The sequence below is a fragment of the Lycium barbarum genome, chromosome 6, assembly GCF_019175385.1.
Source record: "Lycium barbarum isolate Lr01 chromosome 6, ASM1917538v2, whole genome shotgun sequence".
NCBI lineage: Eukaryota > Viridiplantae > Streptophyta > Magnoliopsida > Solanales > Solanaceae > Lycium > Lycium barbarum.
Window position 1 is genome coordinate 118,010,840 of NC_083342.1, and position 72,064 is coordinate 118,082,903.

Here is a 72,064-nt window from a genome sequence, read left to right on the forward strand (position 1 = left end):
AATTAGATATGAACTTGCTAATTGTCACTCAATTCTATTTAATAGTTAACTAATTGAGATAATTCATATTTCAATTAAAGTCAACGATAGTATTTACTACTTGTTACATCTACTTTTTTTTTATTGACTGAATTAAATCAAAAGTTGCTAATTGTTACCCAATCCTATACTTAGCTAAATTGAAGCAATTCAATGTTTCAATTAAAGTCAACCATAGTGTTGACTACTTGTTACATCCACTATTTTATTGATTGAACTAGATCTAAACTTACTAATTGCTAATCAATTCTATCGAATACTTAGTTAAATTGAGATAATTTTTATGTTTTAATTAAAGTTAATCATAGTGTTGACTACTTGTTACATTCATTATTTTTGTTTAGAGTGATTAAATTAGATCAAAACTTGTCAATTGTTACTCAATTTTATTTAATACTTGACTAATTGAGATAATTCAATTTTTCAATTAAAGTCAACCATATAGACTACTTGTTGCGTCTACGTTTTTATCAAAAAAAAATATTATTGAATTAAATCAAGAGTTGCTAATTGTTGCTCAATCCTATATAATGCTTAGCTAAATTGAAGGAATATTGACTACTTGTTGCGTCTACGTTTTTATTAAAAAAAATTGATTGAATTAAATCAAGAGTTGCTAATTGTTACTCAATCCTATATAATCCTTAGCTAAATTGAAGGAATTTAATGTTTCAATTAAAATCAACCCTACTGGTGACTACTTTTTACATCTACATTTTTTTGTTTAAATTGATTGAATTAGATCTAAACTTGCTAATTGCTATTCAATTCTATTTAATACTTAACTTATTGAGATAGTTCAATGTTTCAATTAAAGTCAACTATAGTGTTGACTATTTGTTACATATACTTTTATAAAAAAAATTGATTGAATTAAATCAAAAGTTGCTAATTGTTATTCAATCCTATACAATATTTAGCTAAATTGAAGGAATTCAATGTTTCAATGAAAGTCGACCATAGTGTTGATTACTTGTTACATCCTTTGTTTTTGTTTAAATTGATTGAATTAGATCTAAACTTGCTAATTGCTATTCAATTCTATTTAATACTTAACTAATTGAGATAGTTCCATGTTTCAATTAAAGTCAACCATAGTATTGACTACTTGCTACATCTACTTTAAAAAAAAATGATGGAATTAAATCAAAAGTTGCTTATTGTTATTCAATCCTATATAATAACTTAGCTAAAATTGAAGCAATTCAATATTTCAGTTAAAGTTAATCGTACCATTGACTACTTGTTACATCCACAGTTTTATTGATATAATTAGCTATAAACTTACTAATTGTTACTCAATTCTATCTAATACCCAGCTAAATTTAGATAATTCATTGTTTCAATTAAAGTCAACTGTAGTGTTGACTACTTGTTACATCCACTCTTTTTTAAAAATAAAAATAAAAATTGATTGAATTAGATCTAAAGTTTCTCATTGTTATTTTTTTTCATTTAATACTTAACTAATCAAGATAATTCAATGTTTCAATTAAAGTCAACCATAGTACTGACTACTAATTACATATACTTTTTTCTTTTAAAATTGATAGAATTAAATCAAAAGCTGCTAATTGTTACTCAATCTTATATAATACTTAGGTGAATTGAAGCAATTCAATGTTTCAATCAAAGTCAATCATAGTGTTGAGTACCTGTTACATCCACTGTTTTATTGATTAAATTAGATCTAAATTTAGTAATTGCTACTTAATTCTATCTAATACTTAGCTAAGTTGAGATAATTTAGTGTTTCAATTAAAGTCAACCAAAGGGTTGACAAACTCTTACATCCATTTTTTTTTTTAAATTGATGAAATTGAATCAATAGTTATCAACTTATTTTACGTAATCTTATATAATAGTACTTAGCTAAATGGAATCAATCCTATATTTCAATTAAAGCCAACCGTAGTGTTGAACACTTGTTACATTCACTATTTTTTTTTTTGTTAAAAAACGTTATTGAATTAAATCAAAACTTGCTAATTATTACTCAATTATATCTAATGTTAGATAAATTGCGATAATTTAATGGTTCAGTTAAAGTCAACTAGCTGTGGCAGCGATGGCTAAGCCCTCAAGCCTCCATGTAGAGAGAGAAGAGAACGTTTAGATTATGTTCTAGTTGATTCATTTTTTTTGTCTCAATCATAGTGTTGACTGCTTGTTACATACATTTTTTTTAAATAGACGAAATTAAATAGTATTTTTTTTACTCAATCCTAATCTAATCTTAGTTAATTTGCACTAATTCAATTTTGAATCGACCCACAAAATAAAACAGGCAAAAACATAAATTTCTAAAAAAATAATAATAACAATAACAAAGAATTTTAATCAGAGCACAAAAAAAAAAAATCTTGTTATATTAAAAACCGTCAGTCTTATTGGTACAAAGTTAGTGAGAACTATCTGATTACCACCATGATTATTATAAGAAGGACGAAAAAATTGCTTAGCCATTGGATTGAGCTTGAATTTTTTCAACATGTCAACAATATGCTGCATGTGATAATTATCTGATTTATCCAATGAAGATATTTTTGGAGTTGTATTTTTTTAAAAAAATAGGCATGCAAATATGTACTTTTTATCGGAATCTGCTTCATTAAGCTTAATGAAGTGTAGTCGTGCAGACGTATAGATTTAAATTGAGTCAAACCTACAGAAAGAAAAAGAGAAGTCTCACTGATATTGTTTATGGATTTGGAATAGGTGTAGTGCACCTTTTTTGTTTGTTGAATATTATTGGGAAGAAAAGAGTAATGCTCGTGATGCTCGTGAAGAAAGAAAGAGTAAAACTTGAATTATTTTGACTTTTTTCTCTAACTTTTCAGTAAGGGAATCAATGGAATAGAAAAAAGAGGAATTTACTGATACACCCTCAAAGCCCATGCGAAATTATATTAATACCCTTAAAAAGGTGAAGTTGTGTCAAGTTGTGTTGCGCCACTTCATTCTGGAATATCGTGATAGTTATCCGAAATTTGTATTTGTAATTGATTTAACAGATTGTCAGGTCAACGAAGAACGAGGATAACTTTTTTAATTATCATAACTTTATTTTAGGTAAGTTGGCCTCCGAAACCACGTATCCTGTTCTTTGCACCATACAAGTTGATGGAGTATTGATTATAACACAGTTCCCTATGATGGATCTAAGCATTTATTTGAACCGTAATACGACTAAAGGCTAAAATCAACAAGTTTTTTTGTTGAATGACAAGAAGTAAATTGTCCGGTTAATTTACCCTAACCTCTAGCTAGTAAAAGACCATTAGACACACCCCTTATTGCTAACTAGCACTTCTCTTTTAAAAAAGAAAAAACAAAAAACTAGCACTCCTAATTACATTCTTCTAATACCAGAGGTAACATAATTCACCTTAGAGAAGTGAACAAATTTGGTCCTTTGTCAAGTTTTCCGTGACTTTTGGACGGACGAAACACTACGTGATGGGCGAATTTCCGCCTAAGCATTTTTCATGTTTTGCTCCATTATTTATTGATTTTTGGAACTTGAATTAATCTTGAATCTTACAGTATTTGATAAGGAGTATTCGCAGTGATGATAATCTCGTGGTCGTTACAGATGTACAGCGAATAAAATCACATTTCTTAATAAGGGCCATGACAAAATTAGTCCGTGAAAATATAACCTCACGATCCACCTCATCTGATTAGTCTTTTTTAATTATTTTTTTCCAAAGAAAAATAGGAGAGGGGACTACAAGGTGGGAATCGAACCCTCACCAACAAGGAGATACGTATCCCAATCACGGCATTGAGGGGATCACGCCGTCGAACAGGATTCAAGGATGGTAATTATGGCTTTGAAGCACACTTATTTTCGAGACCGTCAAAAGTGTTTTGATTGTTTTCCCATCAGAATTGTGGAACTCTTTCACTTCCCCGGCATATTTCGTTGAGCGTTTGAAAAGTAGGGGACTGTCTTTATGGGGGCAAAATCCAGGTTGGATAGTTGTGCAATTTAAAGACTGACACGTGGAAAGAGAAGTCAAATCAGATGTGACTCATCAAAGCCCGCCCTCGGTAGTGTCGAGGAAATCATCTATACCCATAAAGGATCCGGGGTCATAGTATGGAGAGTCCGGAACCAAAATGCCCCTCAAAAAAATATTTTGAACCAAAATACCCCAACAAAAAAAAAGTTACCAAAGTACCCATAGCGCAGTAAAATACTGCGCTATAGCACTTAACGGCTATAGCACTAACGGAGACGGAGCCGTTAAGTGCTATAGCGCAGTATTTTACTGCGTTATAGAAAAAAATTATTTTTTTTGGTACTTCTATAACGCAGTAGTACCAATTTTTTTTTTTTTTGTATAACGCAGTAAAATACTGCGTTATATAAACAGTACAAAAAAAAATTGGCCAACTTTATTTTTTGCAACACTTAGTGTTATTTTCCATACTTTGACCAATAATTAGTCGTGTGTCAAGATTCCGAAACGTCAATATTTTATATAGAACCTGATATTTTTTTCTGCGTACAATAATGTAGGCCCAATACATCAAGGATACGTAGACGTTCGGATCGTCATTTTAGGGGTTAAAAAGGTGCCCGAAGTAAGTTTTGTTTGAAAAAACTTAGTGTTTTTTCCATACTTTGACCAATGATTAGTCGTGTGTCAAGACTCCGAAACGTCAATATTTTATATAGAACCTGATATTTTTTTTCTGCATACAATAATGTAGGCCCAATACATCAAGGATACGTAGACGTTCGGATTGTCATTTTAGGAGTTGAAAAGGTGCCCGAAGTAAGTTTTGTTTGAAAAAACTTAGTGTTTTTTCCATACTTTGACCAATGATTAGTCGTGTGTCAAGACTCCGAAACGTCAATATTTTATATAGAACCTGATATTTTTTTCTGCGTACAATAATGTAGGCCCAATACATCAAGGATACGTAGACGTTCGGATCGTCATTTTAGGGGTTGAAAAGGTGCCTGAAGTAAGTTTTGTTTGAAAAAACTTAGTGTTTTTTCATACTTTGACCAATGATTAGTCGTGTATACGTCAATATTTTATATAGAACCTGATATTTTTTCTGCGTACAATAATGTAGGCTCAATACATCAAGGATACGTAGACGTTCGGATAATCATTTTAGGGGTTGAAAAGGTACCCGAAGTAAGTTTTGTTTGGAAACTTTAGGGTGTTTTATTTTTTAAGATTTTGATTTAAGCGTGTTATTTTTTAATCAAGACATAATTTTATTTTGAATATAAATATAATTCTAAAAAATATAGGGACAAAAACTAGTTGTAAAGTTGTCAAACTTTAGATGGTCATAACTTTGAGCTCGGACGTCCGTTTTACGCGTTTTTTTTACTTATAAGATGGTGATACACAATAAATTTCAATGTAAAAATCTCGGGGTAATGTAGCTGTGAATGTCAATTTCACTTCTACGGTTTCAATTTTTGAAAATAAAGCTGACTAATTTTCTCGACACATAAAGTTGACTAAACTAACCTTACAGTCAAACACTAAGTTTTATCAAACAAAACTTACTTCGGGCACCTTTTCAACCCCTAAAATGACGATCCGAACGTCTACGTATCCTTGATGTATTGGGCCTACATTATTGTACGCAGAAAAAAATATCAGGTTCTATATAAAATATTGACGTTTCGGAGTCTTGACACACGACTAATCATTGGTCAAAGTATGGAAAAAACACTAAGTTTTTTCAAACAAAACTTACTTCGGGCACCTTTTCAACCCCTAAAATGACGATCCGAACGTTTACGTATCCTTGATGTATTGAACCTACATTATTGTACGCAGAAAAAAATATCAGGTTCTATATAAAATATTGACGTTTCGGAATCTTGACACACGACTAATTATTGGTCAAAGTATGGAAAAAATAACACTAAGTGTTGCAAAAAATAAAGTTGGCCAATTTTTTTTTTTTTTTGTACTGTTTATATAACGCAGTATTTTACTGCGTTATACAAAAAAAAAAAAAAATTGGTACTTCTATAACGCAGTATTTTACTGCGTTATAGAAGTACCAAAAAAAGATAATTTTTTCTATAACGCAGTAAAATACTGCGCTATAGCACTTAACGGCTCCGTCTCCGTTAGTGCTATAGCGCAGTATTTTATTGCGCTATGGGTACTTTGGTAACTTTTTTTTTGTTGGGGTATTTTGGTTCAAAATATTTTTTTTTGGGCATTTTAGTTCCGGACCCTAGTGTGGATTCACCAAGGCCCGGGAGCGTGCAGCTGCTCCTGAGGATATTGCCGATCAGGATAATTCTTGAGAACCGCCAACTTCAAAGAATCCAGGATTCCCTCCCGAAGAATCTCATCCATAAGGGAGACGTATGGAAACTAATCAACAGAGTGGAGTGACAAGCATAGAATAACGTTGTGTAGGGTTAGGCGCTACATACACCCCTTTTCCTCATTTATAAGCTGGCATCAAATTCTCAATCACAGAATACAATTATAATTTTCACTCCATTGTCATCTTATTGCTCTCAACTTCGCTTTTATCATCGTAACTTGAACGCGTTGCCAATCAACAATTTCGGAGCCATTTCAATAAGAGTTTCTTACTTTGCTTTGCTTGCTTACTTTATTTATTATTATCAATCCATTACTGTTTTTCATGTAGCAAGTTAGCATTATTTATTAGATTATTTGGTCGACCATAACTTACTTATCCTTAAGTCATTATACAAATTAGATGATTACTTTGAATTACGAATTTAGGGGTAAACACAGGAAAACTTCTCTTTTTTTGTATTGTGATTTTCACTAAATCATAATTGTGTTAAACATTTAGCATCCAAGCTTGAAATTTTTACTTGGGGCTCTGTTCGACGAAGCATGCACCTTTTCAAACATTACATGTTGTCTTGTCTTATTACGTCGATCTTTTATATATCCATCCGTTCAAGTTTCAGTGTGTTCTTGATTCTGAGACCATAAGCAAAGGCGGAGCTAGAATTTGAGATTTGTAGGTTCCGCATTCAAACATTTTAAGTTACTGAGTTTTAAATAACTAATTTATACATATTACATAAATTTCTTTAGGCAAATATAAGGTTTGAATAAAAGCTTGTGGGTTCGGCCCAAGCCGTCTTCGACACTGTGGCTCCGCCACTGACCATAAAGGGTCGTTTGGTACGCTGATATCCCATGATTAAGTTTAGATTAATTTTATACTTTGTTTAGTGTTTAGTAGAAGGTATAAGTTTATTCAGTTCAACTTTCATGTGTTCTTGATTCTGAAACCATAAAGGGATCGTTTGGTACGCGGGATAAAGTGGATATTCCATGATTAAGTTTGAGATTAATTTTATATTTTGTTTGATAGAAGGTATAAATTAATTTATCCTTAATTCTAAATATCATACCTTATTCCATCAAATTTGAGATTATTTTAATCCACCTTCCAGATGAAATAAATTAGTTTCAGGACTATAATCCTGCGATTATAATCCTGGAATAATATTAGTCCGCGTATCAAACGACCTAAATTGATAAGTTGTGGGTTTGAAGGACATATATTACACAGCCTTCAAATGGGTAACTTTGATTGAGTTACTGCATCATAAAACTTCCAGGGATGTAACAATTAGTAACCCAAAACAGAGCAGTTGGCAGATACACCCACTAAATTAAAACATAACAATTAAACTTTACTACAGAGAGGACCAGTAGTTAACCATACAATAGAACACAAACATTTTTTTAGAATTACTTCCATTCCCCTCTCAAAAAACTACATCACCTGAAACCAACAAAAACTCATTAGTCAATAAGGAAGGAAATTTGTGAAATGATAAGAGGCATATGAAAAGAATTAAGAAGAAAAAAAGGGGGGACTTTTAGTTACTTGAACAGTCTTGCATGGATTAGTGACATCACAGTAACTCTCAAGTGTGATGAGAACTTGATTGTCTAAATCCTTAGCGTAATTGTAGCACCCGCAGTTACGTCCAAGCATAATATTGAATGTTGGGCAACATTGGTCAATGGAGGTTGTATTAAACATGCAATTCTTTATCTTTTCTTTATCCTTTGCACAACACGTAGCCGCCTCTTTCACTTGCTGCTTGCTACCACTGTTGTTGTCTATGGCCTCGCTAATTTCAGCCAGGTTGATTTCCTGCGTCAATTACGACTAGATTTCACATTACATTTTGTGAGGGCAAAACTAATTTATAGAGTACTTCATATTTAACTAGTATACAATGTTCAAACGACAAATAAAAAATGCAGTAACTCATTTTTTTACTCCTTTCATTAGTAGTAAGATACTTTGCATCTTATTTTCTTATGGAAAAGATACATTCAACAAAGAATATATGGGATGTGTAAAAAGTGCTGAACAATCCAATCCAAAATTTAAATGCAATGAGTATTGGAGCAGCCCATGAACATTTAAACCTCTTTGGAAACCCTTACCCAAACCGATGAGGATCAAGTTCTCTAACAAGATGAACTGCGCCTTTGTTTTTGAATTTTAGAAAGAAAAAAAGAGAAGACCTTCTGAGCGCTCTTCTATTCCAATATACATTAATAGTGCAATTTAACTCGTGAATGTTGGTTAGGCGTCATTTTAGGTTACTTGTTAATACTTATCATATAGATTCACTCTTATAAGTGATACTAGATGGCCTATGCCCGTGCTGCGTACGGACCCAACACTTTGGATTATAGTGTATATATATATATATATATATATATATATATATATACTATGTTTAAAACACAATTAATATAACATTGTAGTTTGTGCTCCGTATCTAAAACTTTATTATATTCGTATTTGCTACCAAAATTTATTAATACTTTTTAAAAGAGAAGACCTGTTTAAAAGAAAACTATTTTCCTCTCTTTGAGATGAAACAATAACAATATTTAAACATCAGTTGATACTTTCAATTTTAATTCGATTAATTTAAAGGTGTAAAATACTTATTATTTTTTATCAAATTTTGATTTGGATAATTCTAATTCTAATTATTAAATTAATTTTACATGTTTAAAACGAAACAAAGTAGAAATTGATTTTCTATTTAAACGAAGAAATGCTATTTTTTTATTTTTGGCAAATATTCTCGGTTTAGCTCATTTTATTGTCATGTTGTCTTTTGCATGATTTTTTAAGGAAACGTGAATTAGAATTAGAATTTGACTAATTTACTTTATTCATTATTTGATCTCCATTTGATATTAATCTTTTTTCACATTTATTAGAGTAAGAATAAAAATGAAAGAGTAATTAAATTTTATCTTATTTTAAAATATAAATATTTTAAGTATATTTATTTTAGTAAATATAACAAATAAATGACATGACGGAATAGCAAATACAACAATTAAATAACTAGATTAGATCTCAGGCTAATATAAGAAAAGAAAGGAAATTGTATGTATTTGCCTACTTAACCTTTTGAAGAAAAGCAATAATACGGGGTCCATGTTTTTTGTTGTGCAATAATTTCATTTGCTCTCACTAATGGGTTAATACGCATGTGACAATGAATCCACTGTTATTGACTTGATGAGAATACTTTTGGAATTACATGAATATTGTTTGATTTTTTAATATATAGGGTGCACGTTTTTGTTTTTTTACGTCGCTTGTTTTTTTAATATGGGGTCCACTTTTTTTTTCATGAGTTTGGAGACGTGGGGTCAACTTTTTTTCCCTTTTTTTTTTAATATTGCTTGGAGTTTTTAGTATAGGGTCAACCATTATTTTTTTTAATAGTGACTGACGACGAAGCATGGATAAACCGATACTTCTATATAGTAGACAAATAGAAATATAATAAAGTATTTCTATCTACTTTTTAGAAGAGTTGATAATATAAAGTAAAAAATGTCATTTTTTTGCCCTTAAATAAAAAAGTGGGACCAAAGGACGTACAACGATCTTGCTTATAAACCGGCTCTTCTATATAGTAGTAAAGTAATACATGCATACATACATACATACATACATACATATATATATATATATATATATATATATATATATATATATATATATATATATATATATATATATATATATATATATATATATATATATATATATTATGTTCAAAACATGATTAATATAACATTGTAGTTTGTGCTCCGTATCCAAAACTTTATTATATTAGTGTTTGCTACGAATACAAAGTTCGCAAAAATTTATTAATACTTTTTAAAAGAGAAGACTTATTTAAAAGGAAACTGTTTTCCTCTCTTTGAGATAAAATAATATCAATATTTAAGCATCAGTTGATACTTTGAATTTCAATTCGATTAATTTAAAGGTGTAAAATATTCTATTGTTAATGTATGTAGATTGGGCCTAAACAATACCTATTATTTTTTATCAAATTTTGATTTGGATAATTCTAATTCAAATTATTATATTAATTTTACATGTTTAAATGAAACAAAGTAGAAATTTGATTTTCTATTTAAATGAAGAACTATTATTTTTTAATTTTTGGTAAATATTTTTTGTTTAACTCATTTTACTTGTCATGTAGTCTTTTGCATAGTTTTTTAAGGAAACATCAATTAGAATTATAATTTCACTAATTTACCTTATTAATTATGTGATCTCCATTTAATATTATTTTTTCTTTTATGACATTAATCTCTTTTCACATTTATTAGAGTAAGGAAAAAATGAAAAATTAATTAAATTACATCTTATTTTAATATATAAGTATTTTAAGTATGTTGTTGTACAATAATTTCATTTGCTCCCACTAATGGGTTGATACACATGTGCCAATGAATCCATCATTATTGATTTAATGAGATACTTTGGTAATTACATGAATATTGTTTGATTTTTTTAATATGGGATACACTTTTTTTTTTACATTGTTTGTTTTTTTAATATGAGATTCACTTTTTTTTTTATATTGCTTGATTTTTTTAATATGGGATTCATTTTTTTTCATGAGTTTGGAGATGGTGGGTTACACTTTTTTTTTTAATATTGGTTGGTGTTTAGTATAGGGCCCACACTTTTGTTTTTCAATGTAACGGATGAAGAAGGATGGGTCCAAATCCATACTTCTATATAGTTATAATATTATATGATTGTTGAAATATCTTATATACTATTAAAGTTTAAAATTTAAACTAATTTTATTATAATCATAATATATTTATGACTATTATATGAAGGGAGACAAGTAATTAATTACTCCATTTCAATTTGTTTGGCATGATTCGAAGTTTGAGGGTCAACCTAACTAATGTTCGGTATGAATTTAGACATAGAATTTTTAATATTTTTGACATAAAATTCACATATTTAGAAATTACATAAAAGTGCTACTACAAGTCACACTAGTTAATAATTTAAAATATTTAGAAAGTAATCCCTCCATCCACTTTTACTTATCCACTGTAATAAAAATAAATGTTCACTTTTACTCGTTCAGTTTGGAAAGCCAAGACAAAATTCATCACTTAAGAGGTTGTTTAGTTTGAAGACAAGTTATGCTGTAATTAGTTATCATGATATTATTTTTTATTGACTGTTTGGTTTGTTGCATTAAAAATAACATGCTAATCTCTAAGAAGAAATTGTTTGTTTATAAAAAATACCCTCAACCTCATTTAGTAGAAAAAGGGTTTAAGCCACCTCAGGGTATTTTGTCATTTCTATTATTTATCAGGGATAACTAATTCTAGTACTATTATTCCACCATCTCTCAAGAATAACTTCTCCCGTATTTCTAATCCTGGTATAATTTATCCCAAAATTAGTAAGCAAACAAGGGATAAGACAGTACTTAAAATTTATCCCAGGACTATTTATACTTGTCCAACATAACAGACGACCCTTTATTTCTAATTTATCCTTATTATTAACTATAAACATTTTCTCAAAATACTGAATTATTATATTCAAAGGGTGATATAATAAACTTATCTTTTTACTCCCTCCGTCCCCATTTCTATGAGGGTTGACTTTGGAAGGTCAAACAATTTTTTCTTTGACTATAATTTTTTCTAACTCTTTTCGTATATTGTGAATTATTAATTATGCAGAGATATAATAGGAATATTTTTTATGTAATTTTCAAATATATAAATTTTATTATAAAATACTCAAACAATCTATGTTTGAAATTGAATCAAAGAAAGAGTTGTTTGACTATTTTGAATGGAGTAGCAAGAAATATATGTATGGTGAAAGCAGGAGTGTTACTTGCTTATGTGGACAAGGAGGAGTTTTGAAGCCACAATAATTTTGAAGAGTGGTCAAAGCTTGTTTATCCATTCGCTCGGCACCACGCCAGTAGATGCACTTTTGTAGAGGCGAAGCCTTGAAGTTGAATGAGTCACAGCATTCGGTTATGCAGCTGCTACTTGGGTTCATCACGCAAAGCAAGAACCTCCTGCCAACATTCTCCCTCAGTATAGATACTCTCACTTCCTGCTTTATATATGTCCATAGCAAGTTTTTTTAGTGTCTCCAAACAAAAAAATACTTATTAAATACCACCTCCTAAAAGAAATTTTATAAACAATAACATAGTAACCAGTGCAATCACACAAGTAGGTTCTGGGAAGCTAGAGTATACGTAAGCTAGAGAAGAAATTGTTTTCGAAAGACCTAAGAAAAAGCATGACAAAAAAAAAGTCTAAAAGTAAAAAAAAACATGACAAAATACTATGAATAAGCAGTATGAAAGCATGAAAAGATTTGTAACAAATAGTAATAAAAGAAAAAGGAATATTAGAATAAAAAGAAACTTTATCGTACTAACAAAATAGGAGTAACTAAATATATCATGAATCTACCTCTTTTGCCGTAGCCGACCGGTGACTGCAAATTACGATTGCCGCCACTATAAAGCAGAGCATCACTAACCCTCTTCTCATTTTCGCCCTCTCCGTCTTTATTTTCTCTCTCAAAGCTTGTTAAAATGACTAACTACTAGTAGTACCGCACTACAAATATATACTTACTTTTTATGTGATAATTTAATTTATAATACTTTAACTGGAAATATTTTTATCCATATATAATCTCTATAAGCATGCGTAGAAATCGTGTTACGGAATAAAAAAAAATGATTAATTCAAAAATTCATTGACAGACAGTGGCGCATTTCCCTATTTCAGATCCGGAAATATCTTCTATGAAGTCCGTAAGCCAAAGTAAATGCACAGTATAGGAGAGCTTCCTCCAGTTGAGCGAGATTTTATTTTATGTCCACTTGCTTGTTTCAGAAAAATACAGAAAAGGGCCAATTTAAAATACTTAACTAACTAAAGGATTTAAAAAGCATGAAAATTTATTACCTACTTCAGAATTAAACGTGTCATAATTTGATTGGTCCATTTTATTATAGCACAAGGCTACTTTATTCAGTAGTGTTTGTTTAGGCTAAGAACCAACGTATTAAAGACACGAAAAAATGAATGCTCATTGAATCACTACAGCCTTTAAATACAAAATGAAACAACCACTTTCCTAAACTAACTAGCTCACGTAGAGGAGGAGAACACCTCACCGTACGTAAAACGCCTCACCTCGCGCCCCCGCCTCTTAAAACACTGATTTGTTAATTAATAAAAAAGGTGAACAATTAATAGTTGAGGTATATTTTGATAAATAATTAGTCATAGTTCAGACATAAAACTTGCACACATGATAGTTCAGATAAGAAACTTACTAAAAAGTACTCTAATAGTTCAAATGTGTTTTGATCATTAACTCCCATAAAAAAAATAGGGGATACTAACAAAAGAAATTCCATACTAACAAAATAGTGGCGCCATGAACAGTGCGCCGCCGTGAACAGTGGCGCATGAACAGTGCAGCCGTGACTATCTCTCTCTCTTTAAGTTTGAGAGCTTCTCTCACTAACTCTATTTTGATGGATGAATTTTGTGAATGAATGGTGTATTATGAGTCATCTTATGGCTATATATATGTAGCCCATAACATTGACACATGTCCCACTAATTTACTTGGTTAACTTTAATTAATCAATAAGTGCCACTTAATAATTTAATCATAGTTAAATAAATCTCTAATCTCCATTAATATTTTCATACTAGTTGAAACTTATAAACACTCGTGCACTAATTAAAATTGATAATTAAAAGTTCCTATTACATATCCCAAAATAATCTCGTCCTTAACTTATGAATAATTTGACGTATAAAATACGGGGTATAACACATCAATACAGATCACGGATTGATTTCCTACATGGTATCAGACTAGGTTTCTCCTAAAAACCCTAGCATCCTAAACCCTAGCCGTCCACCCCTCTCTCTCCTAACCCTAGCCGTAGCCGCCACCCCTTCCTCCTCCCTCTTCTCTCTTCAATGGCTGACAACAAAAATTTCCATTCTGCTTTAACCGTCACCAATGTGAAATCTTAATCCCAATCACTCTAGACATGAAACCGGCCATTATCACGAATGGGCGACACTATTCAAAGTTCTAGCCCGCGTCCACTCAGTACTTGAACACATCATACCACCAACTGACACCACTGAACTCACCGCGTACAACGCAACAAATGCGGCTAACCTTCCGCTCTAGAAACGGCTAGATGCGGTGGTCCTTCAATGGATATACGCCACTGTATCCCATGATATTCTTACCTCTATTCTCGTGGCGGATGATGTTGCAGAGAAGGCTTGGAATCGAGTTGCTCAACTTTTCCAAGATAACAAGCACTCAAGGGCAGCGTACCTTGAACCTGAATTCACCACCACAAAAATGGCTGACTTCGGCTCGGTTATGGCCTATTATAATAGGCTCAAGTCTCTCGCGGATCAGCTTGCCAACGTGGGGTCGCCGGTGTCCGACCAACGTCTGGTCTTGCGCCTCCTTGCAGGTTTACCGGAGACATATGCACACTTTGTTACCACCATCCAGCAGAAGGATGTGCTGCCCTCTTTCTCTGAAGTGTGCTCCAGACTCTAGATCGAAGACGCAGCAGCCAAGGAACGTGTTCGCGATTCCAGTCCCGCGGCTCTACTTGTTGATAATGATACTCCCTCCCCGCCACCTAGCGGCAACAATAATTCAACTAACCGTCGTGATAATAATCGTGGCAGGAATTCTAACAGGAACAAGGGAAAGGGGAACAACAACAACAACAACAACAACCACGGGAAATCCGGCTGCGACGGCGGCGGACAGACCAGCAACGGCCAGTGGCCGACGGGACAGCCACCGGCAGGGGGCTACTACTGGCCTGCCTGGCCGCCCCAGCAGTGGCCAATGCCCCCCTGCCCGTATCCGACGAGACAGTGGCAGCAGCGTCCCACCACACCGCGGCCCGGCAGCGGCATTCTCGGTGCGGGTCCGCGACCTCAGCAGGCCTATTCCGTGCATGGTCTGACCTATTCTGGGTACACTCCGACAGACGTGGAGGCAGTCATGCACACTCTGTCCATGCATCAACCGGATGATAATTGGTACATGGACACCGGAGCGACTTCCCACATGACTGCCAACTCATGTACTCTCACGTCTTATTTTAATTTGAGCAATAATTCTGGAATCATTGTTGGTAATGGTAGCACTATTCCAATTCGAGGCTATGGTCATACATCCCTACCCCCACCTAATCATCAATTACGTCTCCGAAATGTCTTGCATGCTCCAAAACTCATCAAAAACCTTATTTCCGTACGTAAATTCACTAAGGACAATAATGTTTCTGTTGAGTTTGATCCTCTTGGGTTTTCTGTGAAGGATTTACCGACGGGGAGCCGCCTAATGAGATGTGAGAGCACTGGGGAATTGTATCCTATCATTGCCACAAAATGGACCACTCCACCATCCACCTTCATTGCCGCATCACCTAGCTTGTGGCATTCCCGACTCGGCCATCGGGGAAATGCTATCCTTAGTTATCTTCGTAGTAATGCCTTAATTGAATGTAATAGGGCCCGAACTTTTTTTTGTACCTCTTGTCCTTTGGGGAAACATGTTAAATTGCCATTTTATGATTCATTGTCATTTACTACTATGCCATTTGATATCATTCATAGTGATTTATGGACATCTCCTGTTTTAAGTTCTAATGGGCACCGCTATTATGTTTTATTTCTTGATGATTATAGTAATTTTCTTTGGAATTTTCCAATCTCTAACAAGTCCCAAGTCTATTCCACTTTTATATCTTTTAAGACATTAATACAGACTCAATTCGAAAGAGACATTAAAAACATTCAATGTGATAATGGGCGGGAGTTCGCCAATGGGCATTTTCAATCTTTTTGTGCCTCAAATGGTTTAAATTTCCGATTTTCTTGCCCCCATACCTCTCCTCAAAACGGCAAAGCGGAAAGAAAAATTAAATCCTTTAACAACATAGTGCACACTCTTCTTGTCCACTCCTCCATGCCCCCCTCTTTTTGGCATCATGCTCTCCAAATGGCCACATACCTCCTTAATGTACTTCCCACCAAAGTCCTTGGGTATAAATCACCAACGCAAGTTCTCCATCAACGAACCCCCTACTATTCTCATCTCCGGGTTTTTGGGTGTCTATGCTATCCACTTTTCCCATCTACAACTATTCATAAGTTACAAGCAAGATCCACCCCGTGTGTATTTTTGGGCTATCCGTTGAATCATAGAGGATATAAATATTATGATTTATCCACCAACAAAATCATCATCTCAAGGCATGTCATCTTTGAGGAAACTCAATTTCCCTTCTCCAAATTGCACTCACCAACCCCAACTTCTTATGATTTCTTGGACCATGGGATTTCTCCATATACCCTGCATTTTCTGTCACAGCCTACTCCACCCGTCGTTCCCTCGGTCTAGCCCCTCCACCCCACTGCTCCACCCGTGACTGCCCAGCAGCCCTCCCCCCACTGCCCAGCGGTCCAACCCCACGGTCACTGCCCAGCAGCCCCTACCCCCCACTGCCCCACCCGTGACTGCCCAGCAGCCCACCCGCATGGTCACTAGAAGCCAACATGGGATTTTTAAGCCCAAACAACCGTTCAACTTAAATACTTCCAGCACTCCCTCCATCTCGCCTATCCCACGAAATCCTGTCAGTGCTCTAAATGACCACAATTGGAAAGCTGCCATGGTTGATGAATATAATGCTCTAATTAATAATAAGACGTGGGAGTTGGTTCCACATCCCACTGATGTGAATCTTATTCGTTCTATGTGGATTTTTCGTCATAAAAAGAAATCCGATGGTTCTTTTGAAAGGCACAAAGCCCGTCTTGTCTATGATGGCAGGTCTCAACAAGTTGGAGTTGACTGCGACGAGACTTTCAGTCCGGTTGTCAAACCGACTACTATTCGCGCTGTACACTCTTGGCCCATTCATCAGTTAGACGTCAAGAATGCTTTCCTACACGGTAATCTTAATGAGACTGTTTATATGCATCAGCCTATTGGGTTTAAGGATCCAAAGCATCCCCATCATGTCTGTCTCTTGAAGAAATCGTTGTACGGACTTAAGCAAGCTCCCGTGCATAGTTCCAACACTTTGCAGACTATGTCTCCACTATTGGTTTTTCATATAGCCGATCTGATCACTCTCTCTTTATTTATTGTCGAGGTTCTGACATTGCTTACATTCTGCTATATGTTGATGATATTATTCTCACAGCTTCCTCAGATGCTCTCAGAAAATCCATCATGTCTCTGCTTAGTGCCGAATTTGCTATGAAGGATTTGGGCCCTCTAAGCTATTTTTTGGGTATCGCTGTTACCCGGACTTCACACGGCATATTTCTCTCTCAGAAAAATTATGCAGCAGATATTATAGAGCGTGCAGGCATGACTGCCTGTAAGCCAAGTCAGACACCGGTCGACACCAAAGCCAAACTTGGTGCCACGGCCGGGCCTCCTTGCGATGATCCCACCCAAAATCGTAAGTTGGTCGACGCGTTGCAGTACCTTACATTCACAAGATCAGACATCTCCTATGCGGTTCAACAAGTATGCCTTCACATGCATGATCCAAAGGTTGCACATATGCATGCTTTTAAACGCATAGTCTGATACATTCAAGGTACTATTGAGTTTGGTCTCCATCTGTACAAATCCTCCATTGCCTCTCTTGTCTCTTATACAGATGCAGATTGGGGTGGTTGTCCAGACACTCGCCGATCCACATCCGGTTACTGTGTCTTCCTTGGCGATAATCTCCTCTCATGGTCATCCAAACGGCAACCTACTATGTCTAAGTCGAGTGCCGAGGCCGAATACTGTGGCGTCGCTAATGTCGTCTCTGAGTCCTGTTGGCTTCGCAACCTTCTTTTGGAGCTCCGTTGTCCCATCCGGACAGCTACATTGGTTTATTGTGATAATGTTAGTGCCATATACCTATCAGGCAATCCAGTTCAACACCAACGCACTAAACATATTGAGATGAACATACATTTCGTACGTGAGAAAGTTGCCCGTGGAGAAGTTCGTGTTCTTCACGTCCCGTCCCGTTACCAGATCGCAGATATCTTCACTAAAGGTCTTCCGCGCGTGCTCTTTGATGATTTCATGGACAATCTAAGCGTACGACAACCTCCCGCTTCGACTGCGGGGGTGTGATAGACTATGTAATAGTCTACGTAAATATTGTAAATATTCTCTTCCTTATGTATAGTAATTAGGTCCTATAATTTAGCCTGGTATCATTCTGATAGTGAGATACCTACTTTGTATATAAGGACTTTCATACATCAATACACATCACAGATTGATTTCCTACAGAAACTTTTCATTAACACCCTTAAAAAAAAAAGGACGCTGTATACTAACAAAATTAGGACTCACTAAATATGTCACTATAAGTTTAGCTTTATACACTGATAGTTTAAATAATTTTCACCATTATTATATAGATTACTTAAAGAAACCTTTAATCAAAGCGTAGAATTCCTGTTTATAATTTCTGTAAGCAATCGTAGAATTCCTGTTTAGAAAGAAATGATTAATCTAAAAACTCATTGACAGACATCCGCGTCATGGAGTCCATAAGGGAGCACATAAGAGATTCCCTTAACGGTCTATCAGTTTGGTTAAGTTTTCAAAAGACTGCTTATTTTAATACTGAAATACTTTTATCACAATAACTTTTAGATAAGAAGTATTATTGGAAAATAACAATTTGTGTTTGAACAGTTAATTTGAAAAGTATTATTTTCGTATTTTGATAAATCCAGTGTGTTTGATCAACTTTTTTAGAAACACATTTTATATTATAGCTATCTGTTACATTAATCCCAGCTTCTATTCCCTCCACGCATCCCCCCAACTCATCCTTCCCTGATGGAGTAGTTAAAGACTCTTTTAGTTCAAATAAATCTAGTTAATTATAATTCTAAATTTTGAGAGGGCATGGGTAAGAAAAAACATTGTTCCACACGAAGAGTTGGGGAAATAAAATAGGGTTTTTACCATATTTGGCCGCTGGCCAAAAATTAATTATAGTCGCTATATATAAAATATACACTAATATGTACTGTATTATACTTAAAGAGAAAAAGGAAAAAAAGGTGAGAATAAGCTTAAAGAAAAAAGAAAGAAGAAGGTAATAATAAGCTGATACCAAACAAAAATTAGAGTCGGACTCGAACTGTGCTTCAAATTCTTATTTTTGAAACGTTTAAATATAAGAACTTTATAAAGAATGTGTGATATGAAAAGTATGTGTTATTCGCACAAATGCCCCTATTTTGGGTGGTCTTTAATTTTTGCCCCTTAAATTTGTGGTCTTTTAATTTTTGTCATAACATCCCACATGTTATGTTAGATAAGACAAAACTTTCAACATTAAACATAATCTGAAGAAAAAAAAAAGGTATAAGTTTAGATTTCGCTCGGCATAGTTGTCGTTTAGCTTCGGCATATGTATCATCGCATCCGCACAAGTTATGCCGGTAAAGGCAAAACTTTCAACACAATCTGAAAACTACAAAACTTGTGCCGAGCGAGGCAAAAAGTACAGTTTTCAAAGATAAAAATGTTACAAAACTTATGCCTAGCGAAGCATACATGGATATTTTCATTAAATAAGCTAAACCACAAATACGAGGGATAAAAATTAAAGACCAGTAAGGACAATCGTGCAAAAATTTGAAAAGTATAGATTGAGAATGGGAAAGAGGACTAAAACAATTTCATAATATGTAAAATTCAAAAGAGGAAAAAGAAATAGAAATAAGTCCACAAAATTTTATATTCCAAAACCTCACGCCTTCCCGCCAACGACCTGACGAAAACAGCCCTGCAATATTCCCAAAACTCAGCCCATAACTGAATGCTAAAACCGTAAATATCCCAAAAAGCTTAACCGCGAGGGGCAGTCGTTGGTAACGAACTTAACAAACGCTCACGTTCCTCGTTTTCTCGATCAGTTTTCCGTTTCCATTTTCTCTGCAAAATGAAATTCTCAGAGATGAAACTCCAGGCCATGAATGTTGTGAAATCGTACTTCAAAAGGAATTGGAAGAAAACAGATATGATGAATTCTGGTGAAATTTCTCTGCTCGCTCACAAAAGCTTGAAGAAGGTACATTAATGAAAAATGTTTTTTAATTCAAAGAAATTGTAATCCAGAGATTCCTCTTTGTTATCTTGTTACTGATAGCTGATCAGAAGATGATACTGATATTGTTGATAATGATAGTCAGTTTGTTTTACAGTTTCTTGATGTTCACTAGTATGAAATAAGGCAACATTCTACTTGCTTTTCTTAAAACTTCAGTATTGATGAATTTCGATTTTTAGGTATTTCCGATAATGATACTTAGTTTGTCTTTTACAGTTCAAGTAAGAAACAAGGCAACATTTTACTACTTGCTTTTCTTAAATCTTCAGGATTGATGAATTTTGATTCTCAGATGATTTTGAAGTTTTTTGCCTTAATTTTTGTTGTTCTTTTGCACTTGCTGGTGCTTTTAGTGATAATCTGAGAAAAACGATTGGAGTAACATGCAATCAATGAATCGTAGGTGTATCTTACTCTCTTCTGTGCCATGTTGAGCTTTACTTTTGGATCCTTCTTGAACTTGATCTGGGAAGCTGGGGGGCTGTTCACAGTCTTTTATTCTGTAGGAAGTTTACTCTGGCTTTACTTTACACCACCATGGAGAGTGGTACGTGATCAATCAATGAATCGTAGATTTTCTTCCAAGTTGTTGAATTATTCTTGAAGTCGTTTCTTAAAACGTACGTAAATCTTCTGTCTATGCAGAAGAAGAGGGTTTTACTCTTGATGTTTGCAGCCTATTGCTCCGGTGCTTCTATTGGCCTTTTTACCAAATATCTCTTTGAAATCGAGCCAGGGTAAGACTCAAAAGATGCTAAAAATTCTTCAGATATCTGCTGTTAAAAGTTTTATATGCTTTTACTGCTTTCTTGTCATATCATATTATCAGGACTTGATTTTTGTAGTCTTCAATTGTGTAAGGAGAGAGGATTTCTGTTGATTGGATATATACTTGTGATCCCTTTATCCTTCATAATCATTAGATCTACGCGAAATCCTAACTGGAAAATTTGGTATCCTTGTAGAAACTAGTATTGTTTTCCCTCCTCACTAGCATCTCCTAAATGTTGACTACTCTCTCTGTGAAAATTCTGTGGTAAGGACTTGTGAGAACAAGGGCATTAGAGTGGATGAATTTAACATTTTGTATCATTCTTGCACGCAGTTAGATTAAAGTGGCTACTAGGATCACGTAGGTTTGGACAATGCGGAATGTCTGAAAATTTGTGCATTAATGGCATGATCGATTCCAAGGCGTTCATAGTTCAGAATTCGCATTATGCTTAGCTTATGAATGAGAAACATTGAGCAATATGACTAGCATTAGGTGTTAGAATGTTGGCCTGATATTAGTTTATAAACTAGTGTTTTGTACTCCTAAATTGATGACTTGTAAGTTGTAACTAAGATTCCCGTATCCTGGAATTACTTCTATCTGTCATGGATTTAGGGGACTAGAATTATAGTTAGCAAAATTGTTCATTCTTGGCTAGTATATATGCTGTTATAGCACATAAGTGTTTCAAATTTTAAACTGTGTTTGGCTTATAAATGAAAGAAGTGAGCAATATGACCAGACTTTGAAGAGTACTGCATTTGCACCAAGTGTGGCTCATGACAGAGAACATGACCAAATTATGAAGAGTGCACTTAGATAATTAACCCTGATTCCTGAAGTCTGTTCTAATATGACAAGAGACATTTTCTTGCTCTGTTAATTCCTGAATTATATTGCATCTTAATGAAAACAATAGCAGTTACTCTGCTCCTTCAGTATGTATAGATGATTAGCCATTATTTTTCTCTGTTCTTATTTGAAGAATATTCTGTTGATTTGAACAATATCTAATTCAGAAAGCATTCCATGTTTGTTCTCCAGCCTTGTTGTCGGCCTTTTGTCAGGTACAACAATTGGCATTGGAACTTTCTGGTTTGGAGCTATGTTAACAAGGGAAAGGAGCGAAATCTACATCGGTTGCCTGCTTTATTCTTGTATTCTAATGTTCTCCAGCTTTTTTGTCAAAGCTTTTGATATCCTTGACAGCCACACAGCTCATTTGATGATAAAGGTAAGAAGTTTTAACTTGTTTGCATACAATGTGATTACACTCATCCTAACACAGTTCCCTTGTTAATAAATCATTACTTTTGCCCCAAACTCAATATGTATGCATACAATGTGTGATCACATTCATTTTGAACTCGTTGACTCTAGTTTTGAACTCGTCTCTGTCTAATGACTGACTTGAATACTGCTTGTGGTAGGTATACACTGTGCTGACATTGTTCATGGGGTACTATGTAGTATATAGCCAAGAGATATTGTATAATGCTCGCTATGGAGATGTTAACTTTGTCAACTGCACATTCACCGTGTTCTTCCATTTACCGGCTATTGTGGTCCATGCTACAAGAGTATACCTGGGTGCAGAAATTGAGCAACACAGACAGAATTAAAGCTGATACACTTGGAACTATAATAGAATAAATAGAGAGTACTATGCGCTTTAGCAGATGGGGAACTGTAAATGATGAAAAAATATTCCTTTGCGGCTACATTTGGCTATTGAATTTGAAATTGAAGACTTGAAGTGCTTTGAGTATTTCTCGGCAAATACTGATTGTTGATTACCTTACCACATAGATATACTTTGTGATTAAGAAAATCTTGAATAGAATACACATAATTGTTCTTCCTTTTTATTCAAGATAGTGCAATAAAGACTATTTGGACTTATAAGATAATCAGTTCATTACCTACTTGACTCAAAATTGAGCATATTGAACTGTTACAGTTTCAATTTTAGGTGTCTCATTAGAGCCAAAAATAAGAGCTATTTGGGGTATTTCACAAATGCTCACTTAACAATTTTACTTTATAACACCAAATTATTAAACTACTTTTGTGATCATAGAAAATATCTTCTTTGTTTCATCCTAGCACTTTCTATTGTATTTAGGCAAACTAACATGACTCTTTAGTCTAAAAAATAGTTTAGAGGGTGTTTGGCTAAGCAGAGTTTGGCTTATCTACGTGTTTGGTAAATACAAACATCGTTTATAAAATCAACCAAAAGTCATAAGTTGATCACTCCCTACTTATATTATTACTCCTTATAATTAAGCAATTTTGGTTAACCAAGAGTCCAAGACTTTTACAATTTTATCACGAATATCTTATGTAATCTCCAAAATGTTCTTCCTAAAATATAGCTTTAATTTTCTCTCTATTCTATTTACCTCATTTCGTCTGTTCCAAAAATAGTTTAATGATTTTAGTGCGATAATGTGAATCTTTTGACATGTGTGTTTTGTAATATGATATATATACGAGTTGGAAGCTCTGGTGTTGAACCCATGAGTTTTGCCATTGGAACATGAAAACTAAAGACTAAAAAGATGAAAAGAGTTAAATTGAGTTTAAACCAATTCGATACTTTAGCAAATGCAAGTACCTAAAACTTTTCAACCATTAAGAATAAAACTGAAAGAGACAGTAAAAGAAATAGAAATTCCCAGCAAATTTTATAAATATCCAAACAACTCAAAAAAAAATAAAAAAAAAAATCAAGTAACTCTCATTCCCGCCAATGATGTGAACACAAGGATTCTCTTTCTTTGATTCTTTGACAAAAACACCCCTACGGTCGGTCCATAACTGGAAGGCAAACCCGTAAATATACCCAAAAGGAGTAATTGCAAGGGTAGTCGTTATATTAGTATAACAAACTACAAAACAGAGCACAGCTCTCATTTGTTTTCTCTGTAAAAAAGAAAAGAAAAATGAAATTGTGAAAGATGAAACTCAACGCCATGAAAGCTTACTTCAAAAGGAATTGGAATAAAGAAGACATGTTGAATTCTTTTGAAATTCCACTGCACGCTCACAAAAACTTGACCAAGGTTTTTTTTTTCTTTCCTTACATTTGATCACAAACTTAAGAATTAGTGTAAGAATGTTGTTTATGAAAATGTTGTAATTCGAGAATTTGTAACCGAGAAGTTGGGAAATCAAGATTTTTCTTTGTTGTAATCTTGTTGCTGATAGCTGATCAGAAGATGATGCGCTAAATCTTCAGTATTGATGAATTTCAATTCTCACAAGAAGTTTAGTTCAAATCAGATGATATATTTTACATGTTTGAGTTATCATTGCCGATAGTTTTTTTTTTCTTTTCTGACAGTTCAGTAAGAAATAAGGCAACATTTTACTACTTGCGTTTCTTAAATCTTTAGGATTGATGAATTTTGACTCTCAGACGATTTTTAGGTATTGCCGGTAATGAATTAATTTGAATAGTTTAGTAGGCTTTTGGCCTTAGAAACCAAATATTTTTCACTTTATTTGGAATTTTCGAAGTTGGAGTTGTTTTTGGTTATAGTTTTTGCAAAAAATATTTGGTTGTTTGAATGTACTCAAAGTTGAAAAAAGAAGAAGTGAAAACAGGGTTTTAGGTGTTCTCTAAAGTTCTTGGAATTTTCATAGCCAAATGCTGATTTTCAAAGAAAGTGAAAAATGAAGTTGCATTTGGAATTTTCATGGCCAAACACTGATTTTCAAATAATGTGAAAAAAGTTTCCAGGAAAAAATGAATAATTCTCATGGCCAAAAATGTTCCTAATGAATTTAAATTCTTGAAAGCATGAAGGTAGCATAGAAATTGAATGTGTCAAGCTCTTCCCACTATGAAGGAATATCATATAAAATTGGGATTTGTTTGCTTCGTCCAATTTCAGATTTCAGCAAAGTACGTATTGGATTCCCTTTTTTTCCTGTGATTGATTAGTTTGTGCTGAAAATATATATAGGTGTATCTAACTCTCTTCTGTGCCACGTTGAGTGCTACTTTTGGATCATTCTTGCACTTGATCTGGGAAGCTGGGGGCCTGTACACAGTCCTTACTTCTGTAACATGTTCACTCTGGATTTACTTTATAAAACCATGGAAAGTGGTACGTGATCAATGACTCTTAGAATTATTCTTTTCTCAAGTCGCTTCTTATATCGTAAATCTTCTGTCTGTCTATGCAGAGGAGGAGGGTCTTCCTCTTGATGATTGCTGCCTTTTCCTTTGGTGCTTCTCTTGGCATTTTTACCAAATATTTCTTCGAAATCGATCAAGGGTAAGATGGCAAACATTCTGCAGATTTCTTGTTGTTGATGTTCTGTATTGTATGGTTGTTTTCTTATTTCTATCTTGTCATGTTATTACCAGAACCTGATATTTGTAGTCTTCAATTATTTGTAGAGAGAGGAGGCCTTCTGTTGATTGGATGCTTTTGATCCCATTATACCTAATGACAATAATGATTGGATTTCTCTAAATCCTAAATGAAAATTTTTGTATGTTTATCAGCTGCAGGAGAAGCTATTTGTTTCGATTTTAAAAATTCGAATCTCCTAAATGTTGACTGCTCTCTCTGTGAAAATTCTGAAATAAGGACTAGGGAGATATTTCTACCTGAGCGTGTTAGTCTCTTTCACATGACAAGGGCATTGGACTAGATGAATTGACATAAACATAGTCATTCTCCGCGTTCTGTAATGTCCCCAGTTAGCTAAAAGTGGCTACTAGGATTCCATAGGTTTTTGGAGTTTGAACAACCTGGAGTATCTCAAAATTTGTGCAGTAAAGGCTTTCATATTGGAGAATTTGCATAATGCTTAGCTTATGAATGAGAAAAGTTGAGCAATATGACTAGCATTGGGTGTTAGAATGTTGGTCAGTTATTAGGTTATAAACTGTTGGTTTTGGACTTGTAAATTGATAACTTGTAACTAAGATTCCCATACCCTCGAATTACTTCTATTTTCATGAATTTAAGGACTGGACTGGAATTACAGTTGGCAAAATGTATCTTATAGTTATGTGCTTCTTTGGAAACCAGAATCAGTTTTAAGTTTGTGTTCTTGGGTAGTGTATAAGTTAACTTCACGTAAAGATTAAAAATTTCCAATATCTTTGGCTTATGAATGGGAGGAATTAAGCAATATGACCATACTGTGAAGAGTACTAAGTATGGCTCATGACTGAGTGAAATTAAGAAACATGACCAAATTATGAAGAGTACAATTACCCCTGATTCTTGAAGTCTGTTCCAATATGACAAAGACATTTGCTTTTCTCTGTTAATTTCCTACACTTATTGGATCTAAGAATGTTTCTAGTCATAGGAGAAATATCTAACCGTGCTTGTTCTCCAGCTTTGTCGTCAGCCTTTTGGCAGGTACAGCAATTGGCTATGGAACTTTCTGGTTTGGAGCCAAGTCAACAAGGGAAAGGAGCACCCTCTACGTCGGTTGCCTGCTTCATTCTTATGTTTTCATGTACATGTGGTTTATCACTGCTGCTGACATGATCTTTGGTGGCCACACAGCGCATTATCTGATAAAAGTAAGCAGTTTGACTCTTTTACTTCCCATGCTAATAAACATGACTTTCTCCTCCAACTTAACAACAACGTGATCACCCTCATTCTTAACTTGCTGACTCTAGTTTTGAATGAATAATACGACTGACTTGAATACCGCTTGTGATAGGTATTAGTTGTGCTGGCATTGTTCATGGCGTACTTTGTGATATATAGCCAAGAGATAGTGTATAATGCTCTGTCTGAAGACGTTAACTTTGTCAACTGCATATTCACGATCTTCTTCAATTTACCCGCCATAGTTGTCCATGTTGTCCGACTGGAGCTGATTGAAGTAATTGAGCACTTCGGCCATAGATAAAGCTGACACAGTAAAAGCTACAATTTCTCTTTGGAACTATAGAATAAATAGAGAATAGAATGCACCAGGGAACTGTAAATGATCGAGCAAATATTCCGTTGTGACTACATTTTACTGATTGAATTTGGAATTCGCAAGTCTGAAGCGAAGTGCTTTGAATATTTCTTGCCAAAACTGATTTTTGATTACCTTACCCCATAAATATGCATAATTGTTCTTACTTGGATAGATTTTAGATGGGCTAAATTAGGTTGGTGATTAAAACGGACTGAGCCAATAAATGGACAGGTCAATGATCCGCCCAAACTTGGGCTGGACATGTTTTCATGGCTAATTTTAATTTGAATTTGCCGCCCTACTGCTCGAATCTTATGTTTCATAAGGAGTACTCGCGATCTTTTGGCAATGATAATCGTGTAGTCCTTACAGATGGACAATCAATTAAATCACATCTCTTAGTACAGATGACAAATTAATTCGTGAAATTAATAGGACTCCCAACTCGTCCAAGTAAATCACAACTTGAACAGGTTGGACTGGGTATATTTTCATGGCGAGTAGATGTTCACATCATAGAGCGCACTAAATATAACAACTAAAATTTGCTACAGAGAAGACCAGTAGTTTCATCATACATTAGGACTAAGTACACATGATTATTTAAGATTACTTCCATATCCCCCTCTCAGATTCCTAAATCACCTGAAACCAACAAAAACACATGTACTAGTCAATACGCTTTAGGAATTCCCAAAGGATGATAGAGGCATATGAAACGGCTTAAGAAGAAAAAAGTAGAAGACTAATTAATTAATTAATTAATTACTTGAGTGGTCTTGCATGAATTGGTGGCATCACAATAACTCTCAAGTGTAATGAGAACTTGATTGTCTAAATCCTTGGCGTAATTGTAGCAATCGCAGTTAAGGGCATAGCATTGAAATTTGGGCAACATTGGTCAATGGAGGCTGTGTTAAACATGCAACTCTTTATCTTTTCTTTATCCTTTGCACAACATGTAGACACCTCTTTCACTTGCTGCTTGCTATTGCTCTTGTTGTACATGACCTCTCTAGTTTCAGCCACCTGGTTGATTTCCTGCATCAATTACAACTAGATGTCTAGATTTTCACATTATATTTTGCGATGGTAGAACTAATTTGTAGTACAATGTTCAAACGACAAATAAAAACGGAAACTTTTTTAAAAATATACGGTCCAACACAACACATTTCACCGTCGAAATATTTTCAGTTTGTATCGCAGAGCCAATTTCTTTTTGCAACAGTGGTTATACACCCAGTATACAATATTATACACTTATTGTCAACAATATATCAACCTTGTATAAAAGGTGTTTATACACTTATTAAAAGTGAAGACTTTCTAAGCGCTAGCTCTTATATTTCCAAGTTACATTATTAGTGTGATATTACTCGTGATTGTTGGTTAATTTGGTAACCAATTAATGCTTATAATAGATTCATGACATATAATAATTACCTTTCAGTAATATTTATACTCAACAACATGCCCAGTGTAATAATTACTACTTGTAAATATATTTATATTATTAGTGTATAGCCGAGGGTCTATCGGAAACAGCCCTCTACCTCTCAATATAGGGGTAAGGTCTGCGTACACTCTCCCCTCCCCAGACTCCACTTGTGGGATTAAATTAGGTATGTTATTATTGTTGTTGTATACAACTTACTAATTCATAAAAGAGTGAATTAACATCTTAATGATTAATTTGAAGAAGACAAAGAAGGGAGACAAGTAAGTAATTGGAGTAGTTCCTTGCTTATGTGCACGAGGAATTTCGAAGCCACGATATTTTTGAAGAGCGGTCGAAGCTTGTTTATCCATTCGGTAGGCAATAGTCCAGCATATGCATTAAGTTAGAGGTCGAGCCAGAGGCGAATCAAGGATTTTAAGAGGATGGGTTCACCATTAGCTATGGGATTTTTGATTTTTTTTTTATTTCTTTTGCCTTTTGGGACTTGGGTAATTAGAAATAAAGGGGAAAAAATCATGAGATGTAACATAAAAAAGAAACAAGTTTTTTACTTTTGGGTAATTAGAATTGTAGAAGAAAAAAGATTTAGAATAATACAAAAAGGAAGTTTAAAGGCTGCTTTTGAAAATAAAAGCATAAAACGTGCAAGAGCTCGAGTTCAATCCCGTGACCTTAAGGAAATTAATACAACCCCTAACCAATGCTCCACTTGACCTGGTTTGACCATATGTTCCTTCAGTTAATATTAGATATATTTTCAAAATTATACACATAATATATCGAGTTTAGTCGAGTGACCATGTGTTCACGTGACCCAAATTTTATATGTAAATTTGCCTCTGGGCGGAGCCTTGAAGTTATTGAAAGAACAGCAATCACTAATGCAGCTGCTACTTGGGTTTCTTCGCGCAATACAAGAACTTCGTGCAATCGTTGGGTTCACTTAGTCTCCTCGTCCATGCTGCCTGCAACTTTATATGTCCATATATAGCAAGTTTTTAGTGTCTCCTATCCGAAGAAAAAATGTATCCTCATAAAAAGAGATAATGGTAAAAAACACATCTGAACTATCACTTTTTTATGAGTTTCATACATGAATCGTTAGGTGTGTGAGTTTCCAACCTAAACTATCACCAACTATTTATTCTCCTAAAACACACCTCAACTATTAGTTGTTGCCTTTTCCTACATGAACTATCACCATCGTTGAGGTGTGTTTGTTGCAGTGTTTTCAGAGACATTTTCGGGGTGAGTCTCGGGGCGGGGAGTACCAAAAACGCTTTTGGGCGTAAATGAAAGGCGTAGATCCATATGGCATACGTCCTAAAATTTGGGGTGTAAGTCCCGAACGCAAAAGTGTAAGCCGGGCGTAAAGGCGCACACTCCGGGCGTTAAATTTGATTTTTATTATTTTAAAAGTATTTTGCTAAATTATGATTTTTATTATTGGTATAATGATATTTATACTTTATGTTATCATGTTTTCATGTTGCAGTGATTTTTCCTAAAATATATAAATAAATAAAGCAACTCTCATAGAAAATAACAGTACCATAAATATTTTGTTTTAGATGATTATGCCGGAATTGATATGATAGAGATTTCATAGCACTATTTTCTTGAAGCAACTTTATCCATTTTTTGTCATTGCTCTTACACTTTTTGCCCTTCTCCTTCTCTGAATATATAAATAAAAGTCAGTGCAAATATTAGTTGAGATTGAGAAGGGCTAATAGATCTGGAGATTGACTATGAAGTAAATTTAGATTTCAATTTAAAGATTATCTAGGCTATTATCAATTTTTGTATTATTATCTTTCTCATATAATATTTATAATAATTCTTTTTATATTATTGGTGATTTATTTGCAGAATTTTAATGAAAACTTTACTTTTGCTTATTTTTTTGTAATAAAATTATAAAATTGAAGATACATGAAACATGTGCCCCGTAGATCCATGGGACTTACGCTCCGTGTTTCGAGACTTACACCTCACCCTATACTACGTAAAACGCCTCGCCTAGCGCCCCCGCCTCTTAAAACACTGGTTTGTTAATTAATAGAAAAAGTGAACAATTAATAGTTGAGGTATATTTTGATAAATAATTGGTCATAGTTCAGACATAAAACTTGCACACATGATAGTTCAGATAAGAAACTTATTAAAAAGTACTCTAATAGTTCAAATATGTTTTTGACCATTAACTCCCATAAAAAAAATAGGGTATACTAACAAAATCAGGACTAATTAACTAAATATATCATGAGGTTATATATATCTTCTGCCGTAGCCGGCCGGTGACCACAAAGTAGGATTGCAGCCAACATAAAGGTGAGCATCACCAACCCTCCGCTCTCCATCTTTTATCTCTCAAATTAAAGCCCGTTTCTAGAATGACTAGCTAGCTAGTAGTATCCCCACTATTATATAAAGGAATTTTTACCTAGCATAATTACTTCTAAAACTTATTTATGGATGATAACTACTATTTAACTAATTAACTATTAGTAGCTAAATGAGTTTTTTTATTTACATATCATAACTACAACAATATACACACAGTTATTTCCTCCAACCAAGCGTATTTTACGGCCTTTCTCCCACTTTATACGATTTCTTCCCTTTTCCACTCCTGTTTCTCTTTCATCTCTCATACGTTTCTCTTTCCACCTTCAATATTCATTGTTTTTCTTCAGAATCCAATTCATTTTTGCTTCCCCCACGATCTCTGTCACTGTGGTTGTCGTGATTGTTGTTGTTGCTGGAGGAAGTGGCAACAAGGAAAGCAGTGGAGGATCTCCAGCCAGTGGCCGAAGCTCAGCCATAACAATTCGTCTGCTAAATCTCCATGGATGGGCCAAAAGAAGAGAAAAATCCTTCTTATGTTTGCTGATCATGTGGTGTTATTTATCTTATGAGTGATGAAGAATAATATTGATTATAGCAATATGATATTGTAGCATCATATAGGTTGTTGGTGCAGAAACACCATTGATGAGAGTTGTGGAGCTTTATGCTCACCAAGTGTTTGATAAAATGTTTCAGTATATTTTAGTGTATTTCTGTGTATTAACAATCAGTATATCTAACTTTCAGTGTATTTCAGTGTATTATTTTTGTCATTGATTATGTGTATTTCAATATATTTCAGTGTATTTCTATTTATATTTAATTATTTTTGCCATTGATTATGTGTATTTCACTGTGTTTTATCTAATTTCTGTAAATATTTCAGTGTATTATTTTTGTCATTGATTATGTGTATTTCAATATATTTCAGCATATTTCTGTTTGAAATGGAGTAATAAGGGGAGAGAAAGACGTGAGCTGTTATTGAACATCAGCCGTTATGCGTGAAATATGGTTGATAATTTGACTTACTATTTAAAAAGAAAAAGAAGAATTGTTCCAAAAATATAGCCTATTTTTACTCAACACGATTTTGTATTTTCGTGTATTTCACTGTATTTCAAAAAAATGAAATACACGCATTTTAACATAAAAACTAGCTACTCTTCGTAATTAATAATTTTATAATTATATCTTATTAGAAGCTATTAAAAGGTAGCTATTTATGTAAGTTTCACTTATATAAACTTTTCTGATAATTTAATTTATAACAAATGGACATATTTATCTATATATAATTTCAATAAGCATCCAGAAATTGTGGGTGACTTTCAGCGTGATAGTATATCCTATTGCCGTCCGAAATTTAGTACGAGTACTTAATTTAATAGATTGTCAGGTTAAAGCAAGAACGAGAATAATATTTTAGCATAACTTTATCAGGCAATAGCAACTGAGTAGGTACATTTACATTGGGAGCACATATTTTTTTCTTGAATTTTTGACCAAAATAAGCTATTATTTAAATCAATTCTCCAAAAATAATGCGTTTTTAAGTTTTTTTTTTTTTACAGAACTAGCATAAATGTATTCTTGAGTAACGTATTAGGTATTATTTTATTTAAAAATTCTAACGGGAAAAATAGCTAATAATTGGACGGCGTTAAAATAAAAGTCGTTATTGACAGTAACGATTTATGCCTATTACGTAGCCCAAGACCACGACTGTTAGTTGTCTCTTCATTTAAAATAACGATGTCGTTCAATGTTTTCTAATATATGTGAATAGATATACAACTGAGAAGTAAACGCTCATTGAACAAATTTCCCTTTTCAACCTAAAACCCCTCTTCAAAATAAAACCCTAGCATCACTATCACCAGGAGAACAACAAAATTTACTCGATCCATATAGTATTTTATCTATCTCTGCAACTTGCTTTTGTTCCGATGATATAGATTGTGACGTTTATTCAAATTTTTGCCGCAAATTTTAAATGTGAAACTTTCAAAGCTCAGTATTTTGTGCGATTTTGCTTGCAAAAATCGATCAAGAAGCTTGGAACAGGATACTGTGATTAAGGTATGTGTTTTTTCACACACTAGTATAGTAGAAGTATTCTGGATTACGTTTCAAACTTTCAATTTCTGGATTAGAAGATAATGGTATGACGAATTTCCCCCTTTATCTTCAAAAAAATGTAGTATTTTTGTTTCTGTGTTTTTCGTTTGGGAAGATACGGAGTTTTTTTCTCTGTTTTTTCACTTTCTTAAGAAGATGTGATGTTCACATTTTTTAGGCAAAACAAGCTTAGAAGTTTCATAGAAAATATTCACTTGTGTAGGTATTTTTTTTTATGGCGGAAAATAATGCATATCAAATGGATCCAGGTCCACTCGACTCGTCCATATTGAATGAACAACGCACCCATAGGTCACGGGATATATGGGATGGAAAGGATAATGTGATTTTGAATACAAGGAGATGTGATGGAAATTTTTGGGACTTCGTAAAGGAATATCCAATTGATACATGAGTCTTTGAAGTGATTAGACTATCTGGATTGTATGGTGTTTATAGATCTCATCGACCTACTATTGATCGTAGTTTGATTACTTCATTAGTTGAAAGATGGCGTCCTGAAACTCATACGTTCCACTTTAGGACGGGAGAAGCGACAATCACCTTGCAAGAAGTAGAGGTGTTGTATGGCTTACCCGTGAATGGTGATCCTGTACTTGGGAATGAGTTGGCGAGGAGCACAGAGGATTGGAAAGACATTTGTCAAAGATTATTAGGTTTTAGTCCACTTCCTAGAGACTTTAAAAAAAATAGCCTCAAGGTATCTGCACTTAATCAACACATGCTACGTCATCCAAAATTACTTAACACGGCAACACAAGATATGGTCAATCAAAAGGCTAGATAGTATATGTTTTGGATGATTACTGGTATGATAATTGTCACACCCTAATCTTACTAGGGTGTGATGGGCACTCGACCCCATATCCAGAGCCGAGCGAACCCACAGACTTTCATTTCGTACATAATCTTTCCGGACTTTTAATCAAATAGAATGTGGTAGCTTTCAAGTCAAACAAATCTGTAATCATACGGACTTTATAACGTGATACGAAACGACATATCGGCTGATGGAGCCGCTTACTAAACCGACATACCATACTCACGACTCTGTCTGCAAAGTCTCTAACATTAACAGAACCTTTAACACATATATTCTGACTCGGCAGTTCTCCGGGAGCAAATGGAGCTTGCCCTCCTCGCTGGAACATCTTCCATAATATCTTCAACTCATCTGGGAGTACCTGCGCGGCATGAAACGCAGCCCCCGAAGAAAGGGGGTCAGTACGGAATATGTACTGAGCATGTAAGGCATGAAACACAGAAAACGAAGTCATAACCGAAGTAAAATGTACAGAAGGTGAGCACAATAACCAGAATACCAAAGTGTTGCATCTGACGTACAAATCATACATAAGAGGCTCCGGAAGGCAAATACGGCAATCAAGATGCCGAAATGCTTTGCTTTCTTTTGAAAAACATTTCCGTCTCATACACACAGAAAATCAAACACACAATTACCGCGGCCAAAAGTCCAGCGGTCACTATCACACATACCGCGGCCAAGTGTCCAGCGGTTAGCATCCCAAACCCGACATACCGCGGTCAGGGGTCCAGCGGTCAATGTCGCACATACCGCGGTCAAGGGTCCAGCGGTCAATATCACATAGTGTGGCATACCGCGGTCAGGGGTCCAGCGGTCAATGTCGCACATACCGCGGTCAAGGGTCCAGCGGTCAATATCACATAGTGCGCACAATAATATAAATGCCAACTTTATTACTTTCCAAACATAAACCACACATGCCAGAATCATGCATCACACAAGAATCGTATATCAGGAAAATAACAGAAGGTAAGTAGCTTATCCAGAATATCAGAATACTTACTTTTCAATCACAAATGATGCATATCAAAGTCATGCAAAGGGCACAGGAACATGGTCGCCACTCCTGTCTCTGGCGCCATAACACACCATACTCCAGAAGATTTCATAACATGTACACGGTATCTCGGGAACCGGACATATACCACGAGAATCCGGGGACCAGTCACATCATAATCCATATACACAGTAACTGGGGACGGACATATACCACAGTACCCCAGAACTGTACACGGTAACCGGAGACGGACATATACCACAGTACTCCGGAACCGAACACATCATACTCCATATACACGGCAACCGGGGACGGACATATACCACAGTACCCCAGAGCCGGACACATCATACTTCGAAATTACATACATGGAACCCGACCCCTAGACAAGGGACTCGGCGAACCATACGCACGATACATACTGGCCCGGAACTCGGTGAAAGGGATCATAGCATATATACGAGCGGATTAGTAAGAAACTAGGTGCACATAAATTAAAACCCGATGAAAGAATCGAATGTATTATCAGGATATTCGTAACGGATTATTTATAACCGAATACTTATTTCGGATACTTATATCAGATTACTTGTGTCAGGATATTTCTATCAACATACTTCTATCAGATTACTCATAGCAGACTCCTTATATCGAATTACATGCTCACATCAGGATATTCACATTAAGGAGCTTTCCAGTGACTTATGGAACGAATCAAACGGAGTCTTAGATTCATAGACGAAAGTCTTACTTTTATATCATACAAACATAACTCAAGTGAGACAAACGAAGGAAGTTTCGGAACTTGTGGGCCCACCTCGGGTCAAGTCGAGGTGGCGGATATAAATTACAAACATTGGACTCTATGGAGTCATCCATGAAGGTTTCAGAGCGAGCCTATCACGTCTGTACGGGTTATGGATGTTTGAACAGTTTTCCAACAAAACTTAAGGGCTATAATTCAATTGTGCTGAATGAATAGTACCACAATTCAGACTCGCATTCCTATGAGCAGAATAACCTACGAGGCTCAAATCCGAATCTAGTACACCTAGGACATGCCAAGAGAAGAAAAGGGATAGCTTTACATACCTTTTCCGCTTTTTATGCTACTCCAAATTCAAGTTCCAAATTCTCCAAAATCTACAATTGGTCACAAATACCAAACATTAACCATAAGACCTTAGGAGTTCAATCTTGAATTAACATTTGCCTACAGAAATTTTGGCAGCACCTCCCCTGTTTATATGTCTAGCCCAGAATTACAATTCAGCAACCAACACATCAACAACAATACCAAATATATTAACATCATTTCCAACACCAACATATGCCGTAAAACAGCCCGCACATTATTTTCCAAATTTTCCCAACCAACCAATTCGCGATATAACTATTTAATAATTTTATTTCCGCAAAGAGGTCAAAATTAACACTAACAACATCAATAACAACATCCTCCACATTCTACAAGTTAAATACATTTGTTTTCATCCAAAACTTTCTTCAAACCCCATTCTACAATTCAACCATACCAACAACCGAATTTATCACGCTATTTTCTTCGTTCTAATCCGTTAAAACTCTACATAAACTTGTTAACAATGAAAAAGAGCCTTATTCGTACCTTAAGTGCACATCCACCACGTCTACCCTCTTATTTTTAGTTGATTTTTAGCTCAAATCGAAGGCAACGCGACGTAGAACACTTTTCTCTTCATGGGCTTCGGGATTCAGGGCTCCGATTTTGGTCAAAAACTGGTTTTCTCTCTAGGCTCTCCTCTCTCTTTTTCTCTAGAGTTTTCCAGGTCCTCTTGGTCTGAAAATGAGGGAGAGAAACCGACTTTTTCTATTAAAAAGCGTGGGTAATGGGCCTGACCCGAATTGGATTCGGGTTGGGCCGGATTTACTGTTCAACTCGACCCTCTTGCCTTAAAATGTTCATATCTCCTTATCCTGATGTCACCTATAGGCCCACGACCTACCGTTGGAAAGCTATTTCAATTATCTACAACTTTTATTTCTGGGAGTTTTCCCAAATTCCAAACTTATAATGCCTATTTTGCCACTCCAAGTCAGGTCATCCGAAAACGTTTTCTTAAATCGTCCTTTTGGAGGGCTTACACTCATTTTTGGCTTATGGGTCCTTTTTATGACATGCTCAAATTCAAATGTACTACCGATATATCTATTCATATGTCTTTTATAAGGTCCCGACGTGTGGGCCCCACCTTAACTTACTGTAACGAGGGTTTTTCGTTAAATAACTTATGAACCAATTCACACCATATTGTCTCCAAATGTCGTATGTGTATATATTCTTAGACTTAGATCACCCAATAGTCATCCTTAATCCTTGTTTGGCTTAACTCCTTTTCGAGCTCGTACCACGCCGTCTATGATTTTGTAGCGCGAATTTTTTTTCGGGGGTGTAACATTGACATATCCGAATGTACAAAATACGGGATATAACAATAATGGCGGATACATCTGGAAGTAATTTGAAGCTCATGTACTTACATATGCTCGAGGACGTCAACACAATAGGATCTTACAGTTGGGGTAGTGCGACCCTAGCGTACTTGTATCGCTATCTTTCTAAGGCCTCACAGGGTAAGCAACATGAGATAGCGGGATTCCTACCACTACTACAGGTATACCTAACAATATTAGTAAAAGTATTAACTGTATTTATAAAAAAACTTGTTCAATTCCTAAACGTATAGTTCTCTTTCTTCTAATTAAATTTTTCTAACCTTCTTACATGGAATGCTCCTCCCAGAGTATACATACAGTTCTCTTTATTTTCTTTCTAGATAAACGATAAGATTTTTTATTTCCTTTTTGCTATAGTGAAAAAAATGATGTTGATTGTTTTAGTTTACTGCAGCAGTTGCATTAAATGATGCTGAAATTAGTGTTTTTTCTCCAGGTTTGGGCATAGGAGTGAATTACTGTCCTCAGGCCCCATATATTAGCACAAAGGGACGCGAATGCTGGTTTACCTAGGGGTCCACGCACTACTAGATGGTTTGCACATTTTAGTTGGACCGACACTACCTAATATGTGTTGAAAGTTTTTAGGGATGTACTTGATTCCATGACGGAGGATCAGGTACAATGTTGTTTTAGTTTTGTTTTAATTTTCATGTATATTGTAATTGTAAGGACTCATTCGATTTATTTGTTTCATTTAATTTATTTGGGAACCATATTCTGATGAATTAATTGAGAGCCTTCCCGATTATTGTCGTGTTGGACGAAATAGATGGCGTGCTAGAGTCACAATATTTTGTTGGGATGTGGTCGAAGTTCACTTGCCTGATCAAGTTATGAGGCAATTTGGAATGATACAGGAGATACCACCAACTCCGTTTTTATTTGATCCCACACATTTTAACCACGATCGTCGGGGAAGGCCAAATACAAATTGGGAATTGGAGCATGCACAATGGTTGCCATTTTGGCACCGACGACTTCGATATCTTATTAATGCACCGGTCAATCATGAACCACTTCGGTAAAATAACCCCTACCTTTTTTGGTTCAGGCACATTACTCGTCTTGTTATTGGAAATCCTACTTCGCGTCCTCAACGGCAACAAGGTTATGTGCCTAATGCAACGAATTATGAAGCAATGGTAAGTGGTGCATATTTATTTTGGTTCAACAATCCTACATGTTTCTTGTATATGCAATGTGAAAACTGTATCAGCTAATCAGTTCTACACTAGTTGCAGCATATTAATAACTTTCTTTGTCTTTGTTGTTTCGGTTAAAAGATCCTAACAAATAACTTATCATGTATAAATTAATCTAGTGGTTCTTAAGTTTAGTTTTAGGTGTAACACTCCCCATCTTTTTCCATCATCATGGCTAACTGCCATTTGTCGAGGGGAATTTCCATAAGGTATTGATATGCTTCAACATTTTCTTCCTTAATTTCCCACATCAAGGCTCAAACTTCCTTATTTGATGGGCTGAAGCAGCCCTCCACATCAGTTTACTGAGGTCCTTGTTTGGATATCGAGATTGAAAGTTGCTCTCAAGATTCCATAGGCAAAATCGATGGAAGGTCCGAGGCTCTTGATACCACCGCAACTCCGATAAACTAGCCAAAATTCCTTTTGCCCTATCAGAGATCACACATATACCTTCTCTATCCTTTATCACATGTGCGCTCAAATTCCTAAAAAACCATTTCCATGCCTCTTTCGACTCCCTGTCAGCAATAGCAAATGCTAGAGGAAGAATGTTATCATTTCCGTCAATTCCAACAGCAATTAATAATTTGATGTCATAGTTGCCATACATATGAGTTCCATCTACTGAAATAACAGGGCGACACGTTTGGAATCCATCATTGCATGGCTTGAAAGCCCAAAATACAAACTTGAAAGTTTTTACCTCTGGTGAACTCGTAGACTCTTCGTGTTTCCATTCCACAACTGTTCCATGATTAAAGTGCTGAAAAGCTGCAAAAATTTTAGGAAGATCACTAAATGATTTTTTAAAGTCACCATACACCAATTCAAATGCGTGTTGACGGCAGCCACACTTTCCTGTATGTCACTTGATGACCAAATTTCTTGTGAACCCTAGCCATGACATCTACTACTAACAACTTGGGATTTTCTCGAATTTGATTTAGAAATAAGGATGCAATCAAATTGGTATCTAGGCTGACATGACCTGTCGTAAGCCCTTCAGTCTCACATCTATGATTATCAACATACTTTCCTATCTGCCAAAGGTTAGTTCCAACCTTCCAGCCTCGAAGAAACCATAGACAGCCTAATAAATTATAAAACATGCATCTCACAACCCATAGACTTTTGTTTGACGTTACCACCTCGAACTCTTTATTTTTGTGCAAACTCCAAACCGTCACAACCCGTTTCAATTTTGCTTTGCTGCTAAAATACATATTATTTTCCAAGTCTTTTTTGTCATCCTCGGACCAAGCTGAACAACATCCCATCTCAGATTCTCGGGTAGAAATGAAAATATCTTCCTCATTCTCCAATGTCGTAAAGTAGGGTATATCATGACATGGAATTTCGGACACACCATGACCAAATTGATTATGAGGATTTACACCAATATTATTTTGAAGTAAATCTCCACTATCACCGATATCTTCATTAGGTTCACTTTCTCTTTCACTCTCTTCATCCTCTCCTGAAGGGTCATCATCCTCTGAACTTTCAGAGCTAATTTCAGCATTTGCATCATTATACATATCAACATTGGCCTCAGTTTCTCTGTGGAGAAAAGGAAGAAACCATATTAATAAATTGTAGTAAGATTGTAGGATATATAAGCAAGTTTTTTTTCTCTTAGCAGAAAATTTATACGAGTACGAACACATTTAAAAGTTAAAAAATGCAACAATTTTGAGGTTTCTAATAAACCTGTTCTAGTACTAAATAATTGAAGCAACAATTAAAAATATGTAAAAGTGCAACAATTGGCGGTACAAATATCTTCTGGGGAGTACATATAGTTTGACTAATTTATTTGTTGAAAATATATAAACCCAAGCTATCGAAAAAAATATAATTTGTTGCTTTACCTGGCCTTATATTCTCCGTGGCTACTACTAGTACGTCTTTGACTACTTAAGCCTTCATCAAATGATCGATGACCATACGTGCTAGGACCTGCACCAAATGATTGACGGAAACCATGTGTCACACTATATGATGACACATTGGTGTGAGATTGATTATACAAATTTGGATTGTCATGCATCGGTAATTGCTGGAATGATGGTTGAATAATCGGTTTTGCAAAATGAGGCTGACTGGCCATAGCAAATCCATAATTTTGAGCCAACAAATTCATGTGATAACCATGCTGACCACTCATTTGAATACATTATTTTGATTTGCTGGTTTGGTCTTTACATAAATCTCCAAAATATTTATATCGATCTTATCCGCAAATTTTTGCGTTATGGCGAAAAATTGTAGCAAGGACTGGTCATTCTCGATTTTAAACTCAATGAACCTTGTATTGTTACCTTGAAATGAGCATGGATATTTTCCAGAAATATCAATTTGAATATTTTCACTATTTGTCCCCATTTTCTCATGCAATAGTTCAACCAATTCAGCATAGTTTGTTGAAATAAACATGCTAACAATCATTTTGGCACCTTCAGTATACCTGAATCCGTTCATTTCAGTAATTATTTTGCCACCCCAATACAAAGCAACCATCACATTATGTTCAAAATTGACCATCTTTACTCCTACACGCGAAAATAAGACACTTATTATTATTATTATTATTATTATTATTATTATTATTATTATTATTATTATTATTATTATTAATATAACAGAAAAATAAATTAAAACTATAGTATTATTTTAACATATTACAACATATTTGACTTAATTAACTCATACCTGTTGAATTTTTTAATGTTGTTCCAACAATAGGCCACACAAGTAGAAGCTTTGCTGAAAATTGTTGGAATGTGTTTGAACATTCGTTTCATACACTATATTTTATAATGATCTGTGGTTTTTTCAAAAAGTATGAGGAAGAGGGACTTTAGCAGCGTGTCGTTATTGTGTGTCACGTTTTACAATTAAAACGTAACTATTGATCACGTTTTATAGTCAAATCAGTCAGAAGGATTCCCAATTTGCAGGATTCTCTGCGAGACTCGATTGCTCGTGCCTAGTTTCAGTAGAAACGTAACTGTCAGTTACGTTTTATCCTAAAATCGTAACTCCAAGTTACGACTTTAACATCAATCAATGACAGATTACGTAGAAGGATTGCTCGTACATGGATTCTCTAAAGTCGTTACTGCCAATAACGTATTAGACATAATACGTTACTCACAATCACGAATTAGCTTTTAACACCGTTAACCCCTAGCTTTTTTTCCCGTTGGAATTTTTGAATAAAACAATTCCTAATACGTTACTCAGGAATACGTTTATTCTAGTTCTGTAAATTTTTTTAAGAACGTATTATTTTGGTAAATTGTCTTAAATAATAGCTTACTTCGGTCAATAACCCTCTTTTTCTTAGTAGTACCATAGATACAAGTTGATATTGATTAATTTTTCACAGTTCCCTATGTTGGATCTAAATATTACTCTAACCTCTAGTAAAAGATCAACTTGTATGGTGAATAATCATTGATTAGTTGTTTGAACCGTAAAGCAAATTAGTGTAGTAGTTTTGACTGACAATAAAGCAAATTAGTCCCGTTATGTTACTCTAATCGATTTAGACCAGTAACTCCTTATTGCTAACTAGCACTCCTAAAATCATGTACTTGCGTTTTCTGCTTATAATGTAGTACTAGCTAGTTTGTAACCTAGTTGTTTTGTCCATTTGTAACCTAAGTAAGTTTAATCCAAAGTCTTAGTACATCTTTCTAATACCATAGGTAAACATAATTCATCCTATAGGTTTAGAAAAGTGAACAAAATTTGGTCCAATATAGCTGGGGATGATGGATTGAATTTTTTAAAAAAAAATTGGTCCTTTGTCAAGTTCTCCGTTACTTTTGGATGGATGAAACACTATAGACATGACGAAAAGATAAGAAACTAATATAAAAAGAGAACATGCATGGCGAATTTCCACCCAAGTATTTTTCATGTCTTGCTCCATTCATGTATTGATTTCTAGAACTTCAAGTAATCTCAATCTTATGTTTCATATACAGAGTTGTGTCTTTTTGGGCGATGATAGTCGTGCAATCCTTACGGATGGAAAATTAATTAAATCACATTCTTAAGTAGTACGGATAGCAAAATTAACCCGTGTAAATATGATCCTTTGCAAAGTTTCAATTCTCCCAAACTTGGACGGAGTGGACTGAACATATTTTCATGGCAAATAATCGATTTGGACATGATCCAAATTAGTCCATCTAAAGTTGGGCAGCTAGTTTGATGTAATCTTAACTAATGTTCATATCGATAACCTTGATCAATAGAAATAACAATCATCCTAATAATGCATATCGACTAGAAGATTTTTGTGCACACCTTGGAATACAAATGATATAATGTCGTCTAAGAAGGTCATGATGTGACCATTAGGAGTATAAATCATTAACTAGCAAGGAATATACTACTCATTTCCGGAAAGTAATTCAAGTGGAATTGGCATCCTCCACATAAAGGTTTTTATAAGCTCAGCATTGATAGCGTTGTGAATGGAGATAAGACAGTTGATTTCTATGATGCCAGAAAACACATAAATTAACCACACTGAAGTGGAACTACTGCATGGCTTTTCTTTGAGGACTAAAACTAGTCATATCAGCATGAGTTGCTATCGATACATATAGTGTGGAAATAATCAATGTCACACTCCCAAAATGGATCATATATTTATAACAACATTTTACATGAGTGCAAATTGTAACTGGACCAGTTTTGAACTCGGAAATCAAGCATATTTTTGTTGTTCATCATACAATAAACTTAAACAGTGTCTTAATTAATCCCCCTTTCAAAATCCTACATCACCTGAAACCAACATAAACACATGCATTAGTTAATACGCTTTAGGAAATTTCTAAAATATGATAAGAGGCATATATAGAATGAAGGACTCGCTCATGATAATTGATATGAAAATAATTAAGAGAAAAAAGAGGAGACTTAATTACTTGAAGACTCTTGCAAGGATTGGTGACATCACAGTAACTCTCAAGTGTGATGAGAACTTGATTGTCTAAATCATTGGCGTAATTGTAGCAGCCGCAGTTACGTCCAAGTAGCCACCTTTTCCACTTGTTGTTTGCTGCCACTGAGCTTGTTGTCTATGGCCTCTCTGGTTTCCGCCACCACTTGCAGCTGCTTTATTTTCACATTACATTTTGTTGTGAGGGTGAAACTAATTGATAGAGTACATCGTATTTAATTAGTTACTAGTACTATATATGTTCAGACGACAAATAAAAAATGTTGAATTCATTTGTTCTTGTTTTCTCCTTCCCTTTGTAGTAATTAATATACTTTACATCTTATTTGTTATAGTAATAAAATGTACATTCAAGAAAGAATATCTGGGATGTGTTGACAAAGAATCTAAGTATCCAACCCAAAATCTTAAGACATTGACTAGTGGAGTAACCTAAGATCGTTTAAACTCATTTCAAATCCCCTCATACAAACCGAAATTTAAGGCCAAGTTTTCTAATACCCTCTCATACGTGTAATCCAATTCTAGAGTTACATGTGAATTTGGGATGATTTGAAAGAGAAGCCCATAGCGAGGCACATTAATGACTTGATGGGCTGAACATACAGAGACATAAAAAGCCCATATCAATTGCAACACGACGAGAGAAAAATGATTTTGCAAACCGATCCATCAAAATTTGGCTCTGATACCATGTGAAAGAATCTAAGCGTCCATCTCAAAATCTTAAGGTAATGAATAAAGTAACTCGGGACCATTTAAACCCCTTTAAAAACTTTTACACAAACCGATGCACGACAACTTCTCTAATAAAATGAATTACAAATTCGTTTCTGAAATTTATGAAAAAAGAGTTGACAAAAAAATATAAAAGAGAAACTCTCCAAGCACTCTTCCATTTTGATTTTACATTATTAATGTATTCGCGATCGTTGATTAGGCGTTATTGTAATTAGGTACTAAATTAAGTTTTATCATACATATTTACTTATATTACTTTATAAGTGTATATGATTAGATAAATATCACTTATACTATCATCGGTGAATAAAACTTAAATTTACTTTATCATAAAAAGGTGTGTGAGCTTGGGCATACCCCTTAAGAAATTCACTCACCCTTAAAAGGTTGAGGTATTTTGACAAAATTATTTTTAATTAAATAATACCTATTTACTATAATTTCTTGGGTATGTAAATCCCAACAGTTATCTAAATAAAGCTAAATTTGAAAAAATACTCCCCCATTCCAATTTATGTAACACTCTTTTCTTTTTAATCAGTCCAAAATTAAAAAGAATGACATATTTCTATATTAATTGGTAACAATTTTACTTTAAACTCTCTATTTCCACACAAATATATATAGCTTATTAATTAAAAACCACAAATTTCAAAAGTCAGTCATTCATTTTTAAACTCTATGACCAGTTAAACACCTTCACATAAATTGGGGCGACGGGAGTAATAATTAATAGCTTCTTGATTATGTACAAAAACCATTTATTTCGCACTAAATGTAAAAGCTAAAACTAGCTACCATATAATTATATGGATCGAAAAAAGTAATTTATTACTCCCTCCAGAGCACTTTATCTGTTGTCCTTACTAATTAAATATAGATGGTCCAAAATAATTGTTATTTTAAAAAATGAAAAATATAATATAATTAACTATTAGTTTTCACCTTTACCTTTACTCAATAAATATGGTGGAAAAGAGGATGGTATAGAATAAATAAGAATAATTTAGTCAAAGTACATTTTTAGTTAATGTTTTGTTAAGAGGTGTGAAGAAAAAAAAAGAACTTGACAAGTAAAATGGACGGGAAGGAGTAGCATGTACTTACCGGGTGAGGCACTGAACAAGGAGGAGGGTCAACGGCGCAATAATTTTGAAGAGCGGTCAAAGCTTGTTTATCTGTTCTATTAGAAATGAAGAAGATACTGGAAAATTTTTGTTGTATTTCTTAATTCTCAAATCTGTACAAGACTATGCATTTATACAATACCTAGAGCATCTAAGAATATTCAAGGAATATTGTACTGATTTGTACTACTACACCTGTCCCTATACTATTTGTTGTTGTCTAACAAACCAAATGAAATATTTACAAGTGTCTACTAAAATAAAATGTAAATACAGAAAATAAAATACAGGTTGTATTTTGTTTGTATCTTGATCTGATGGGCCTGTACTGTGTTGCTGAGATTTGGGCCAAATAAATCATATGTTGTATCTGTTGAGACTTGGCCCAAATAATTATAACCCAAAGCTGTGTAGGCCCAGGAGTATAAATAGAAAATGATGCCTCAATTTCAGACCTAATGTTCCATCAAGTACTACGAACTCAAAGCAGATCAAACACTTTGTGCTTCTTCTATCTTCTTCTCTTTCCCTTTAGCTGTAGAAGTTTCCATTTTCTCTTCTTCTTCATTTCTGTGTAGATCGTTAATGTCAATACCCTCCCTCAAGTTGGAGGGGAGAGAAACAACACCCAACTTTCCCAAAGCAGATCGATGTGATAATCCAGATAAGGGTTTTGTAAAAAAATCGACAAGCTGAGCAAAAGATGGAACGAACGTGAGAGAGATTAGCCCAGAAAGGAATTGTTACCTCACAAAATGGCAGTCTAAATCGACGTGCTTAGTTCTTTCGTGAAAGACCGGGTTTTTGGCGATATGAAGGGTTGCTTGACTGTCGGAGTGGACTTGAACCGGTAAAGTGGTCTAAACTGATAGATCTGTGAGGAGACGAGTTAACCAAGTGACTTCTGCGGTTACTCGTTGCATGGATCGGTACTCCGCCTCGGCGGAGGAAAGTGAAACGAAGTCTTGTTTTTTCGACTTCCATGAAATGGGTGAACCCCCCAGGCTGATAAAGTAGCGACTGACAGATCTGTTGACACCCAATTTTGTCCCTCCTTTATTTAATTTTATTTACTCGGGTTTCTAAATTTACTGACGAGCTAAATACTTTATTTTTCACAATATTTTATTGCCACTACTATTAATATCACTACTTTTATTTTCAACATTATGAGCCTTACTTTATCACAAATTTTAAATGGTTCGCTATCGTTTCACTTTCGGGTTTGGACTCGCTAATTTAATTACAAGACAACACTTTGTTAAATCCTTATTTTTTTTAAATATTTGTCTTCACATAGTATATATTGTACTAGTTATTAAATTAGAAGCACAAAAATAATTAAATAGAGGAGGAAGAACAACAATTCCAGCCCAAATAACCCCCTACCCGGTCCATCCCAATTCTATTTTTTACCCGACCCGGTCCGGCCCAATCTCATTATTTCTACCCTAATTTTCCTATCTCTCATCTTTCTCTCTTTCTCCCTCATCGCCGCCTCCTTCATTCTCTCTCTCTCCTTCCCTTCGTCTCTCTCCCACGCCTCACGCTCCCTCCACTCACTGCTGTCCCCCACGCATCACGTTCACCTCCACACTCCCCTATTACCCACGCCTCTGCCACCTCCACACTCCCCTTCTCCCCACGTTGTCTGTCGCTCCTTCGTCTCTCTCCCATGCTCATCTCTTTACTCTAATACCAACGAAACCCTATAAATGTAATCCAAGTTGAATCGTTGAAGAGGGGGATTTTCTGAGGTTTTGGGAGGATACACAAGTTTCCTGTCCTCAAGTCTTAAGCTTCGTTTCTACTTTAGTCTTGATTTTATTTTAAAATCAAAAAAAAAACCTTCTGTTGAAATTATAAGATTTGGGACTGAAATCCTCATCGAAAGATAGCCTCGTTCTGAAAAATAGCCACATATTACTCTATTTTCACTTTCCAATTTGAAGCTTTAGTTACTTTAATCGATTTCGAGCTCGTCGTGTTCGAGTAGATTCGAGGCCTCGACGCCCCACTTCACTGTACCACAAAAAGGTAATATCGTCTGCTGTTTAGTTTCTTTAGCTGATAATGTTGTGTTGAAATCATGTTTGGACTTGAAACTGCGTATGTTCTGTTGTTGTTCAGTATTTCCAATTAGTTTCTTAATTCTGCGTTTCTGTGTTATTTAGAGTTCAACATGGCTTAATCGATTTTATAAGCTTCGTAGCTTTACTTTGCCTTGGTCTGTGAATTGTGAAGCATGATTTATTCTGATTATTGAGCATTTGAAATGGTTTTACATGTAATATTGTGAGACTTATTGTTTTAGTCGTTAGCTTCTATTTTAGTTAAAATCCCAGCTTATTTCTGTTTTCTTTGTAGTAATTATGTAATTTCTTTGTTATCCTGTTATTTGCTTGATGTTTGGGTGCTGTTAGGATAGGATATCGATCGCTAAATGATTAGGATTAATAATGGTTTATTAGAAGAGATATAGGATTTCTATCGAACGCTTTGAACGAATTGTACAGTATGGTTCAACGGACTGTTTAATTCCCTGTAGTTGATTGAGAAATAAGGGCGTATTGATGTCGTCTAGTTTTTCACCTGTTTGCCTATTTGAGTCGTATTTGCAGTATGAAGCTTATGTGGATTCATGGGGATGGAGTGCAAATCTTTCTCACCAATGCATCAATAAGGTTTAATTCACAGATCAGTGTGTGTTTAAGCTTAATGTGGACACTGTTTGGTATAATTGTTAGGATGTGTCAGTTTTCTTTCTATTATGATTAGTAAGTTGATTTAAGTGGAGCATAATTTAAACTTAACAATCTCTTCCACTTGAAACTTTTTGGGACAACTGATTAAGGAAGTAGCCTTGTAACATGATCCTTGTGGTTATTATTGTTGTTGGTTTCCATTTGCACTCTACATTTAAGTTGAGTATAATTAGTTGTTGAAACATTTTAATTTTCACTTCCCTCTGGGGAATTGGTTGCTGCATTAGGTAATGTTCATTACTTTGTTATACTGGAGTATCTAGTAGCCTTATTTCGTATTGGTTGATGTCAAAAGTTGATCTGTGTATAGTTTGAATGGGTTTTATTGTAGAATGGAAACAAATTCCAGATTTGTCCTTGTCCGAACCTTAGGGGTGGTTAATAAAATATGACTTTGAACATGGCTTTCGGAGTATCTGTTCGTTCCTCTTTATTTTTTTTGTTTGCAAGTGTTCTTTGAAACAATAATCAACTAATATAGATTATCCAGGATTAGTCTTTTTGTAGGATTAGGTGTTGTCACATCTGAATAACTGCCAAAGACGATTCCTCTGAATACATTTAAGTGTTTGGCTATCTCAACAATACCTGTTGCTTGATTAGATATTGAGAGCTGATGTTTGGCCCCTTAGAATAATTTTCCCCTTTCTCTTTGGTAGATTCCTATTTATGTTAAAGAACGGGCTGTCTTAAAATATGATTAGTTAGCAGTGGTCCTATCCAGTTAAGATTCTTATGCCCAGTTTAGTTGCTGTCTGTTTCTTTTTATTTTACGTGGGTAGTCTCTTGTTTCAGTTGCTTTGTTTTGCTACCATGTTTGAGTGGTTTTTCCGCTATTATCTTGCCACATTTAAAGGGTCGAGTTTTGTTGCATTCTGACTTGAACTTTGCTGTATTTCTTGAGCTAAGCTTCTGCTCTGCTTAACTGAGGCCCCTCTTCAAAAATTGTTTAGTCTTCAAATCCCTTCTGATATGGATGCTCTTATGATATTACAGTTATCTTGCTACTACATCTGCCATATTTGCTTAACTTCTTTTCTTGTTGTTTGTTTAGAAGACATTAACATACTAGCCATAGGCAGTCCCTGTTTTAGCTGAAATATATTCACTTGTTTCGAATTTAATTACGTGTTTAATCTTATTCATTGATTATATGCTAATCCTTTTCTTTTCATTTTTTATGCATGACATCTCGCATACGAGTCTAAGCGACTCGTCATCTCCTTCCACATTTGACGCTGGGCCAAAAGCCCAACATAACTCCTCTCGAGTCACCCTCACACAGTAGCAGCCAATCCGCGGCCAAACAGGGAAATAAAAATCTAGTCCGAAACCCAACAGGCGTGACAATAGCAACGACACATATAAAAAAAAACTGTTACTGGGCTGAAGCCCAGCTGCAAACAGATCACAGCAATCCAAATGGGCCAAGCCCATTTACATTATATCTACCCCTCTATTTTTTATTTCTGTGTGCATTTAACATGTATTGTATGACTAATATTTGTGCTTGTTAATTAAGATAAACTTTAGTAACATTAAGGGTTTTAGTTTAGTAATGGGTAGTTAATTCCATAAATTACATTCACTTCTATCTTTAACACTATTTATAGTATCTATAACATTTATTGGAGTAATTGATTTCAAAATAGCATGACTACATCTTTTGGCTAGGGGAATCATAACTTATGCTTACTATTTTAGAAGTTTAAAACGTCACAAATCTTACACTAACGTTAGCTTATTCTAAGAAATAAAAAAAAAAAAAAATTAGTTTCAACGGATAACTTTTCCACTTTAGTTTCTTTCCAACACTTAGAAATACATATTTGTCTAGAGCAACCTTTAAACTTTTATTAAATAACTCTTTTAAATTTTAGTCATTTCCTCCAAATACAAACATTACATGTTTATTTTTTTAACTAAACTCTTTAGGCAACTATTATTTTCTACAAGTTTTACTTTAAATAACTTTAGCAATACTTACAAGGTATTTTTTTTAAAATATTTAAATATTTACATCTACATTTTAGCCTTAATTAAATAACATAAGTCCGGTCGGTTAACCATTTTTAATGGGTCTTAAAGGATGCCTAATACCTTCCCTTTAGATTAATTGAACCCTTACCTAGAATCTTTTGGTTTCGTAGACTTTACAATAATATCAACTTTAGATAACTACTTTAATAAACTTTAGGTGTCCTAATTCACCATAAATAATTAGGTGGCGACTCCTTAAACAAAACAAATAATAGGAATCACCAATATGTTGTACTCTACTTTAACCCGGTTAAAATGGGGTATGACAAGATCGACGGGAGTCAGGGCAAGAAGCCCAGTCTGCGTCGCAAAAGGCGAGTAAATCGAAAGAGGGTTTAGAGTTCATAAAAAGACCTTGACCTGGGTTTTCCTTGAGGTATCGAATAACTCTAAAAGCTGCAGAATAATGAGCAAGGCGGGGTTTTTGCATATATTGGCTAAGGATCAGGACTGGAAAAGATAAATCTGGACGCGTGTGGGTAAGGTAGTTCAACTTACCCACCAAACGTCTGTATATTGTGGGATCGTCAAGCAAAGGTCCAGAATCAGTCCCTAGCTTGATGGAAGGGTCCAAAGGAGATGACACTTTGGCGAGATGTGAACAGTCAAACTCAGAAAGCAACTCAAGGGTAAATTTTCTTTGACTCGTAATTAATCCATGTTGTTCTCGCAATATTTCAATACCAAGAAAATAGTGTAGATACCCTAGATCTTTGATACAAAATTCTGAGTTTAGAAACTGTTTAAGTGTCTCAATTTCTTGTGAGTGATTGCCAGTAATCACAATGTCATCGACATATACGGCAAGCAGAGTAACTAACCCATCTGAAACTTTAAAAAACAATGAATAATCATTTAGGGAAGAAGAGTACCCTTTGAAATTAAGAGCACCCGCAAGCCGAGCATACCATTGTCGTGAAGCTTGCTTCAAACCATAAAGAGATTTTCTGAGTTTACAGACATGGTGTGGACTTGGGGAAGATAATCCTTTGGGAAACCTCATGTAAACTTCCTCGTGTAAATCCCCGTGTAAAAAAGCATTATTAACATCTAGTTGAAAAATAGGTCAGTTTTTCTTAACTGCTATTGCAATAAGGCATCTAATAGTGGTCATTTTGATAACTGGGGAAAAAGTCTCATTATAATCGATTCCTTCCCTTTGAATATCACCTCTAACATCAACCCTGGCCTTCAACCTTTCCACTGAACCATCTGATAGATGTTTGACTTTATAGACCCATTTACAAGGTAGTGCCTTTTTACCAGGTGGTAGAACAACAACTTCCCAAGTTTTATTGTTTTGTAAAGCTTCAATTTCCTTGTCCATAGCTAATTTCCAACCAGGATGACTAGCAGCCTGAAAATAATTTGTAGGTTCTGAAGTTTGAGAGATAAAAGTGAGAATGTGTTGATTGTGAGGGGACAAAGCTGAGAAAGAAAATGTAGAAGGTCTTATTGGAGTGGTAAAACAGGCTCTAGAAACATTGGTGAGAATAATGTCATCACAGATATAGTCCTTTAAGTAGTTAGGCATTTTAGTAACTCTCACAGGCCTTCTAGGTGGAGAAATAGAAGGAACAACTGGTGTAGGAGAAAAAATTCCTGTAGGATTATTGGAGATAGATGCAGAATCAGTAGGTGAAATGGAAGATATAGGGCTGATAGTTGGACTAGAGGGAGTGAAAGGACCATGATGAGTGTTGTTTTGGGGACTTTGTGGATTTGGAATAGGATCAAATGTTGGTAAATCATCAAGTACCCTGTAGTGTTGAGAAAGAGGAAAAACAGTTGACTGATCTGATGAATCAGAGGCAAAAGGAAAAGACTCCTCATGAAATTTCACATCTCTAGATATAATGATTTTCTTAGTTGCCAAATCCAAACACTTGTAGCCTTTCTGATTTTCTGGATAGCCTAGGAAGACACAGGACTTAGCTCTAGGCTCAAATTTTCCTCTGTTGGAAGGTAAAGTAGACACATAAACTAAACACCCAAACACTCTGAGTCTTTCATACTTAGGTTTTCTTTGAAACAAAACTTCAAAAGGTGTTTTCCCATGTAAAACCTTGGAAGGAATTCTGTTGATTAAATAAGTGGTTGTCAACAAACACTCACCCCAATATCTTATAGGAACATGAGACTGAAAAAATAAAGCCTGAGCCACTTCTAATAAATGCCTATGTTTTCTCTCCACAACTCCATTTTGTTGTGGAGTAGAAACACAAGAAGTCTGATGTATTATTCCTTTAGATGCTAGATACTCATAACTGATTGTGCTTTTTTCCCAATTCAAGAGCATTATCAGATCTTATTACTTTAACCTTAAGTTCAAACTGTCTTTCCACCAAAGATATAAAATTTTGTAAAACTGGAAAGGCATTACTTTTAGTTTTCAGCAGATGAGTCCAAGTTGCTCTACTATAATCATCAACAACAGTGAGAAAGTACTTAAAACCCTCGTGTGTGGGTTCCTTATAAGAACCCCAAGTATCAATATGAATAAGTTCAAAAATCCTTTTAGATTTGATATGACTGATAGGGAAAGATAACCTAGATTGCCTTGCCATGGGACAAACATCACAAGTGCATTTAGAATCTGAAGGAAACTTAAAAGAACCAATGTATTTCATTGCGTGAAAAGGCAGATGCCCCAATCTCTTATGCCAGAGATTTACATTAGAGTTTGATTGAATAGAAAAAGAAACTGCAACAGATTGAGGAGTACCCTCTGAAACTACTGCATTTTTGTTTGCTTTAAAATAAAAACTCATAGTTGTGCTATCAGGTTGGAGAAGAAAAAGTCCATCCTTAGAATCACCAAAAGCTTGTGCCCTCTTCATAAAAGGGGCCTGCAAAAGACATCCAGTTGGAGTGAACAAGAGGATTGACTGAAATTGTTTAACAAATTTATCAACTGACATTAAATTATATTTGAAAGAAGGAACATAGAGGACATTTTCTAGAATAACATCAGCAAAAATAGAGACACTACCTTTATGAGTAATGTTTACTTTAGATGAGTTTGGTTAGATGATGAACATAGGAGTAGTAAGAGGAGTCAAAGAATTGAAAACTTTAGAATTGAAGCACATGTGCTCAGAAGCTCCTGAATCTATTATCCAGTAGCTGGAATTTTTAGAAGCTAGACAAGTAAGAGAAAAAGTGTATGTTATACCAGTTGCTGCATTTATATTTCCTGCTCCTTCAAGTGCTGTTCCAGAGATTGAAGCTTCTCCCATTTTCTTTCCTCTATAGTACTGAACAGCCTGATTGTATTCCTCTTTGCTTAGTTGATTCATGTTGTTCCCCACATTATTTCCATTTTGGCTCATCACCTCTGTTTCCTCAACTGAAACTGAGTTACTTCTTGCTTCTGGTTGGAATTTCTTTCCTTTGGTATTTGTGAATTTAAAATCAGCAGGAAAACCAATCAACCTGTAGCAACCTTGCCTAGTATGATTGGTTTTCTTGCAGTAAGTACAGAACAGGTTGTTTTGCTTGGGTTGAAACCTTGTTTGTGCTTTGTTTTCCCAGACCCCTTGAGTAGGGGTTTTATTTCTCTGGGCTGCATAAACATGATTAGCACCATAGTTCTGATTTTCTGAACAAATTTGATTAGTACCATGTGTTTGCTTTCCTGCCATGAAAGATACATTTCCAGTAATCAGATTGGTACTAATGTATGATTCTCTCTGGTTTTCATCCTGCATAAGTAATGAGTAAGCATGGTTAAGGTTTGGCAGTGGCTTAATCATGAGTATGCTGCTTCTAGCTGCACCATAAGTCTCATTTAATCCCATGAGAAACTTAATCAATCTTTCATCTTCTAAAGACTTAGTTAACTTTTCTTTTCCTCCACAGATGCAGTTGCAGCTGCATTTGTTGTCTGCATTCAATGAATCTAGCTCATCCCAAAGCCTTTTAATTTTGGTAAAATATCCTGCCACATCTGTGTTTCCTTGAACAATGTCACTTAACTCCTTTTGTAAATGAAATAATTTAGCACCATTTGACTGTCCAAACCTTTATTCCAGATCTGTGTATAGATCTTTGGCAGTCTTTGAGTAAATGACACTATCTGCTATGTCCTTTGATAGTGAGTTAAGTAACCAAGAAGTTACCATATCGTTGCATCTACTCCATGCTTGATAATCTGGTGCATCCTCATTTGGCATCTTGCAGGTACCATTTATAAAACCAAGTTTATTCTTGGCAGATAGAGCAATGAGGATGGTCCTCCTCCATCCTTGAAAACCTCTTCCATAAAAAATAAAGTTCACCAAACTCATTCCAGGTGAATCTGAAGAGTGGATGTAGAGTGGGCTGCTCGGATCGATTTGATTAGTGTTTGCAGTTTGAGCTACTACAACGTTTCCAGTGTTGTCTGCCATTGTTTAGGACAGTATGAAGGAAGCAACACAGTGAAAGGAATCAAGATTTGAGAGAGAAAAAATAAGTTTGAATCAGAAATAGCTTCACTGCTCTGATACCATATTAGAAATGAAGAAGATACTGGAAAATTTCTGTTGTATTTCTTAATTCTCAAATCTGTACAAGACTGTGCATTTATACAATACCTAGAGCATCTAAGAATATTCAAGGAATATTGTACTGATTTGTACTACTACACCTGTCCCTATACTATTTGTTGTTGTCTAACAAACCAAATGAAATATTTACAAGTGTCTACTAAAATAAAATGTAAATACAGAAAATAAAATACAGGTTGTATTTTGTTTGTATCTTGAATTTGTTTGTATCTTGATCTGATGGGCCTGTACTGTGTTGCTGAGATTTGGGCCAAATAAATCATATGTTGTATCTGTAGAGACTTAGCCCAAATAATTATAACCCAAAGCTGTGTAGGCCCAGGAGTATAAATAGAAAATGATGCCTCAATTTCAGACCTAATGTTCCATCAAGTACTACGAACTCAAAGCAGATCAAACACTTTGTGCTTCTTCTGTCTTCTTCTCTTTCCCTTTAGCTGTAGAAGTTTCCATTTTCTCTTCTTCTTCATTTCTGTGTAGATCGTTAATGTCAATATGTTCGCACGGCAATACGCCAGCAGTTGCATCTTGTAAGGGCGGTAGCCTTGAAGTTGAATGAGTTGCAGCATTCCGTTATGACAGTGGCGGAGCCAAGATTTCCACCGAGGGGTTCAAAATATAAAAAAGTAAACATACGAAGAAGCCTAAGGGGGTTCAACATCTATTATATATATATATATATATATATATATATATAAAATAATTTTAACCTTGTAAAAACAGTGTTTTTTCCGCCGAGGGGGTTGGGATGAACACCCTCGACATAGTGTGGCTCCGCCACTGCGTTATGCAGCTGCTATTTGGGTTCTTCACGCATGACAGGAACTTCATGCAACTTTTGGGTTCAGATGCTAATTCCTGCAATTTATATGTCCATATATAGCAAGTTTTTAGTAAATGCATGCATGTGGTAGTATATGCATCTTTTTCACTTGACAATGGTTAATAATATATACTCCCTTTGTCCCAATTTATGTGGTTCAGTTCTGATTTCGAGTCAAAGAGCTTAATTTTGACTGTGAATCCGACATGAAATCTTTAAATTTTATGAAAATAATATTTATACATTTGAAAACTACGTACAAAGTACTATAAGTATCAAAATTACGGTCAAAGAAAGACTTATTTGAATCTTAAAATCCGAAAAGTACCACATAAATTGAGACGGATAGAGTAATATATATACATTCTTAGCTCATTAGTAGAAGTGAGTGAAAAACTCGGAGACCAGAGATCAAATTCTAGAAATTAAAAATGATATATACGTGCCTAAGCCTTTGACTAAAGTTACTCGATAGTTATGCTTATGATAGATGACAGGTACACTGTGAAATAGTTAAGGTGCAATACAAGTCGATAGCCGTAACGTCATGGTTCTCACCTCAATCGTCTATCACGTAGGCAAGCATAATACTATACTATGTTAATATAGTTTGGTGGAAACAATGAATGGTATACTTTTTCGTCAACTGATTTACAGTTTGAACTATGAACTTTCTAAAACCTCTATATTCCAATTACAACTTTCTTTTAACAATTAATAAAGGCAACAAAATTTTATAATATGAGTTTACCTCTTGTGCCGTAGCCGGCCGGTGAGTGCAAATTACCATAAATGTGAGCATCACCAGCCCTCTTCTCATTTTCGCCCTGTCCATCTTTGTTTAATTTTCTCTGTTGAAGCTTGTGTTAATTAAAATGACTAACTAGCTACTAGCACCCAACTATTATATAAACTTTTTTAAGCAATAATGTAATTTATAACAACTGGACATAATTATTATCTATATATAATTTTTATAAGCATGCGCCGAAATCGTGTTAAGGAAAAAATATTGATTAATTCAATAATTCGTTGACGGGCAATAGCGCGTTGCCCTATTTCAGATCTGTATATATCTTCTATGATTCCTTTAATTAGCTGAGCGAAGTTTTATTTTATGTCTACTTGATTGTTCTAAAAATGCAGGAACGGGGCAATTTAAGATTCTAGCATTTTCCTAATCACGATACTTAAAAGATTAAAAAAGCATGGAAAATTATGACATACTGTTCAAAATTACTAGAAGTCTAGAACAACAACAATCACACCTCTCCCAAATGAATTGGGGTAAGCTATGAATCCCTACTTTCAATTAAATTCATTTCATATCATCATCACACTAAATAAAATAAATGTAAAAATAATTAAATATATATATATATATATATATATATATATATATATATATATATATATATATATATATATATATATATATATATATATATATATAATTAGTGAATATTTGGCTAGAGGCTATAATTGTTTTTTGGCTGACGGACCAAATGTGTTAAAAGTCCAAAACCCTAAAACAAGCTAGTATAAGAAACAATACTTCTTCCAAAAAATAATTTTAGACAGGTGCTTTTTTCATAATTCATGAAGTATGAAATACTTATAAAAAACAAAATCATAAATTCTGCACCTATATTTTGTCTAATCTTCTGCTTCTAATCTCTAGAATTATTTTCCAAAAATTTTAAAAAAGGAAACCATATCATTCAAAGGATTACGTAATCATTCAAAGATTTTTGCAGATTTCATGCCGCAGGTCAAAAGACATGGTATCACGTTTATGAGGATCATTTTCTCGAATTCTTAATTTTAATTCGGTCCAAACAAATAACATATTTTTATATTTCTTACCACTAATTTCACCTAGGGTCATCTGGTAGGATGCATTAGAGAAAATAATGCATGCATTAGCTTTTGGTATTACTAATTCCTTGTTTGATACACTTTTTCAACTTATGTATAACTAATGCAAGTATTAGTTATACACCCTATTTGGTATTATCCTATGTATAACTAATAAATAGCAAACCATGGTATTAGCAATACCAAAGCTATTAATAAATGCATAAGCATGGTTAAAGACAAAATTGTCCTTGAAATCTCTCAAAGCTAAAGAATGTGGAGGGTATTTTTGTAACCAAATAATTTTTAGAGAAATTATGCAATGCATGTCATTTTTTATATACCGCACCAAACAGTAGATAATATAATGCCAGTATAACTAATGTACCAGCATTACTAATACATACTTTTAAAGCTACGAAAATGCCATGTCATATTGTCATGTTTATACTTAACTGATAGATCACAAAGTCAGAAAGTATTAAAGAATTTCACAACTCCAGATATTTTCTTATTATTTGTAGAGTTAAAATATCAAGATCAACTAACATTAGTTGAATGGTTAGGAGTTAGGACAACTACATTGATTAATTTATATTGAGCACAACTTATACATGAAATTTTAAATTTTATATGACGTCTAAGTTTTTTCTATTCATAACTAACTCAACTCTAATCCTAAAAAGTATAAGCGGTCGCTGCAAGTATAATCCGGTTTAGAAGTCCGGAGTCAAATCCCACATAGAACAACGTTAGCTATAACTAATTATATCACTAGGAAAATAAGTTCGAACAATTTTCTGAGTTATAAAGATTAAGATTTTTATTTTATATTTGATGACTGCTGCCTATTTCTTAGGGGCTTCTGTTGGCCTTTTACCAAATATCTTTTCGAAATTGATCAAGAGTAAGACTCAAAAGATAGTAAATGTTCAGATTTCTATTGTTATATTGATTTCCATTTTGAATTTGAATCTCCTAATTGTTTGGAACTCTCTGTGTGCAGAGGCGGATCTAGAATCATAACCTTGTGGGTTCCCAATAATTTTTTTAACCCTAAGTTTTTCTTGTTTCTCACTTATTTTGTTTCAAATTTGATTTGAAATATTGTAATTTGGGTAAAAAGTGATATTTTATTAGCTGATTTCTTTTTTTAGTTGACTTTATTAATGTTTTTTAAAAAAAAAAAAAAAAAAAGAGAATTACAGTAGTAGTTTTCTACATTCTGCTTTTTTAGAATTGAAAAGCGAATTGAATTGAATTTTAAAAGAAGATTCCAGCAGGATTAGATCCCACGTCTGCTGGATAAAGTCCAATGCAAGGGTCCCTTCCTTGCCATCGAACCAGCCACGCATTAAGTTGTGGGTTCTCATCGGAAAATTCTTATACTCTTCCTATATTTTCCAATATAATTACAGGATCTATGGTGACGGGTGTGGGTTCCCGAGAACCCACACCCGCTACTGTAGATCCGCTCCTGTCTGTGTGAAAATTCTGATACAAAGGACTTGTGAGATATTCTTACCTGAATGTGCTGCTAGTACAAGTCAAGGGCATTGGAATTGGATGAACTAATGACATAAGACGTAGTCATTCTCCATAACATTTTGATTTACTCTTGCAGTTAGCTGAAAGTGGCTACAACGATCATGTAGCTAGTTTTCTCAGAACCTCATTGTTTTAAAATTTTGTAGAGTAATGGCTATTGTACATGAGCAGTTAGAATTCCCAGTATGCTTACCTTATGAATGCGAGAAATTGCCTAATATGACTAGCTTTGGGTGTTTGAATCTTGATTTGTGCAATCTTGGCTAGTTATTACTATGTTTTTGCACTTTTGAGTTTCAACATTTGCACCAAGTATGGATTATAAATGACAGAAACTAAGAAATATGACCAAATTACGGAGGGCGCACTTAGATAAATTACCCCTGAAGTCTGTTCCAATATGGCAAAGCAATTTGCTTTGTTAGATTTCTACATTATTTTGCCTCTTGCTGAATCCTCAATAGCAGTTACTCCACTGCTTCAGTATGTGTATCGAATTAGCCTTTTAGTTGCTGCTCTCAATTCCATATTTGAAGAATGTTCCTAGATAGTCTTATTTTGTTCTGCAGTTTTATTTTCAGCTATTTGGCAGGTACCACAAAAGGCTTTGGCACTTTCTGGTTGGGAGCCATGTTAACAAGGCAAAGGAGCTTGTATAGCTGTTACCTGCTTGTCTCTGATATCCTGATGTTCATCTGGCTTGTCATTGCTTCTGACATCTTTGGCGGCCACACTGCTCGTTGGATGCTACTGGTAAGTCCTCGTTGTCTATGAACATATTATAAGGGCATGTTCAACGGTTCAATTGAACTCATGATTACTTTTGCCTCAAACTATATATGCACATACAAAAAGACTTAAAATGTATACATATTATCTTCTGAACACTTACTCTAGTTCTGAATTGCCTTTGGGGTGATGTATTATGCTCGTTTCGGAGATTTTGACTTTGTAAACCGTACATTCACGCACTTGTTCCGTTTACCAGGTATAATTGTCCGTTACACTCCGTGGCTGCAGCAATTGAGCGCTACAAACAGAATTAAAGCCTTGACATATAGTAAAGCTACTACTTCTTCATGCACAACTGTAGTATAAATAGCGGTTAGAATGCACCTTAACAGATGGGAAACTGTAAATACTGTACAATACTTCTTTGTGACTACTGCATTTTACTGATTTTGTGATCGGTCGTATTAGTGTGCTCTGAATATTTCTTGGCAAATAATGATTGCTCCTTACCATATAATTGGGCCACATTAATTTGTAATAGCCCAAGTGGACGCCAGGCCTACCCAGTGATTTTTCATTACTTGGGCTCTTCGAAGTTGTGAGAGGACCAACAACAAAGTATTGAAGGTTTCTTTGGGTCATTGGCACTTCTGTTCCTATTTTGTGCTGGTCTTAATTTTTAACCCTCATAACAAACATTTTTTTTTAGGGGTATAAGTTTATATTTTCGCATCATAATATCCCACTAGTTATATATGACCTGCATGACTAAAGAACTTATGGCCCACTAGGTATAGTTCAATCACTAAAGGGAAGAAATTAAAGACCAGCCTATCTGAAGGGAAATTCGTGCAATTTCTTCGGTTTCTTTACTTAGTAAAATACATAATAGTTCTACTGAAAGAACATAGTTAAGATTTATGAGGCTAATGCCATATTGTGTTAACAACAACAACAACAAACCCAGTATAATTCCATCAGATGAGTCTGGAGAAGGTAGAGTGTACACAGATTTTATACCTAGCTATCTTGTAAAGGTCGACACGCTAATGTCATATTTTGTTACATGTTCTTACATTTTAGATGTGACAAGTTGACAAGTTTGGCAAAGAAAAGGATAAAGAACATTTCCATCGTTGGTTAATTAGAAAACCGGATGAACCGGAGAAAAATATGAGTGGGAAGTGTGTATCAAATATCCCAAATAGAATCTTCCCCTTATCTCAAATTGTGGAAAGTCAATCAGCCAATTCCGCTTCAAGGTATATTTGGGACGACGGAAAACATTTTTTATGAAAAAATAAGTAATTTTTTAACGTGACAAATTAACTAATTTTTTCAAAAAATTACTTTCATCCAATGGCGGAGCTACTGTATACGTTATGGGTTCAGCTAAATCAGTAATTTTGTTCCAAACCTTGTATTTGTCTTAACAAATTTATTGAGTATGTCCCAATTATTAATATAGAACCTAGTAACATAAAAAGGACTAGAATCTCGAACCCATAAGCTTCAAATCTTGGTTCTTACATACTCTAGGGAAGTTATTTTCCAGAAATTAGATTAAAATGTGTTCTTATTTAAGATAAATAACTTCCTTTCTGGTAATACAAAACACAGAGGAAAAAAGTAAAACCTTCATGCGGAGTAGTTAATTAGACAATTGTTCATCCACTTGAGTTTTCTCTTCACTTTCTTGAACCATACATTGAGTTGATTTATAGCTAATTTGTGAAGAAGAAGCCAGGACATATTCCATATTATAAGTTGGCCCACGTACCTAATTTCATGAGACTCAAAATTGACCAACGCCAAGCCCATACAAAGGCACTGATTGGTTACAGCTTGGTAATTGATTGTCCCTCTTACTATTATACGTGGCGGAGCCAGAACTTTCGATTAAAAAAATCAAAATATAAGAAAATTTAACAAAAGAATAAGCTAATAGGATTCAACACATAATATACAAACACAAAACAAAAACAAAAAAAAAAAAACATTTTTACCTAATTTCATAATGTAGTTTTGCGGCGAAGAGTTGTCAATTAACACACCTTGGACAAAGATGGCTCCGCCACTGCAGTACTATCTCTATCTATCTTTTCCTTTTCATTTTTAATGGGGAAAGGCATAAATTCCATAGCAATGATCTTATCATGACATAGAAAGTTGGTTTGGTCCATAAATCCTAACTTTGCAATGAAGCTTCATATTTCAATCTGTTAAAGGTCAAATTAAGGTGTTTGGCCCCTTGACATAGATGCTATGCCCATTTCCTTTTCATGAGTGTGTTACCTAAAAATGCATGTTATTTTCTCAACGCGAACTTTATTGTCTACAATAGTCTTATCATAATAATATTTTTTGGAAATACAATTTATCGTTTTTTAGAATATCTCATTTAATTAACACGCAACTAATTTGAGCATCGAAGATAAATTTTAAAAGAAGTGTTAATACATGCTTTCTAAAATTTTGACTATTTTGAAGCAATTGAATTTTCTAAAACGATGAAATGAGTATTTTATTTATTTTAAAAGGACACAGAATTTTTCGAATAATGCGTGTATGTGGAAGAGTAGAGATTTCTTGAATCGTAATTCATACATTGAATTGGGTGTTTCGCTAATCTTTTTGTGGTTTGGACTTACCTATTACCACGTGTTCTTGCCTTAGCCAGTAGTTTTTAACCATTATATCTAATTGTATTTTTCCCATACACAAAGCTAGTGCTTTGTGTTGGATCCTCAACTTCATAATTAAAAAGAGCAAACTAAGGTTCAAATAATCTCTTTTGACCTCCCAAAAAGCAAAGGACCACGCCAACCAAGAAGCTTGAGTCACCATATTTCTTGTCTTCCTTTTTTCCCTTAGTTGTGAGGTCACCAATTGAGAAGAGTGAGTGAAGGAAATTTTAAAAAATAGCTGGGGAGTTTATTTGAATTTTCAAGAATTTGAGATTGAATGAAAAAGGCGTCGGGTGTTTCCTTAAGGCTTATTTTCTCTTGTTCCTCTCAATAAAAAAATCATATAGAAATATTCCTTCGTGACCACAGTATGGGTGAAATTCGGAATTAGCATGTGGACCAGTTAAATGATGATACTTGACAATTAGGACAGGTCACACGTGAGTCAACAGAGAAGGCTCCCAATCCAGTTTTCATACCCAGGCAGCAAGTATCTCAGAGTCGCTACTCCGAAGGAAGGTTCGTCCGGATAGGATAAAGTTGAGGTTCAGTCCGCATTACAGAAGATCCCAAGATCCTCTCCAGGCGTTACTCAGCCATTATAACCGTTATAATGGCCATTAATAGATATTATGATGGCGTGATTCGTGGATTATGTTCCCAGAAACATAGCTATAAATAGGGTTCTACATTCTTGTTCATAGCATTCCAAATTCTGATTGTTACACAGAGCATTACATATAAATAGGGTTCTACATTTAGTTTGTAACTCTTATTGATATAATCTATTCCTTACTTATTCAATTTGATCATCTAAATTCGTGTGTGCATAAATTACGTGTATAAATTCAACTTTATCGTTTTAGGGTTAAACAACCACTACATTTCACAGATTGAATTTGTGATTAGTAGTATGAAAAATCAGATCAAATAACAAAAAGAATTAATTTAATTTTCCAATTTAATTCGAATGATGCGCACCCTTAATATCCACATTGAAGCTTCACGGATCTCATTACCTATCAAACAAGATGACTCATCAGGTGCTATTTTTCTTTTCCCAAGAAAAAGAATTTGCAAAAGTACAATAAAATATTTTTTGTTATTAGTAAGAAGTACTGAAATACTACATGGCAGGCATGTCTAATATTGACCCAATCTAGTTTTGGATCTCAAGACTTATGCCTAGCTATAAGTTGAGTACCAAGGACAATGAAAACTTTGTGCCATTCATATAATAACATATAGATCAAAGGAATCCCAAGGATTCCTTCATTTAATATGCCAGAACATTTTTTCTTTTATTTTATTTGTTCGTATATTCTAATCATGGGATAAATAATATATATTCCTAGTTGTTTGGATATGCCTCGATTCAATTTTACAAAATAAAATCCAGATAACAACTAGAGAAACAATTGTTTTATATGGATGACTAGCCTTTTGATCAGTTTTCATCTAACTAAAGAAAAAGAAATTCTAGTAGAGGCTGTTGATCTAACAAAGCAAGTTGATTTTAAGTTTAGGTGGAGGTCGATATAACAGCCACACCACAAACTGTAGATTATGTAAAATTTAGACCATTAAAAAGAAGCATAAACAATATAGTCGTCATCTTTTTTGTTCATTCTGTCATGACCCAAATCTGACACTCAGGCTGTGACCGGGCACCTTTCGAGCTTCTACCCATAAGGCGAACTCTCTAAGCTAATCATGCGAAAATTAACGAATAAACTGAATAATACGCAAAGTCTCATAATATAACGAAAAGTGCGGAAGCGAAATACAAATACTGAGTCTTGCCCATAAACCCCATAAAAGGTCTAAGTCATGGAACTACTAGTCTGAATAGAAAAGTACGAGACGAAGCTCGGAATACTACTAAGTCAACTAAAGAAGAAGAGGCTGCCATGATCTACTTGTGGCTCACCTCTACTGAACTGGACTGAACAAAGCTGGAATGAATCAAGTATCGGCTACCTGGTCACCGTTAACCACACCTGCACACATACAACATCGACAAGTGTGAGTCTAAAAGACCCAGCAAGATCATCGACACTCTCAGCTTACCCCTGGGGCAAGTCTTTGAAATCCCTGATAATGCATAAAAGCAATTACACAGTACAAGTATATTAAATATATACAAACACTGAAGCTAAGCTAAAATCATGAAGCACAACCAAGCAGAACATGAAATACTCTACATCTGAATCTATGCTCACGGGACATAGTACGTATTTATCTATGTCTTACCCCGTTTTCCGGAGAGGGCATTATTTACTCCCATCTTACCCAGATGAGCAATACATGAAATACACTAAATCTGAATGTATGCTCACGGGACATAGTACGTATTTGTCTATGTCTTACCCCGTCTTCCGGAGAAGGCATTATTTACCCCCATCTTACCCGGATTACTTAAAATTCTAGCATCTATCTCTCACCGAACATCAATGGGACATGTGGAAGTATGCCCCTCTGAAGATATGATAAGTGGAACATACATCCATTCAATACCACTTCTAAACTTTACACTTATATAAATAGTATCTATTTAAGCGAAATTACGCTAAAGGTTTCATACGGTCATTACTTTAGAAACTTGGAAATTATCCAATTTAGATCATGCTTGCCCACACACACGAATTAAATGGTTTAAATGCATACATACAACACAAACCATATGTTTTTTATGAAAAGCAAGTAAACTAAGAGTTTAAGCCTCACTTGCCTTATAACCGGAACGCAACCTCTCCGAAAGTGCCAAATTTCCTTCAAACAATCTCCAATAGCCTCGATCTATTCAATACCATAAATAAATGGTCCAAATTAGTCTAAGGAAACTAATTCTATAATTTTAGGTTTAGAACTAATTTCAACATTCTAAACCTTAATTCTTTTAAAATCTCAATACTCTTTAGTAGAAAATATGATCTAATCCCAAAATAACAATAATCACAGTCTACTACACATATATAAATCAGGACTAGAACACCGACACAAAAAAAAACAAAAAAAAAAGTAGCAATATCACTGATATCACCATTGCCATGACTATAACCCGTGTAAACCGTGTGGTAATGCCCCGTTCATTTATTCTTCATTGTATTGTAGTAAATAGATAGAGAAGGAAACTAACATAAAGATAAAAATAAACTAAAAGGACACAGTTTACTAGTAGAACAATTTAGAGAATTGCAGTAAAATAGTTTTCCTACTTTCAACACCTATCTTGTCTTATTTAAAATCTCACCACTAATCAATCTACCACTATTCATAGCCATGGGTCCCTCTAAACATTGGGGAATTATTAACTCACTTCTAAATTTTTCTTGTGTTCACTATTATACTCAATTAAATAGCTACATCCTAACACCAGCACTATGTATAACTAAAGATAATAAAATATGTACCTGATTTCCTTCAAACTTGTGGAAAAGTTCACTGTGTGTTACTAGACACAGCAACTGCAATGTTCTTGTTCGACCCTTTTTTTCTTTCTCCTTTTAGGTTCGAGGCAGTTAATGTTTTCCTTCTATTTCCCTCTTCCCCTTAGGAAATATAACGTGGTCAGAACTAGAGTAATGGGCCTAACCCACTTATTCACTTAACTACCTTTTCATAAAATATTGTACGCAGCAAGGTAAGGCTGCGTACAATAGACCCTTGTGGTCCGGCCCTTCCCCGGACCCCGCGCATAGCGGGAGCTTAGTGCACCGGGCTGCCCTTTATATCCTATAAATTATATATACAACTAAATATATCTACATACATACTATATGAATATATTTCATAATTATCTGCTTTGGTACAAGACCGCTAAAATTAAATAAACTATGAATAAGGAAGTAATTCAAGACACTTGAAAAAATACTGGGTTGTTACACATTCATAGCCCAACTTCAAGTAATTAACGTCGTAGAAGTTGTGATATGATTTTAAACCCAAAAAAAAAAAAAAAAAAAAAAAAAAAAAAAAAAACGAATTCTTCTTATAATCATTTCAAGAATCCTTTTCGTATAAACAAAATCTCCTAGAACGGGTTATATTAGAACCTAATGCTTCTGGAGTTTTATTACTCCTCCAATTTCAGTTTATGTGACTCATTTTCTTTTTTCGTTCATTAAAAATGAACAATATAATTTTAAATTTGAAAACAATTAAGTTTACACTTCTTATTGGATCCGTAATGAAAAACTCTTATAACCACATAAATGTTATAGAATATTTAAGGTCACAAACTTTAAGTTGTTTCACAGCTATATAAATATTATAATATATCTAAAATTATAAATTTTAAAAAATTATATTTTTAAAAATTGCGCGGGAATTCAAACTAGATCACATGAACGGATCAGGGAGTATAACTTCGGCCACTAGCCCTTATTTTTTAGTATGAATTACTCCTAAACAAAGAGTTGGTAGCATGTACATATATAGTCCCTTTCTTTGTTTGCTTTTGAGGGCCGAATATTACTACTCATCATCTGCCAGTTGATGTTTATGTAATTGTTTATTTACATTTTTAGTTGACCTGCTAGTTACTTTAAGGATGGAGTAGCTAGTATTGTTCTAGTCTATATACTATCAGTCTTTTAAGATTTTTGTATAACTTTTAAATGCTTTAGTCCTAGCTGATCGTGACCAAAAAATTATAGATTTGTTGGATGGAAAGATATTTAATAGGCTTAGCTATAGTAGAATTTAAGTTTCATAAGTGTAGAACATTTTTTACATCACATGTGTCATCCAAGTTGAAGAATATTTATATGTAAATCTCCATAAAATGTGGAATTTAAAATCTTAAAAATAAGATATATTACCTGCTATAATAGATATAAGTAACCTGACAGCGTAAACTTATTATAATATAAGGAAATTGTCAATTGCAATACTTTCTCAAATGTCTCCATTTTACTTGTTATGTTTTGTTTTGCACACCTTAAGAAAACATTAGCTAAAAATGTAATTTGGTTAATTTATCCTATTAATGTTTTGATCTCAATTTAATATTGCCCTCTTTTTCACCACATTAATCTCTTTCCACATTTATTGAGTAAGGCTAAAATGAGGGGAAAAAAAGTACTTGATTATATTGTGATTTTCTAAAATAACAACTATTTTGGATCAATCATTTTTAATAGGACGATAAGTTAGAGGGTGTTTGAATTGACTTATTTTAAGTGATTATTGACTTTTAAGCTCTTTTCTAATTTTGGAGTGTTTGGCAAAGATGAAAAGTGAAAGCACTTACGTTTAGGCAAGAAAATGAACCGGAAGGAATAACTTCTAAGGTGCATTTATAATTTATTTGTAGTCTCAATACTATGTTTGCATTTTACCAGCATTTGCACATTAGCTTTTTATCAGTTGGAGCCTACATGTATCCTACAATAAAAAAAAAAAAAAAGATTTTTAACAGTATGATGAAGATGTCATATTCCTACCAAAAAACTGGCCCAAATGTTAAGTGATTACTGACATTTATCCAACACAATGATGTTGAAAGTTGAAGTTTAAATAGTCTTCAATCCATGGCTTTGTATCACCAAATCTCTCAATGATATGATATAAATATAGTAGCCCAGTGGCCGTCTCCATTCACAAAAGTCCAACCAAGAGCAGCTATATATGTAGTAGACCAAATGGAATATGACACTGTGGTGATTTGATTTGTTTTTTTTTTTTTTTTGGTTAAAAAGATACTATTGATATATTAAAATATATCTACATAATAACTACATTAGCGTTTATGGCATTGGAGCCAATTGGATGTCTATAATTACCACCCATATGGGTGTTACAAAAAGAAAAATTTCTTTCAAAGGCAGTTCTGATTTTATCTGCCAAAACACATTCCTTACAAAAATAGGAGGTACTACTAAAATTTTCATTTCATCAAAAAATTGTTGCTTCCCTCCCTCCTTTGCCAAAAGATCTGCCACCTTGTTTTGCTCTCTATAGTTATGGCTTAGCTTCGGATGTTCCAACCCTCTCATTAAGCATCTGCATACAGAAATAATAGAGTTATAAGGCAAGTGTCCCTTTGTAATCATTTTAATTACCTCAGTTAAGTCAGTGTTGATCACTAAAGGCACTAGATTGTGTTCCACAACAATTTTGAGTCCCTGCATGATAGTTGTTAGTTCAGTAAGATTATTAATTGTATGAGGCAGTCCTTTCATGTAGCCTAGAGCCCAATTTCCACTATGTCTCTAAATACTCCCCCTATCACCCCTATACCAAGGTTCCGCTGGCAAGCGCCATCAGTATTAAGCTTATAGGAATTGTTTTTGGGAGGCTCCCCTTTGATAGATATACTGATTCTTGCGCTAAGAGGAGTGGTATTTTTGCATATTATAGAGTATTCAATGGCCTGACTGTAGAGATGGGAGAAGGATGGATAATCCTGCTTGTGGTTTCTGTTTAACCATATTCCCCAAAAATAAAAGGGCATTAGACTAGTCCAATGGATTAGGTGGTTAAAGTCTTCCTTTCTCAGTCTATTCCAAGTGTTGATCCAGTTTGAATTCTCATCCTAGGAAGTGATAATCTATACTCCTAGATGATCAAACAACAATAAAATCGATAACCCATCAATTATTCAAGGGTTTGCAGTTTCTAGGGTTCTAACATTTCATTCACCATTAAAGAACCTTTAATGAATCATGAAACCTAACAATATGATGGAATGAACAAGGTGAAGGGTTGAGACTTACCTTTCAAGATTACTTTGTCCCTAACCTTAGAATTTCGCCACAGGAGTTCTTAGAAACTGCTTTGGAGTTGTGTGGGGAATGGGTTCGAAATAAAGACTATAAAACACGAATTCTGCCTCCCGTCGACCGTTGCAGACGTCAATGTCTCGCTGCAGCGGTCTCGCTATAGCGGGAAACCTCCCGCTATAGCGGACCTCATTTAATCCCCGGCTCCCCGCTGCAGCGAACCTAGACCCGCTACGACGAACTCGCTATAGCGGTCCCTCACCCGCTACAGCGGTCCATTTTGACCAGTAGCTAGGGTTTTCCCACCAGTTTTCACCCAAAAATCCCAACACCAATCCGAGTCCCTACAAACGCAAACAAAACATGCACACACATACACAAAAACACATTGCGGACTAAATCGCAACCTCAGAATTTCCAACGGAGGTCTAGTTTTTTAAGTCACCCCCCATAACGACATAACGGGTCGTTACAGTGGTTCCCTAAATAAAGTTCCTCTGGGCTTTATTAATTTGCTAAGTTATCTTGGTGGGAAGTTTGATGTATTGCATAACATGGTTTGAGATACTACTTAAGCAGGCCTTGGTTAGAATAGTTCTACCAGCCATGTTTAGAAACTTAGTTTTCCACCCAGTTAGCCTAACTTTAAGGTTATCCAGGATAAATTGGAAATCAGCATTGCAGGGTCTCTTATGTAGTATTGGGAAACCCAAGTATTTCCCAAAATGGTTACTAGCTTTTATGGAAAGGTAATTTGAGTAGTTATCTTTATCCTCAATGCTACAGTTTTTAGAAAAGACAACCTTAGGTTTGGCAAAATTAATTTTTTGGCCAGACACAGAGCTAAACCTGTTTAGAGTATTCATAATAGTATGACAGTTCTTAATATTAGCTCTAGCAAATAATGTAAGATCATCAGCAAAGAATAAATGTGATAGTTTTAGGTCAATTCTATATGTAGAGATAGGGTGCCAGGTAAGCAAATCTACTTCATGAATATTGCTTCTAGATAGCCTCTCCATACGCATAATAAATAAGGGGATAAGGGGTCACCTTTCTTATACCTCTAGAGGGTTTAAAGAAATTTGCCTTCCCACCATTAACTAGTACTGATATGGAGGAGGTAGAAACACATGAAAGGATTAGGTTAATAAGTCCAGGTGGAAAATTGAAGAGAACTAAAGTATTTTTGATAAAGGACCATTAAGAAATTATGTATTAATAATTAGAAGTCAAACAAACTACGTAAAATATTTTGGAACTTTGTAGAAACTATACAATCTTGACTTGTTCCATTCATTCACCAAGAGAGAATATATATAGGATACAATCTTGAACCCTAGTGAAACAAGGAAACTAACTAATAAATGGTAATTAGTGAAACAAGGAAACTAACTAATATATGGTAATTATCTCCCTACAAATATGCTACCAAATAATATCAAATAATATAAAGATATTATACCGCAATACCTCCCCCCCTCAAGTTGGAGCATGGGAATAAAAAATGCCCAACTTGGAAAGCAAGAAGTCAAACTGAGTTTTGCCGAGAGCTTTGGTAAAAATGTCTGCCAATTGTGAAGATGTTGAAATGTGTGACGGAGAAATCAAACCTTCATTAATTGCATCACGAACAAAGTGACAATCTACCTCAATGTGCTTTGTTCGTTCATGGAAAACCGGATATTTTGCGATATGCAAAGCGGACTGACTATCACAAAACAATTTGATCGCCTTGGGATGTTGTATACCTAAACTCAACAACAGACCTCTCAGCCACTTCAACTCACAAGTGACCGCAACCATGGACCTATATTCAGCCTCTGCAGAAGATCTAGAAACTGTGTGCTGCTTCTTTGTCTTCCAAGAGATGGGAGATTGACCTAGAAATACTAGCCAACCTGTCAACGAACGACGAGTAAGCGGACAAGCCGCCCAATCATAATCACACCATCCCTGCAAAGTCAACTCACTGTTGGCACGAAACAAAATACCCTGTCCTGGTGTGCCTTTCAAATAACGGACCACTCGTAAGGCCGCTTCCCAATGTTCAATCCGGGGTTCTTGCATGAATTGAGACAAAATATGAACAGAATATGCCAAGTCCGGTCGAGTGACCCCCAAATAAATTAAACGCCCGACTAATCTACGGTAGACCTCCGGATCCGACAACAAATCTCCATTTGCAAGGCCAAGTTTATGATTTTGCTCAATAGGGAACTCACTTGGCTTTGCACCTAACAATCCTGCTTCAGAGATAATATCAAGAGTATACTTGCGTTGACACAAAAACAACCCTGATGAACTACGAGCTACTTCAATACCCAAAAAATATTTGAGAGACCCAAGGTCTTTCATTTTGAAACAATCACTCAAATAGGCTTTGAAAGTTGCAAGTGCAGCGGAATCATTCCCAGAAATAATAAGATCATCAACATAAACCAAGATATTAATCTGAATATTCCCTCTAGTAAATGTAAAAAGAGAATAATCAGAATAAGATTGAAGGAAACCGTACCCTTTCAAAGCAGTCACCAATTTTGCAAACCAACATCTAGGGGCTTGTTTCAACCCATACAGCGATTTGCGCAAACGACACACCAACGTAGGATCTGGACTTTCAAACCCGGGAGGGAGCTTCATATACAC

General features: G+C 34.7%; 2 protein-coding genes and 1 pseudogene across 2 annotated transcripts; 2 read left to right on the forward strand and 1 right to left on the reverse strand.

The window, feature by feature from the left end:
• Positions 1-7,684: 7,684 nt before the first annotated feature.
• LOC132600068 (uncharacterized) lies at positions 7,685-12,994 on the reverse strand. The gene is made up of 4 exons (XM_060313198.1): positions 12,864-12,994; positions 12,268-12,495; positions 7,924-8,196; positions 7,685-7,818 (listed from the first exon to the last, which is right to left on the reverse strand). Exons 1-4 carry the CDS (start codon positions 12,942-12,944, stop codon positions 7,810-7,812), a joined length of 591 nt encoding a protein of 196 aa, XP_060169181.1. The 5' UTR covers positions 12,945-12,994; the 3' UTR covers positions 7,685-7,809.
• Positions 12,995-20,290: 7,296 nt separating this feature from the next.
• Positions 20,291-23,250, forward strand: LOC132600069 (bax inhibitor 1-like). The gene is made up of 5 exons (XM_060313199.1): positions 20,291-20,584; positions 21,027-21,170; positions 21,269-21,360; positions 22,443-22,632; positions 22,829-23,250. The coding sequence occupies exons 1-5, from the start codon at positions 20,456-20,458 to the stop codon at positions 23,018-23,020; spliced, it is 747 nt and encodes a 248-aa protein (XP_060169182.1). The 5' UTR covers positions 20,291-20,455; the 3' UTR covers positions 23,021-23,250.
• Positions 23,251-24,346: 1,096 nt separating this feature from the next.
• Positions 24,347-27,387, forward strand: LOC132600070 (bax inhibitor 1-like; annotated as a pseudogene).
• Positions 27,388-72,064: the final 44,677 nt, after the last annotated feature.

Excerpts from the sequence above, each read along its gene's own strand:
- LOC132600068 (XM_060313198.1), bottom strand. The coding sequence starts at position 12,944 with ATGAGAAGAGGGTTAGTGATGCTCTGCTTTATAGTGGCGGCAATCGTA. Across the intron at positions 12,496-12,863 it reads GGTCGGCTACGGCAAAAGAG|GAAGTGAGAGTATCTATACT; the intron begins GTAGATTCATGA and ends TATATAAAGCAG. Across the intron at positions 8,197-12,267 it reads CTCCTTGTCCACATAAGCAA|GAAATCAACCTGGCTGAAAT; the intron begins GTAACACTCCTG and ends TAATTGACGCAG.
- LOC132600069 (XM_060313199.1), top strand. The coding sequence starts at position 20,456 with ATGAAATTCTCAGAGATGAAACTCCAGGCCATGAATGTTGTGAAATCG. Across the intron at positions 20,585-21,026 it reads CTCACAAAAGCTTGAAGAAG|GTGTATCTTACTCTCTTCTG; the intron begins GTACATTAATGA and ends AATGAATCGTAG. Across the intron at positions 22,633-22,828 it reads CAGCTCATTTGATGATAAAG|GTATACACTGTGCTGACATT; the intron begins GTAAGAAGTTTT and ends TGCTTGTGGTAG.